Source organism: Mytilus galloprovincialis, chromosome 3, assembly GCF_965363235.1.
Source record: "Mytilus galloprovincialis chromosome 3, xbMytGall1.hap1.1, whole genome shotgun sequence".
Taxonomy (NCBI): domain Eukaryota; kingdom Metazoa; phylum Mollusca; class Bivalvia; order Mytilida; family Mytilidae; genus Mytilus; species Mytilus galloprovincialis.
Window position 1 is genome coordinate 19,605,810 of NC_134840.1, and position 72,089 is coordinate 19,677,898.

A 72,089-nucleotide genomic window follows, 5' to 3' on the forward strand; every position below is an offset into this window, starting at 1 on the left:
GAGATATAACCCAGAGCCCAGAGGTGGATTTAAGGGGGAGCAGGGTGTTATTTCTGAACAATTGGTTGAATATAAAGGGAACACAGACGGATCAACCCATTTTAAAAAGGGGTTCCTAACCCGGGACAAAAAGGGGAGATTATATAGGGAACAAAAAATCTTACCGCTTTTGAATCCGCCACTGTGGAATCACTGAAGAATGACTAGAGAGGGCCCCTACTTTATGAAAATTTCTAGATCCGCCCGGGTCTGTGATAAATTTAAATCTAAATAAGCTATTGTTATTTATTACATTAAGTAGGTCAACAGCTCATCTAGCTAATAAATACATTGTTGTGCCTTTTTATGTATATGGCTCGTTGTAGATTAACATCTAAGAAATAGTTAAATTCATGTTTATGATTTGTGTCATTATTGTTTCATTATTGTAACAATTATAAAAATCATTGTAATAACGTGAGATTCATTGCTATAAAAAAAATAAACAGCTTACGCCCGACGTCTTGTGTGGAAGTTTTATGCAATAATCATAAATAGTTTCTGAGGAAGTTTTAAGCAATAACCATTTATTGTTTTTGAGACACGGCGGGACATGTGAACCCCCCCTTTCCACCCTGTTTTTTTTTACAAATATCACTAAAATAAAATTTTGAATCAAACCAAAAAGTATACAGATCTTTAAATTAGTATAACAAAGAAGTGTGTACAGTTTCAAGCAATAATCATAAATTGTTTTTGAGCTACGGCGCGACATGTAAAAAAAACCCCTCCCCTTTTTTACAAAATACTCAATAACTCAAAAATAAAATTTTGAGTCATCACCAAAAAGTATACAGATCTTTAGATTAATATAACAAGAAGTGTGTAAAGTTTTAAGCAATAATCATAAATCGTTTTTGAGATACGGCGCGACATGTAAAAAAACCCTCCCCCTTTTAACAAAATACTCAAAAACTCAAAAAGGAAATTTTGAATCATCACCAAAAAGTATACAGATATTAAGATTAATATAACTAAGAAGTGTGTAAAGTTTTAAGCAATAATCAAGAAACGTTTTTGAGATACGGTGCGACATGTGAAAAAAGCACACCCCTGTTTTAGTTACAAAGTGCCGTAACTCAAAAAGTTTAAATCTTATTTTCACCAAAAAGTATACAGATCATTTGACCATCATAAGAAACAACTATGAAATTTGGATAAGTCGTTCTCAAGTTACGGTGCGACATGTTTACGCCGGACAGACGGACAGACGGACGGACACCAGACATTTGTATACCATAATACGTCCCGTCAAAATTTTGACGGGCGTATAAAAAAACCTTTTAACGAGGCGTATATCGGTTTATTAAAACTAAGAAAGTTGGTTTTACTTAATTTAAACAAAACATTAAGGTATCTTACATCTATTTCATAAATAAAAAGCAATATATATATATATAATTATATATCGTTACAGTTTATGTATAGAGGGGAAATGCATACTTAAACCCGGTGCCTACTTTGGTGTTTGTACACCTGATTTCTCTAATATGACCTCAATTGGAGATATAACCCAGAGCCCAGAGGTAGATTTAAGGGGGTGCAGGGAACTATTTCTGAAAAATTGGTTGAATATAAAGGGAACACAGGCGGATCAAGCCATTTTAAAAAGGGGTTCCTAACCCAGGACAAAAAGGGGGGGGATTATATAGGGAACACACAATCTTACCGCTTTTGAATCCGCCACTGTGGAATCACTGAATAATGACTAGAGAGGGCCCCTACTTTATGAAAATTTCTAGATCCGCCAGGGTCTGTGATAAATTTAAATCTAAATAAGCTATTGTTATTTATTACGTTAAGTAGGTCAACAGCTCATCTAGCTAATAAATATATTGTTGTGCCTTTTTATGTATATGGCTCTGATCTGGTTGTAGATTAACATCTAAGAAATAGTTAAATTCATGTTTATGATTTGTGTCATTATTGTTTCATTATTGTAACAACTATAAAAATCATTGTAATGACGTATTTAATCACGTGAGATTCATTGCAATAAAAAAACCTTTTAACGAGGCGTATATCGGTTTATTAAATATATCTTTTTAAACTAAGAAAGTTGGTTTTACTTAATTTAAACAAAAAATTAAGGTATCTTACACTTTATCTATTTCATAAATAAAAAGCAATACATATATAAAAATATATCGTTACAGTTTATGTATAGAGGGAAATGCATACTTAAACCCCGTGCCTACTTTGGTGTTTGTACACCTGATTTCTCTATTATGACCTCAATTGGAGATATAACCCAGAGCCCAGAGGTAGATTTAAGGGGGCGCAGGGTTCTATTTCTGAAAAGTGGTTAAATATTAAGGGAACACAGGCGGATCAAGCCATTTTAAAAAGGGGTTCCCAACCCAGGACAAAAATGGGGGGATTATATAGGGAACACAAAATCTTACCGCTTTTGAATCCGCCACTGTGGAATAATTGAAAGTTGACTAGAGAGGGCCCCTACTTTATGAAAATTTCTAGATCCGCCAGGGTCTGTGATAAATTTAAATCAAAATAAGCTATTGTTATTTATTACGTTAAGTAGGTCAAGAGCTCATCTAGCCAAAAATAACAACTAAATGCATTTAATACCTATCTATTATATCTATTATACTGACAATAAACAAATAATACAAATAAAATCCTATTTGGAATTCTCATACCTTGATAAACTCGTAATATAGTGTAAATCTCAAAATATATAACTTCCATTTTCTACAGACTGTACATGATATCAAATGTCCTTCACATTACATGTGACGTATTTAATCACGTGAGATTCATTGCTAGAAAAGAAAACCCTTTTAACGAGGCGTATATATCGGTTTATTAAATATATCTTTTTAACTAAGAAAGTTGGCTTTATATAATTTAACCAAAAATTAAGTTATTTTACACTTTATCTATTTCATAAATAAAAAGCAATATATATATCAGTTTAAATGAGAAATATATGATTAAAGACCGTGCACTCTTAAGTTATATGTTTGAAGCAAGCGCATAGGTCAGCATATATACGTCTTGAAATTTCGAAGTGTCTTCATTTCACGAAAATAAACGCAATTGAGCTAATTTTTGGTGCATGTGGAAGATAATGTAAAAGCCTTTAAGAACAATACCGTAATTCAATGAACAAATAAGTTTTTCATAGAGAAATATATCGCTACAGTTTAAGTATGCAGGGAAATGCATAGTTAAACCCCGTGCCTACTTTGGTGGTCATTTTTACGCACGAAATGCTGACTTTTACGCCAATAATTGATATATATATATGTACGGAAAAAAGAGTTGTATATATATATATATATATATATATATATATATATATATATATATATATATATATATATATATATATATATATATATATATACGGAAAAAATATCGGAATTTGTTGACTTCCATCTTCGTCAACATGTTGAAGACTTACCATCTCACATCAAAGACACAACCGATTATCTTAGAAAAATGCAGACCTTAAATCCACTCCCCTCCGACACGACTCTTGTTTCCATGGATGTCACCTCCCTCTACACTAATATTCCACATGCAGATGGCATCAATGCATGTAGAGAAGTTTGGAATTCCAGACCAGTGAAATATCCACCTACTGAATGCCTGGTCAAAATGCTCACGCTGGTACTTAAGGAAAACAGCTTCGTTTTTGATGGAGATCATTATTTGCAAGTAAATGGAACTGCCATGGGCACCAAAATTGCTCCGTCATATGCCAACATATTTATGGGCAAATTAGAGAAACAACTCCTTGAAACTTCCATCGAAAACCCGCTTTCCTGGTTCAGATTTATAGATGATGTGGATATGAAATGGAATAAAAGCGACGAGGATTTAGATACTTTTATCACGCATGCCAACAACATACATCCAAGTATCAAATTTACTCATGAGAAGTCTAAATCCAAAATCGCCTTCCTCGATACTTCAAGTTCGCTCACAGAGGGCATCATATCTACAGATTTATATTTTAAACCTACTGACACTCATCAATATTTGTCCCCTAAAAGTTGCCATCCTGCTCATCTTACCAAGAGCATACCATACAGTCAGGCACTTAGAGTCAAGCGAATATGTTCCAACACAGAAACAACTAAAAGAAAACTACGTCAACTTGAAACTCGCTGGAAGAAAACGGGCTACAAACACAGAAATATCAAAAAAAGCTTTCAGAAAGCGGAGTCAATTCCTAGGAGTTAACTATTGGAATACAAAGTTAAAAAGAAAAATAAAAGGACTCCATGTGTTCTAACTTATCACCCATCTCTCAAAAACAGCTTTGGTGTCATTTGTGAACATAGTTGTCTCATTGGCAATAATACCACATCTTTTTTATATTGGAAATCAGTTGAAAAGAATTCCAAACTATCCAAGATTTTTCCCGAGCCTCCAATGATAGCTTTTAGGCAACCTATTAGTCTGCGGAACCTGCTGGTGCGGGCTGCAGTGTCTGATAATAGAAGTACTTCTGGAGAATGTCGTTCGTGTGAAGAAAAACGCTGCAAATGCTGCCTATTTAAAATTGATCACATGATGTAACAAAATGGATGTTAAGATCCATTTTGTTACATCATGTGATCAATTTTATTTGTCAATCGCCAATGGTAGTCAGCAGGGTTAAAGAACATCAGTTGTTCGACCTGTTAGTCAAATGCGTTTTGTTTAAATATACTTTTTCACTTTTTTGGTCTTTTGGAAAATGTTGTTTGTGCTGTTTTTAGACCCTTCTACAACGAAATTTGTTTTACATGCACTTACATGCACACGTATAAAATTTGCGGTTTGAACGTAGTTTTCAATGTAGACTCGTTTATATATATATATAGAGAGAGAGAGTCTATAAGAATCTACCAACCAGTAAACTGAATAGGTATTAGATCATCAATGTAGACTCGTATATATATATATATATATATATACATATAAGTACGTCTGAGTCAGTGACAACTCTACAACAGATTGATCCATCGGATCGCCATCAATGATGGTGATACATGGCTGTGTACATAATGTATATATACAACTCGTCTAAACATCAACCCAAACAATGTTAGATCTGTAAATTTGCTTTCGCAAATTTTTGGTTCTTCCCTCGCCGGGATTCGAACCCATGCTACTGTGATATCGTGACACCAAATCGCCTGCACTGTAGCCGTCCCGCTAGACCACACGACCACCTGGGCTCTACAAAAATAAAGCTTTCAGTGGCCGTGTGTTACCTTTCCTCGTCAGTTTTAATCTAGCGGTGTACTACAGTACATGATATATAAGGCATGGAGATGTTATTGTTACAGATCATTGTATTTTCCCGCGGTTCGTATAGTAAAGCGGGAAAATATTGTATTGTCGTTACGTTTTCATAAATATTCATAAGGCATGACAAAATTGACCAATCAGAAGTTGAATTTTGTCTTTCGATATATTGGTGTTTTTCAAGCGCTTCACTTTCTAGCCGTCGTTCAACATAGTAAGCTGCATGGACGCCGATATCCAACAAACTATACGTGCCGAAGTGCATAATGCTGTACAAAACACCCAAGAAAAGTTATTGGACAATATGACAACTTTACTAGAGTCTCGTTTAGACGGTTTCCAAAGAAGAATTCAGGAAAACCAGAAATCCTTGTCAGACACACAGATAGCCAAGATAGATGAAAATATGTCCGACACATATAAGTTCCGCAAAAGAGGTAATGAAGAGCAGTACAAACACAACCACAAAGTATTCGTGAAGATGAGGGAGGCCACAACCGAGATGGAAGCAGACAACATCAGTCAGACAAATGTTAACAACGCGAAACGGAAGATAACAGAAGGTATGGACATAATCAAGAACAGACAAAAGCTAATAAAATTAGCTGATTCGTCAGACGCAGGGTGGCGGGTAGTAGCTGAGTATATTGCTAATCCTTTGGCTGAGAATTCCGAGGACGAAAGAAAAATGTACAAAGCACAGTCACGGGCAGATACCAAGATGAAAAAAGAAAAACTGAAAAAACGTACAGACCAAAGGACAACTCCATACAACAAACCAACGACATCAAATTCTACGGGAAGTCAGTCGATACCTGTTAATGTCAGCAGTGGATTTGGCAGACCTGGGAGATGCTTTTATTGTCACGAGAGTGGGCATTGGATAAGGCAGTGTCCAAAAGCCACAACAGAACAAAAGAATAAGATAAGTATAAATAGTACTTACAATTTTAGTCGCATAGAATCGAGCGCACCTCTGTTATGTAAACAAATATCAGCTGATTTTAAATCAATGAAAAGTACACACACTAATGTATGTCAAGGTAACGGTACAGGTGTAGGGTATTTAAAAGAAAAGGTAGACTCGTGGAAAGAGATAGGTGCTACAATTTTCGTTGTTGATATAATAGAAAACGGGTATAAAATACCATTTAGCACAGTACCTCGAGAAACAGAATTAGATAACAATAAAACTGCACGCGACAACTCTTATTTTGTCGCCGATGAGATAGAGAAACTTTTAGAAAAAGGTTGCATACGTCGAGTAAAAAGTAAACCTCACGTTGTCAATCCATTAACTGTAGCAAATAATAAAGGCTCAAAATTAAGATTGGTTTTAGATGCGAGGCATTTAAACCCACATATTGTAAAATTCAAACACAAGTATGAAGACGCAACAACTGCCAGACAGTTGTTTGAGAAGGGAAACTATGTATTTTCCTACGATTTAAAAAGTGCATATCACCACATAAAAATATGTCAAGCAGATACAACTTTTTTAGGTTTCAAATGGGCAAATGAATACTATGAGTATAATGTTTTGCCATTCGGGTTATCCTCTAGTGGGTATATATTTAGCAAAGTAATGAGAGAGATCGTTAAACATTGGAGAGGTAGAGGCATAAAAATCGTTATGTATTTGGACGATGGCCTAGGTGGAGGTAACAGTTTTGATAGTGCTTTAGAATCAAGTAAAACAATCAAATCCGATTTAGAAAGGTTTGGATTTGTTTTGGCACATGAGAAATGCAACTGGTTGCCAGTTCAAACGTTAGAATGGTTAGGTTTTTTATGGGACATGTCGGAAGGGGTTTTAAGACTCACAGAGAAACGCATAACTAAATTGAAAGGCACTTTGGTTATTTTCATTTACCAGTTTAGAAGTGGTATTAGGCTATTCAGAGTAAAATTTGTGGCCAGTATTGTAGGCCAAATCATATATATGCAGGCAGTATTAGGTGATCAGGCACGATTAAGAACTAGATATTTATATGAATCTATATTGTATAGAGCAAGTTGGAATGCTAAAGTACTAGTTAGTACAGAAGCACTTAAAGAGTGCACATTTTGGCTACAAAATATATGTAGTTTAAACGAGACAGGATCTCAATTGTGTCAGTTGACATTTAATGAAGATCAAGATTATCACTTGTTCTGTGATGCATCTGGCAAGGGTTTTGGCGGTCATTTGACTGCAGGTTCAAAGGACGAACCGTTGGAAATGTTTGGAAGTTGGTCAGTAAATGAACAAAACAAAAGCTCAACTTGGCGAGAGCTAGTAGCAGTAAAGAGAGTATTACACAATTTTACAAATTTAATAAAGGATAAAATCATTAGGGTATACACAGATAACAAAAACGTAACGCACATACTCAGAGTCGGAAGTCGAAAAGCATCACTACATGAAAATGTGATGCAAATACATGAAATTTGTAAGAATCAATCAATTAAATTAAGTTCTGTTTGGATTCCACGTGAACAAAACACACACGCTGACATGTTAAGTAGACGGTCAGATTGTGATGATTGGGAGGTACAGGACGAAATATTTACATATCTAGATCACTTGTGGGGTCCGCACAACGCCGATAGGTTTGCACATGACTACAACACCAAGTGTAAGCATTTCAATTCAAAATATTGGTGTCCAGGAACATCAGGTATTGACGCTTTCACAGTTGATTGGAAAGGTAATAATAATTGGCTTGTACCACCACCAAATTTGATTCCTAAAGTGTTAAACAAATTAAAACAAGAAAAATGCAATGCTACTTTAGTTATACCAGAGTGGACCTCTGCACCGTACTGGCCTATGTTAATAGATGAGAAAGGGAACATGAAAGTTTTCATAGTTGCACACATTTTCTTTCAGGGAGAAAACTTGACCAAGGAAGGCCGCGGTCAAAGCGGAATATTTGGACAACAATTTCTGAAATTTAGATTGATTGGTTTAAGACTACAATTTTAGATCAAAATATTTATGATTATTCTTTTTTTTAACAGGGACAAAATTAGATCGTACAGTAAAGGAGGCCATTAGAAATAGCGGCATCGATGGTGACAGTTATCTTTATGGGCTTTATCCAAAAATGTGCGAACTTTTAATAAACAGCAGAAGTGACAACACAGTCAAATCTTATTTTAATGCTTTTAAAAGATGGGAACGTTTCATATCTCTCCATGGACATGTTGCTTTACCAGCTCAACCAGTGCACGTCGCACTTTACCTTACAGACTTAGTTAACAACGGTTCCACTTATCATCCGGTGTATAATGCAATATATGGTATAAAATGGGCACACGAAATCAACAGTTTAAAAGATCCTACCACAAACACTTTTGTTACTTCAATACTAGAAGCGTCTAAAAGAGTTGCGCCAAAGAAGACTAACAAGAAAGATCCAGTAACTACAGACGTTTTGATAGAACTTTGTGATAATTTTAAAGATTGTTCTGATCTACTTGTGTTAAGAGATTTGACTATGATGCTACTTTGTTTTGCAGGTTTCCTTAGATACGATGAACTTAGTTCTTTGCGTTTCCTTGACATTGATATACAAGATTCTTTTCTGATTTTACATATAACTAAGAGCAAAACTGACCAATACAGGCAAAGCAATGAGGTTATAATAGCAAAAGGTTCTACAATCGCATGTCCCTATAATATGTTAGTTAAATACACACGTTTGGCTGGTTTTAGTAGTCATGAGAATAAATTTTTATTTCGTCCTATCTACAGGTCAGGAGAGTTGTGTAAATTGATAAATAAGGATAAGAAACTCAGTTACACGGCGGCTAGGGAGTGTCTTCTTAAGAGAATTCGAATTATTCGTCCTGGTTGTAACATAGGTCTGCACTCGTTCAGATCAGGTGGTGCCACAGTGGCTGCTAACGCAGACGTTAGCGACAGGTGTTTGAAAAAACACGGCAGATGGAAATCTGACTCGAGTAAAGATGGTTATATCGTAGACTCCATAGAAAAACGTTTGAAAATTTCTCAAGTTTTAGGTTTATAGTTTCATATTTGGGATCGTGTACCCTTTCTTTGTATATTTCTATCACGTTCGACGGGCTGTCGGCAAATTTATATTTGTGTTTTAGTTATATTTAGTCATGGAGTAGAGGTAATACTTGTATTTTCCCGCGGTTCGTATAGTAAAGCGGGAAAATATTGTATTGTCGTTACGTTTTCATAAATATTCATAAGGCATGACAAAATTGACCAATCAGAAGTTGAATTTTGTCTTTCGATATATTGGTGTTTTTCAAGCGCTTCACTTTCTAGCCGTCGTTCAACATAGTAAGCTCCTTTATTTTTAATTGCTGATTGCAATTAAAGTTGTTTTTTCTGATTTTCTATTTGTATATGTATTTGCTAATTAAAGGTGTGGTCCGCCACTTTTATCCGGAGATAGGCTCGAGCATTGGCACGGATACAGGTTTCCATTCATATTCATATATCATGTGAACGATTGTTGGTTTTTCCTGGACGGCCTTGACTATCTATGAAGGGTAACATTCAGAAATTTAAGCGAATACACTGTGGATACATTGATATTTGAAATATTGTATATATGTTTTAATATTTGTTAAAATGTGTACTGCTGGAAATTATTTGAGATACAAATTAAATACGGCGTCTATCACGTTCGACGGGCTGTCGGCTATCACGTTCGACGGGCTGTCGGCAAATTTATATTTGTGTTTTAGTTATATTTAGTCATGGAGTAGAGGTAATACGCTCAATTATCTATAGTAAAGGATCCTACAAATTAATGTAAGATACAGTCACAGAAAATAATTATATTATATATATAAGCAATTATTGTCCATTGCTATATCTTTAATAATTTGCTGAAACTTTCTTTGGCACGTAGATACAGAATACATTGTCGAATTAGTAGAAACATACATTTAAACAAGAAAATAATTATGTTTGAACATTTGAGCTTTAGATGACAATTACTTCGAAACTTCCACATCAGTTCAACATTCATCAAAGATCGTGCCTGTAAAGTATTAGTAAGACGGAATACGCCACGACAGTATGGGACACGTACCAGAAAAACCACATAAATAAAATAGTAAAAGTACAAAGACGAGCAGCACGATATGTAACCAGCAAACATAGAAATAGAGTCAAGTGTCAGCAACATGAGCAATATGATAACTGAATTAGATGGAAAAGCATACACACAAGACGAAAAGAAGCAATTCATAAGTCATACAAAATCAGTGATAATGTTTCAATTTTGTTATGACAGAAAAATAGACGTAATTATGAAATTCAATTCAATATTTTATTTAAGTCTCATCTCTCAATAATATATAATACAATATTACATTAAATGTAAAAATATATAAATATAAAAAGAGAGCCATTCTGTACAGAATTACAAGAGACTATAATATTAAAAATTATACAAAGAATGCAGCTATTATAAAACATATTGACATTAACATTATTTACAGTATAAAACATTTCTACGTCTATTTAAAATAAGATTACAGGCTTTGGCACAGCTACGAATCATATTATCTGTAAATAAAAACACTAATTTCTGTTTATCATCAAAAGACATATCACTATTAAAATGTGTTGCTTAATCAAATATTTTTTTTTCTAAAATCGTCATATAAAGGACACGATAAAATAACATGGGCATCATCTTCTAAAACATTCATACAATTACCACAGACTCGATCTTTTAAAATTAATTTTTCAAATCTCCCCGTTTCTATTCTTAGTGGTGTTACACCACGTCGAAATTTGGCAAAAGAACTCCTTTGCGAAAATGGCATTGAAATTTTACAATAAGTTTCCGTTTCAAAACTGTTCTTAAATAGATTATATGTACGAAGTTTGTTACCACCTTTACCACATAAAGCTTTCTCTGATTGTAAATTGCTTTGCCAATGTTCGACATATTTACTAAACATTTTAGACATAACAGTATTGACAACTGAGGTACTATCAACATAGTCTGTAATGATACACAAATGTTCTGCATTATACCCAGAAAATGATTTCCTTACATAAAAATTCCAATTTTTTATACACTTATGTTTTTTTACTCATAATGTCTGCCCATATGAAAATGTTTCTGTTTAAACGATCAGAACTCATATTGTTCAAACGTCACCATAGTCGAATTAAGCATTGTCATTGTTTTTGAAAGAAAGGTATCCACTCCATATCCCCTGCAACTGCAGCATTTGGAGTATATTTACCACTTCCAAGAAAAAATCTACAAGCTCTATTATGGATGGCATTTATATAAGAAAATTTTTTGCAACCCCAAATATCAGCACCATATTCAACAATTGGAAGCACCAAACTCATATAATTTTGAAAAGACATTATGAGTAACACCAATCTAATTAGAGTAACACCACCTAAGATTTTACACTTAGCTATAACATAGCCAAGTGCTCTATTTGCAGAAGCTGCAAAAGGCTTTAGCAGTTACATTATAATCTAAAAATTCACTTAACACTAAACCTAAATATGTATAAGTAGTATTATATTCAATGATATCATTCCCACATTTAAATGAATGCATTCCAAATTCATAACTACAAAACAGGATTCTTCAGAAAGAGTTTAATTACAACGTCTGGAAATCTGATAATGACACGTAGTATAGAAAGTCCAGCCATGTTTAATAGTATAGATTTAAAAATTACAAGGTGTTATATGTACGTGGATAAAATGAATATTTACAACTGACTTTAGATGTTTGTATTTTATGGTAGCCGGATGCGGCCATTTCACCTTTTCGTGTTTTCGCGTTTTCTCCTCTTACTTTTCCAACGCGAAATCGGGAAATCCAGAAATCCAGAAAGCGAAATCGAGAAATTTAGAAATCGGGAAATCGGGAAATCGAGAAATAGGGAAATCGAGAAATCGGGAAATCAATGAAATAGGGAAATCGAGAAATCGGGAAATCGAGAAATCGAGGAAGCTAAAACGAGAAATCGAGAAATCGAAAAAGCTAAAACGAGAAAACACGAAAGCGAAGACGCGAAATGAATTTCTCGATTTCGCGTTTTCGCTTTCTCGAATCCCAGATTTCCCAATTTCTCGATTTCTCGATTTCCCGATTTCCAGATTTCTAAATTTTTCGATTTCCCGTTTTCCCGATTTTGCGTTGGAAAAGTGAGAGGAGAAAACGCGAAAACACGAAAAGGGGAAATGGCTGCATCCAGCCACCATAGTATTTGCCTAAATCAGTGTGGATTGCTATGTCTGGTTCTTTTGTCTAGTGGGATCAAATAGGTTAAATATCCAGATAACAATACTTTGTTGGACCAACGTTGGTGATTGGTTGGCACAGTTGGTAAATAGTTGGCGTTGGCAGGACAACAAGAGACCAACGTTGGCCCAACAAAACTTTGCCAACAGTTATTCTAACACTATTGGCCCCTCGTTGGCCCAACAACTTGGCACCAGCTGTCATTTTGGTGTGGTTGGTCAAATACTGGCCCAACATTTTCTTACCAACTGTTATTTAAGTATTTGACCCAACGATATTCGACTTATGTCGTCCATTAGTTCGGTGTAAGATCTTCTGACTAAACCTACTGAACCAATTTTAATCGAACTTTATTTGAATGATTCTTAGGTTATCTAGAGAATAAATATTGTGTTTGAAGACCATTGAGGACTTAGTAAAAAATCAAATAATAAATTCATACCAATTAGGACTATGTTAATTTGTGCCAAGAGCTAGAATTAGTATTTTGAATAATTCAAAGTTTTTAAAACAGCTAGTATTTATAAAAAAAAATATCATTGATATTTCATGACAATATTGAAATATAAGCCAACATTGTGCCAACAATATGCCAACGTATTACGTAATTATCTCCCCGTTTTATACCACATATTTTTTATTTTTTTTTAAATTTTATTCTAAAGTGCGAACAAAAAAAATGTGCTCTTCATTCTCTTTATCTAATATTTTCAAATCTGTGTAGAGATTTAAATGTATATATATCTTAATGTTTGAATATTTTTTTGCGCAAATACTTAAAACCAGCCCCAAAATAAATAAAATTTGAATATAGTTTCATTTGTATATTAATTATATTAATTAATCAAGTATGAAATTTCACACTCCAATTGACCGTGAGTTGAGTGTATAGTGTCTATATACTGTACAATATAAACTAGAGTATACTGATTACTAATAAATAACATGGAATGGATAAATAAACATTGTTACCATACGTTGGCAAACTGATGTACGACCAACAATGGCCCAACATGATTTCAAAACTAGACTACGTTGGTAGACTTACTGTTGGCAGATTGTTGGTAAATAGTTAACTTTGTGGGCATACTGATGTTGGGCCAACAAAGACCCAACATGTTGGGCCAACGAGCAAAATAACGTTGGCCCAACAATGTTGCCAACAGAATGCCAACGTTGGCCGGCCCAACACATGTTTGCTATCTGGGTAGGGACTTCTTCTTCTTCTTTCGTAAATCCCTCCAATATTGGAGCACTTAGAAATAAATCCAATATAATATATATATTGTTAAAATCACTAAAATATACGGTAGTCGAATAATCCTCCACCAGTAGAATCACGGGAGGGGGGATAACTTCGATATTTTTTTGGTAGGGTGTGCCATTTTTGCCTCAAAAAACTTACCCATTTTATTAATATAACATTCACTGAAATTCAGTACTTATAGTTATATAAATATTTAAGAAAGAATGACCTATACTTATATCAATATTTAAAATATGACCCATGCTTATACAAGCACTAACTCATCATCACTCATAATTCATAAATATACCAGCTACCCGTAAGTTTTTATATATGAATTGACATCGTTATTGAAGATCAAATCAGGAGACAAATTTCCGGGGTTCATTTGGGAACTTATTTGAAAGGTGAACTTTCAAATGAATTGATTTAATTCAATATAATAATTAACCATTAATAATGTAAGATTCTCAATAGCATATTTATATATGATATGTAGATCATACCCCAAATCAATATACAGTTATCAAACGTAAATGCATTTTAATATAGGAGTTCATTAAAAAGGAGGGTCATTTTATATAAAATCTCGCAAAAGTATGACCCATATTTTTAGCACATCCCCGTATACCCAATAACAGGAAGTTACCCCCCCCCCTTCCGTGAGTAGAATAGTGTATTTACATCCACAAGTGCAAAGTTTAAAATTCTGTACTACACAAAGCAATAACTTATTCAAATGTCCATGCACTTAGTATAGTTAAAATCTAAAAATCATATTGTCTGTAAAATCATAGAATTTAACTTATTTTATAAGCCTTCTAACATGCACAGCATAGCAATATTCTCTAGAGATTACTTCAATTGTTCGAAAAAATTTCTTGTTATTTGGCAATAAGTGTTGTTGAACGAGACACTGACAGTCAATAATTAGTTGGCATATTATTTGTCTATCAATAAACTAACTTTTCCGTTTTCTTGACCAATTTTAGATATAATAATTAAGGTTCTTCAGTATTTGTGATTTTCTTATGCAGCAACCATTTGATTTTCTGGGGGGGGGGGGGGGGGGGCTATGGTTTTTTTTCTGTGCAAACTTTTTTTTTCGCCTTCGGCGAAGAACAATCTATTTTTTTAGCAACTAACCGAAGACAATTTTTTTCTTTCAATTTTAACATTACATATAGTGGCAGCTGAGGGTGAAACAAACAATTTTTTTTACTCAGGGTCCAAAACAAATTATTTTTTTCACCAAAACCTGGAAACAAACTTTTTTTTCCAAAAAACACCATAGCCCCCCCCCCCCCCAGAAAATCAAATGGTTGCTGCCTTATATCATAAATGCCAACAAATTTTTGTATAATTTTGCAGAACTACTTTCTGATTCAAAGTTTAGGTAAATAACGTTCTGTATAATTTAAAATGAAATTTCCTGTCAAACTTTTAAGCCAATATCATTTTTTCGGGAAGAAGTCTCATCTTTAATACATATTAAATAGCGTGACCTAGATAAAAACAGTTATTATAGAAAGAAGGTAAAAACGTGAAAATTACACACATGTCATCTTTCGGATTACCTCTAGTTTTATAATAGAGATCAAATGTCCTTGACCTCAGTAATATAATTATTGATATGACAATGTTATATCATACCTTTTGAGGGGAAATAATCTAAAGAGGTAACAATTTAACGATATTTATTGATAAAGTAACATGTTAACAATGTATTTTCTTTTTCTTTTAACTTCAGTTTCGGCTCATCATGATATCGTTTATAGTCATAATTATTTTTTGACAGTTTTGTTTACATTTCTGTATCTGAATGAATATCGTCGTTAACATAACTGGCATTAATGCCATCAGCCTTTTGATTTCTGTTCATTAAAATGGGGATAATATGGAATCGAGGTACCGATAATCATGCTTTTTGTTACAATTCAAACAAATAAGCTAGCTACATTTTTACAATTTATCTGAATTCTGGATGAAACTGAAAGACCCCTCTTTTTTCAAAAAGCAATAGTGCAGTGGAACCATCTGGAAGAGAAAATTGTATGCCAAAAGAGTAAGACAGTTAATGAGGAATTCATGGCTGCCCTCCAAAAGTTAGACTAACCAACCAGCTCTCCTTCCAGTGCACATATATGTACATTTTGTATCTGTGAAACATACTGTCATACAATGTACAGATACAAATACAGATCTACATGTTATAATATATACTAAAACTATTTAGTGCATTGTAATAGGTAAAACGGGTCTTTCAGTTTCATCCAGAATTCAGATAAATTGTACAAGTTTTACTTTATCTTTATTAGGCATGATGATTGGTGTATGATTTGTGTTTATGGAGAGTTTTAAGTTCCAAAAGCTCTGCTGATCTTATATTGTACTACAGTCATGGCAGTTCAGGAAAGGTACAAATGCATTAACAAATGTGAACCTTTCCTGAACTGTGTTGTACATGTACATGTATATGTACTGACTTACACAAAACTTTTGATTTGATTTCACACACATCTTTGGGGTCAGGGTTCACAATATCACAAGGACCATAAGATATGTAGGAGTTATGATTCTGCAGCTAGGAAATATTCCGGATAATTTTTACAGTAATGTATATGGTTATTAAAGTATCTAAAAACCTGGTTGCCTTTGATGATGTGGTGTTGATGGTGTTTGATGGAAAAGAACTGTCTACATCTTACAGTATGCCTTACAGTTTCTCTAATCAAGTGACGTCATAAGAAATGTATATAAAAAATGATTTTATAAATCAATATGCACACTTTTTTTTTTAAGACTTGAAATACATTTATTGAAAATCACCTGAATATAATTTACCTTGTATAACCCAGAGAAGAATACACAAGGGGCCTTATGTTTACAATAATACATTGTCCAGGGATAAATGGTGGACTCTATTATATAAAAAAAAACTATTTTTAAATGTGCACAGCTTCAAGAATTGAAATACTAAAAAATGGTCCAGCTTGGTAAAAAAAACACGTTTGGATCAGAGCACCAATGATGCTTCGATTTTAATGTCCTCAATCTTCAAGTTGCCAAGTGTCTACTTCCATCTAAAATTTATATAAAATATATTAGTAAACCTCTATTTTGGTCATTTAGCTTCTGTTGGTATAGGGTTGGCATATTTTACATTATTATATAAATGAAACATTCTGAGCTTAGTAAAAAGAAGAGTCAATAATTTAATGCAAAAGAATATTGTTTTTATGGAAAGAGATGATATTATTGTGTTATTTGAAGAATAAATTCACTGTTGCTGAGAAAATTCAATTGCTAGTAAGTAATTAAGGGAAATAGTATGCCTTACCAAAATGTAGGTGGTGGATGTAACAGTTATTGTTTCTAAAAATAATTCAGTAAAACTAAAAATTTGTTTAAAAACACTTCATTTTGTTGTCTGAATTGTGATGTAGTAGCATTCCTTTCAGTTTCAAGGAAACATTTGAGTTTCCACCAATGGTCACCACCTCAGTCATACTTGAGGGACCGAGAAATTTGTACATAGAAACAAATTTACATGCCTTTATAACAGAAAAGGATTACATTAGGTCGTTGTTACATGTATATTAAAATCTATGGATCCATGCATTTTTCAAACAGTAAAACTTGTTCAAGCCCCACTGAAGTAAAGGTCACCAATGGCGCATCAAGTTGTACCCTAAGGCCTTGTCTGTCAGTCTGTCTGTATGTCTGGAAATTTATTTCTGTTCTCTAACTTTAGTTTGCTTTAACCAAGTGTTATGGACCTTATACATGTACATGAACATAATGCTTATTACAAATTGAATTTGGGTGGCATAACTTTAAGCGGTCCAATGTTAAGCCAGAGGCGGATTTAGAGGGGGGGCCCAGGGGACCCGGGCCCCCCCCTTTTTGGGAAAAAATTTGGTTGCTTATATAGGGAATCATTGAAGCGTGACTGGAGCGGGCCCCCTCTTAGGTCAGTCAGTGGGCCCCCACTTATGAAAATTTCTGGATCCGCCACTGTAAGCCCCTTTTAAATGAAAATTGCTTTTTTTTCATTCTCTAACTTAAATTAGTCTCAACCATATGTTATGAGACTAATACACAATGCTTATTACCACAAAACTCAGATCTATTATAAATTTGGGTAGCGTCTTTTTTAATGCAAGCAGGGGTATCTGCCATCATCTATTTGTGTCCCATGGACACATTTCCCATTAATGTTTTCATCTTAATTTCTATATTTTGCATGGATTAGTATGATTTTGCATGGATTAGTATGATTTTGCATGGATTAGTATGATTTGAAAACCGGTATGTCTTACTTTTACTGTTACATTTTTCAGAAATACTGTTCATGATATTGAAGTCAATATTTAAATGTTATTAAATGAGCATCTGAATATGTCATTTTTATAAAAATTGTGAGGCCAAGTCCCTTGTGTAAAAGTAAATTTGAAGTAAGTAAAAATATAATTTCATTGCTAAATACTTATCATTTGATTTGTAAGCAGTATATTTGGTCATACATGTGCATTTATTTATTTCATATACCATGTATACAGTATGCCCAGAGAGCATATCGCGAACTCTAATCACGGATTTCGGAGTGTAGTGGTGTGACACCGCGAATCACAGATTATACATGTACTCACAATTTCCTCCAAAGGCTGGGAGAGATGTGGCTAATGCAATAAACAAAAGGTAGCCAATTTATGCGGAAGTCGGAGGGAATGCTCCCAAATTTCTTCTAGAATTTAGGGAGGGAAGTCAAGTTTCCTGGTGTCACACTTGGTGTTTGGAGTTTGGGAAGGCTTTCGCGAAATTTGTACTGTACATATTGCTGTATTAGATTTTGAAAAGGAAAGAAATATGAAGTATATTTTTAGAATGTTTAGTTTCAACAGAAGAAAATAAACAAATGGAAACAATGTCAAAGCATGACATGTGATTTACACCTTTTTATTTTGCAGAATGGAAACCTCTATATAACAGTAAGATGGGATTATCTTAGCTGAAGCTGAAAATCAATACAGATTTTTCAAAGGTCTGTAGATAATTATGCACAATACAGTTGTTAGCAGAAGATTACACCTGATATTAAGTCATTTAATGAGATAGAAAAATAGCGAATACAAGTGAAAATAGATTATTTGAAAAGTAGTACATTATCAATTTATTTTAAAAAAAACTTTCAGGATTTATTTAAAAATGTGAATTTATCGTTGACGCATAATACAGTGTTAATTTTGTGTGTGTGACAGTTTAATTATAAAGGTAGTGAAATTGTATTTCTTTATTGTTGACACATTCATAATATCTGGTATTAATAACAACTCAAGAAATGGTTGTTGGAATAAATAAAAGTGCTCAATATGTTTGTCAGGTAAAGTAAATGAAGTACAATTACATAAATTAACATTGTTAATGTTGTTATCTAAACCCGCTCATGTGTCAATAGTCACATGTATATTTTCTTTTTACGATAAGCTAATTGCATGCATTCCCAAGATGGCTCTTATTAACAGGTAACCATTCTAATGTGACTTAGAATTTTTTTATTAGATTGATTGTTTGTTTGTTGCTGAATGATCAGTGGTAAATATTTCAGGTAGATTCCAAAATAGATATAGCATATAACATGTATATATGTTCCTAAAAAATATGTAAATTAAATCAAAACCATACGGTTTTCTTAAACTAACACAGGAACAGTGTAGTCGGGAGATACATTTGGAAAAGAAAATGCTTTATTAGTTTCTTTTAATTGTGATAACATAAAGACTTTGGTTACTTCTGTCTTATGTACACACTAAGTCACTGGACAAAAGATATGTCTAAAAAAGGTATACCAAATAACAATTAACACATGTACACTACAATGTAACTAAAAAAAAATTAGCCAATAAGTTTACCAAAAACAACAACATTCCACATTCTATAATTAAAATAATGTTTTGTGTCAGTATTTCCATTTCCCATGTAATCACATTGTCATTTGATGCAAGATTAAACTAAATACCACTGACATACAGTGTAAATGAAGCTGTACCAAAATCTATCATTGTCTAAAATTTTCTGCATGTGATGTTGTTTAATATTGAAATGTTTTGTTTCAGAAAGCATTAGAAGCCAATAACAATCAAACCACCAGCATGGATTGGAACAGAGGAGGATCACATTGTATCATGAATGTTGGGGTCAACAGCATGTGTAGTAACCTTGGTTACTTAGAAGGTTGGGAATACATCACATCAGATGATTGTGAAGGTATTTTTGATAAATTTCCCTTTATTTATGATTAAGAAAGTTTCAACTGTTAGTCATTATTTCTGTGGTATGATATGATTAGAAATTATAGCTCATCTTCCCTGCATGCCTTCAACCTGTTCCTTAATAGATTTAAAAAAAAAAATTATTTTGCCATGTTTACGTAAAATGTGCTTTTTAATTTTAACTTTAACCAATCTCATATATATATATCATGTTGTCAACCTTGTTTTCAAGCAGCAACATATGCAAAATTAATTTTTAGCTCACCTGGCCCAAAGGGCCAAGTGAGCTTTTCTCATCACTTGGCGTCCGGCGTCGTCGTCCGGCGTTATCCTTTACAAAAATCTTCTCCTCTGAAACTACAGGGCCAATTTTTACCAAACTTGGCCACAATCATTATTAGGGTATCTAGTTTAAAAATTGTGTCCGGTGACCCGGCTAACCAACCAAGATGGCCGCCATGGCTAAAAATAGAACATATGGGTAAAATCCAGTTTTTGGCTTATAACTCAAAAAACCAAAGCATTTAGAGCAAATCTGACATGGGGTTAAATTGTTAATCAGGTCAAGATCTATCTGCCCTGAAATTTTGAGATGAATCGGACAACCGTTGATAGGTTGCTGCCCTTGAATTGGTAATTTTAAGGAAATTTTTCTGTTTTTGGTTATTATCGTGAATATTATCATAGATAGAGATAAACTGTAAACAGCAAAAATGTTCAGTAAAGTAAGATCTACAAATAAGTCAACAGGACCAAAATGGTCTGTTGATTTCTTTAGGAGTTATTGCCCTTTATAGTCAATTTTTGGAAAATGACGCAGTCATTGTTCCATAACTGCCGACCTGAACTTCATTACATTGCTCTGCCTACCGCGCTTGGTTTCGTATTTCCTATTTTCCAAACAAACTGGAACCTGCTTGTGTTATCATTATGCATCGTTGTGTAGTATTAAACCAGCCAGGACCCAGTTTACACTGGTTTTTGCTTGTATTCCACTACACTCGAACAAAGTGTTGTAGTTTGACGGGAACCAGTTTTAGAATTTGTAAACTACAAAACGTAATCGGTTATTGTTCATTCCGTTTTGGTGTTTCATACCGACTTATATGGTTTGAATAAGCTTAAGACCATTTAAACATTAATGTGATAGGTATATTAAAGATTGTTTTACAAAAGGATTGAACTGTTTTACTTTCAAAGTCGTACTATAGGGATATCTGTCATATACGGATTTCCACTCTCACCGGTTAATTTCTTCTTTTACACGTGCTTTGGAAACTTCCTGTTTAATCGCAAGTTTTAAAATTGTTTTTGAGTGAATTAAACTTATTTTAACAATCATGAAGCGTTCCAGAATCATTTTAAAGCAGTTTCTTCTTCTCTTTGATGATGGAAAATAGGTTTTCTCAAGAAAATACCGCAAACGATCGCAGAGGAATTGAAACGTACAAGTCAAGTCGGCACCTGGTTAAATTGGCATCTAGTCAAATCGGCACCTATTCGACGTCAATTCGGCATCCAATAATATTTGATATAATATTTTCTATTCAATTAATTAATTACTGTTACCAAGTACATAGTGAATATGTTGTTGTGTATTTCGGTAAACCACGAAACGAAAGTGAATATGTAGTGTATAAAGGTAAACAACGAAGCCCTTACCAAAGCTGTTGTTTTAACAATTAGACAATTTGTGTAATTGTAAAAACAAGTCAATTATTAAAATAAAATGGAAAACTATGAGTCCCTTTCAATAAATCAAACTTTCATGCCAAATAATTAGCAAATTTAAGGTGTTTGTTTTTCAGTAAAGTTTAAACAGCATTAAACCAACAATCCTGTAAAATGCTCAACTGGTTAAAATAATGCAGAAAAATACACAATATCTCATGTATTAGTCCAAATAATTATGACGTCTGGCAAGGCTATTTTATTATTTTTCTGGGACGCCTTCCTACGACGTTCAGGTGCCAATTTAACTAGGTGCCAGTTTGACTAGAATTCTTTGACAAATGTTTGAAACTATCTGAGTTTCATTAGACCTTTGATAGCAGTAACAAAAAGATTATTTACTTAATATTTTGTGGGAGAAGGGGGTTCAGACTGTGTGGCATCAGGTCTGTTTGTGCCCAATACATTTTCGCACCCTACACGTTCGCACATTCACACTCTACTCATTCACGCCCAATTTTAATTCAAATTCAAGTTGAATAATTGGAAAATTATGGTTGTTGTTTTAAATTGCTTTGGTGTAAATACTGAATGTATTTATAGCTTGGTATGAGTAAAACATTGAAGATTTTAAAGGAAAAAACACAAAAGATAATTGTTTTTAACAGCTTGGTCCCATTGATCTGAAACAACGAAACAATAAAACATAGAAACCAAAATATAGCAATCCACTAATATAACCAAAACATGATAAAATTTATTCAACACGCAGAAACAAACATAGTCAGAATCTCACTTCATTTTGAAACAAGTCAATGAAACAAGTTATAGCAATACACTAACCAAAACATGATTAAGAGTTATTCAACACAAAATAAAACGTTGACAAAATACCACTTTATTTAGAAAGGATTATTATTATTTTTAGCAATACCTTATCCAAAACATAATTAAGATTTATTCAACACAAAAAAAAAATTGCTGTCTCACTTTATTTTGAGACAATGACAACAATTATACTTATAAGAAAACACTTGCTTACATAGTTATTAAACACAAAACCAATTAAGATTGGGTGTGAACATGTAGGGTGTGAAAGTGAAAGGGGTGAAAATGAGTGGGCGCAAACGTGAATGGAAGCGAACGGACTCAGATTCAGACTATGTACCAGTGAGAAATATACAAGCCTTTCTACGGTATTTATTTGTACAATTCAGCTAGTCTTGACCTATTCATTTGTCTTAAAAAACCAGCCAGTTGTCACCTTCACTTCACACACACACACATATACGAATATCAATTATATGCTTACGATACATGTTGCATTGTTAAACTAATTACGGTATGTGAAAATCAAGACTTGCATAAAAACTATCCCAATATTAGAGACAGTGGCATCATTTTTCTTCAGAGCTTTCAGCTCTTTGATTAACCATTTTTTCGTAAATCTTAGTCATCTTTTACAAAAATCTTCTCCTCTGAAACTACTGGGCCAAATTAAACCAAACTTGACCACAATCATCATTGGAGTATCTAGTTAAAAAGTTGTGTCCGGTGACCTGTCCAACCAACCAAGATGGCCGCCATGGCTAAAAATAGAACATAGGGGTGAAATGCAGTTTTTGGCTTATCACTCAAAAACCAAAGCATTTAGAGCAAATCTGACATGGGGGTAAAATTGTTTATCAGGTCAAGATCTATCTGCCCTGAAATTTTGAGATGAATCGGACAACCTGTTGATAGGTTGCTGCCCCTGAATTGGTAACTTTAAGGACATTTTGCTGTTTTTGGTTATTATCTTGAATATTATTATAGATAGAGATAAACTGTAAACAGCAAAAATGTTCAGCAAAGTAAGATCTACAAATAAGTCAACAAGACCAAAATGGTCTGTTGATTTCTTTAGGAGTTATTGCCCTTTATAGTCAATTTTTAATCATTTTTCGTAAATCTTAGTTATCTTTTACAAAAATCTTCTCCTCTGAAACTACTGGGCCAAATTAAACCAAACTTGGCCACAATCATCATTGGGGTATCTAGTTTAAAAATTGTGTCCCATGACCTGGCTAAAAATAGAACATAGGGGTGAAATGTAGATTTTGGCTTATAACTCTGAAACCGCAGCCTTTAGAGCAAATCTGACATGGGGTAAAATTGTTTATCAGGTCAAGATTTATCTGCCCTGAAATTTTCAGATGAATCTGACAACCTGTTGTTGGGTTGCTGCCCCTGAATTGGTAATTTTAAGGAAATTTTGCTGTTTTTATACGACCGCAAAAATTTTAATTTTTCGTCGTATATTGCTATCACGTTGGCGTCTGCGTCGTCGTCGTTGTCGTCGTCGTCCGAATACTTTTAGTTTTTGCACTCTAACTTTAGTAAAAGTGAATAGAAATCTATGAAATTTTAACACAAGGTTTATGTCCACAAAAGGAAGGTTGGGATTGATTTTGGGAGTGTTGATCCCAACATTTTAGGAATAAGGGGCCAAAAAGGGCCCAAATAAGCATTTTCTTGGTTTTCGCACAATAACTTAAGTTTAAGTAAATGGAAATCTATGAAATTTTGACACAAGGTTTATGACCACAAAAGGAAGGTTGGGATTGATTTTGGGAGTTTTGGTTCTAACAGTTTAGTAATTAGGGGCCAAAAAAGGGCCCAAATAAGCATTATTCTTGGTTTTTGCACAATAACTTTAGTTTAAGTGAACAGAAATCAATGAAATTTAAACACAAGGTTTATGACCACAAAAGGAAGGTTGGTATTGATTTTTGGAGTTGAGGTCTGAACAGTTTAGGAATAGGGGCCAAAAAGGGGCCCAAGTAAGCATTATTCTTGGTTTTCGCACCATAACTTTAGTTTAAGTATATAGAAATCTATGAAATTTAAACACAAGGTTTATGACCACTAAAGGAAGGTTGGGTTTGATTTTGGGAGTTTTGGTCCCAACAGTTAAGGAATAAGGGGCCCAAAGGGTCCAAAATTGAACTTTGTTTGATTTCATTAAAAATAGAATAATTGGGGTTCTTTGATATGCCAAATCTAACTGTGTATGTAGATACTTAATTTTTGGTCCGGTTTTCAAATTGGTCTACATTAAGGTCCAAAGGGTCCAAAATTAAACTTAGTTTGATTTTTACAAAAATTGAATAATTGGGGTTCTTTGATATGCTGAATCTAAAAATGTACTTAGTTTTTTGATTATTGGCCCAGTTTTCAAGTTGGTCCAAATCGGGTCCAAATTTAACTTTGTTTGATTTCATCAAAAATTGAATAATTGGGGTTCTTTGATATGCCAAATCTTACTGTGTATGTAGATTCTTAATTTTCAAATTGGTCTACATTAAAGTCCAAAGGGTCCAAAATTAAACTAAGTTTGATTTTAACAAAAATTCTTGAGCTTTTTTGATATGCTGAATCTAAACATGTACTTAGATTTTTGATTATGGGCCCAGTTTTCAAGTTGGTTCAAATCAGGATCCAAAATTATTATATTAAGTATTGTGTAATAGCAAGAAATTTTCAATTGCACAGTATTCAGCAATAGCAAGAAATCTTCAATTGCACAGTATTGTGTAATAGCAAGAAATCTTCAATTGCACAGTATTGTGCAATAGCAAATATTTTCAATTGCACAGTATTGCGCAATAGCAAGAAATATCTAATTGCACAATATTGTGCAATAGCAAGAAATTTTCAATTGATTAGAGTTATCTTTCTTTGTCCAGAATAGTAGTTGAATCAACTTAAATCATTGTTTTATACAATTTACAATGCCAACTGATAAATTAAAACACTCTTTACCATTCAGTGATAACAAGCACCTTTTGTTACATTTTAATATTTTATGATGTATTTAAATGAGTAGTTATTGTTGCAAACTCCATTAGAAATTTGAATTGAGATCAGTTTTGGAAAAGGGAAAGGGGGATGTGAAAAAAAAATGGAGGTGGGGGTTAAATTTTTCTCATTTCAGATTTCATAAATAAAGAGAAAATTTCTTCAAACATTTTTTTGAGAGGATTAATATTCAACAGCATAGTGAATTGCTCAAAGGAAAAAAAAGTATTTTAAGTTCATTAGACCACATTCATTCTGTGTCAGAAACCTATGCTGTGTCAACTATTTAATCACAATCCAAATTTAGAGCTGAATCCAGCTTGAATGTTGTGTCCATACTTGCCCCAACCGTTCAGGGTTCAACCTCTGCGGTCGTATAAAGCTGCGCCCTGCGGAGCATCTGGTTGGTTATTATCTTGAATATTATTATAGATAGAGATAAACTGTAAACATCAATAATGTTAAGCAAAGTAAGATTTACAAATAAGTCAACATGACGGAAATGGTCAATTGACCCCTAAGGAGTTATTGTCCTTTATAGTCAATTTTTAACAATTTTCATAAAATTTGTAAATTTTAACTAACATTTTCCACTGAAACTACTGGGCCAAGTTCATTATAGATAAAGATAATTGTAAGTAGCAAGAATGTTCAGTAAAGTAAGATGTACAAACACATCACCATCACCAAAACACAATTTTGTCATGAATCTATCTGCTTCCTTTGTTTAATATTCACATAGACCAAGGTGAGCGACACAGGCTCTTTAGAGCCTCTAGTTAATTCAAGGTTATGAAGTGGGAAAGCATAGTTTTGTTGAATATTCTGCTTTGAATTTGGATAAACACTGAAAGTACCTTCGTTGCAAAAAAATTTCGGATATTCGGTTGATTTTTAGTTAAAGATTGCATGAAATGCAATTAAAACCTTATGGGACTGACTTAAATTGATATCTAAATGTTCCAAGGCTGATCACTACCTTTTTGATACACAAAATATAGTGCATTGATCATAACATTCTGTTCTTATATAACATTAGTGAATTTGTGTAGAAAATATCGTGCATTAATCATAACATTCTATATCCATGAATATTTCCAGAAATTTATTGATGTAGTATATGCTCAGGTATTCAAGGCTCAAAATGATTTTACACTTGTCAAAAAATATACATAACTTTTTAAAGGTGTAGGAATCTAATGTATGTTGAGTTATCTTCCTTTGTCTTGAATAGCTGTTAAGTCAACTACAACCAATGCAATATTTAATGTTACTTCCCACTGATAATTTGAAGCAATCATTACAGTTGAATGCTTCAAGCACTATATCCTTTGATATAATTATTCCTTTCCATGCATGCCATGTGAGGGTATGAGGTTGTACATGTAGAACTGTTATCCTTTGATATAGTTATTCCTTTCCATGCATGCCATGTGAGGGCATGAGGGTGTACATGTAGACTGATTTGACTTAGAATTTCATTACTTCACTATACATGTACATTGAACACTGAGAAGGGAAATGACAATATTGGATTGTTATCATAGCCTACATACAAATCCAATTTCAAATAAATCATGTCAGATCACATTTTAATGCATTTAAGGCGAAGTGTACATAATTGCACGCCTCTAGCGGAATACGAGATTAAAAACGTTCGTCGTTAGTTACGCAAGTTATCTCCCTTACTCCAAGAAAGGACACACGAAAGAGAAACTACTTTCTGCGGTCTATAATGAATCCAACAAGCACGCCTGTGCTGTCTTAAACCTCATAGAAATTATCTAAATAACTCCAATTAGAAATCACAGCATTCTGTACGTTGTTCTGTGTGCAGCCTGACTTAAAAACACTGTTTTGTTTTTTGTTTTAGACGCGTAGGAGAAGGCATTTCGTGTTTATGATATCAACAGAAAGAAAAAACGCCTCACAACAAAATTATAAACAAATAAACAAATAAACATGTAACAAATTTTCTTCTATTGATATCAAATTAATTAAAATGAAACCTGAATTGACCCAACAATATCGTTTTAAAAAGCCGTAGTCTTGAACGAAAAACACAGTACTCAACGTAAAGTTTTATAATAGGTTACAAATAATTAATGAAAGACGTGTGAATTTAATTGTTTAATCAAAAAGACGTTGAAATGTTCGTATTTTGTGCAATTGAAAATTTAAGGACATGACTTATATTCATATAAGAAATCAGACGATACCAAGAGAATAATTTAATCTCTAGTGCAACACTTACAAGTCGGAAGAACAAAGACGGAAAACAAACAAAAAAAAAAAATTATGCCCCAAAAATTACTCAGTAACTTAAAAATTCTAACATTTATCTTAAAATAAGTAAAAATTATGTCATTCAACTCCCAGTTTTCAACTTTTTCTACATGTGCAGAAAATAAACAGGTGTCTTCTATTCCGTCCGCAATTTATGGGAAAACTAAATCTAAATTTAGAACCATATTGAAATTGAAAGTACACATGTAAGATAAAATATAACATGTCATTTCTTCTTTCACAAATTCCAATTTTGAAGAGATATATAGCGAAATCTGTTTTCTTTTATTGTGCCTGTGTGCATCATTCAAAATTAGAGAATGTAATTTTGAAGTATCAAGTCTCAATTCAAGATTAAGAATGAATAGAATATAGAATTACGAGGGGGGAGGGGTAGGACCCTTATCGGAACTCCGGGATCCGGGAATTCTTTTTCCGAATTTCGGGTAGTCGGGGATTTGACTTTTTTTAAATTTGGGACCTCGCCGGATTTCGTGTTTTTAAGCCCGGGATTTCAGGATCTGGATCCCTCCTCCCCTCCTCCCTCTATTATGGTTAAAAAAATAGGTCAGGGAAGTTTTGTGATACTTGTAACTGCAATTTAATATTCAGTGGAATGAGCGGTGAAATGTGTTCAGACTATTACATTTCGATGTTTTTTAAATTTAACCAAAGTTTACTGCAAGGGGTGTTTAACGACCTCGATGATTATCCATGAGGATCTCGCACTCGGTCAGCTCTAGGTTTTCACCTAGTTCATTATCATACAAGAATTTAGAAGCCTGTGGTTACTAGTCTTATAATATGAGATTTTGGAGTTCATATAATTAACATTCAACATTTTTTATCGAATATTTCAAGGCTTTTTGACTATCAATGTTGACCCCTTTCCAATTGATTGGATAAAACGAATGGATTGCCGCCCCTATTTCAAACTGAAGTCCTATAAACTGACTGGTATTCGAATTTGTCAAAAGACATAATTGGTATCTCTATTGATTCAATACCGTAATGCCAAAAATTTGTTTCCGCGAATTCCGAACAGCTAGAAATAGAAGCCCTTTCCATGTCCGATTTTCTCCCACACGAGAAATGTAGCATTCGTACATCAGCTGAAAATACGACTGAATTATTCGGGTTACAATTTGTGTAAATCACGAATGCACATAAAAGTAAAGGTCCAACCCGACTTTTGGAAATGGACTGTTGTAGATTTCAGATTGATTTCCAGAAATAAAAATCATACAAAAATGTTTCACGCAAATATTCATCTTCAGACGTGTAAAGTTATACAACGGTTACTAGCGGTCTGGATTGTGATAAAAAGAAGCGCATGCGATGCATAAAATATATAATGTCGTGGCTCAGGGATGTGTTGAATTATAGAGATGCTTATGCGGCACAAAGGAAAGATTAATTTACCCAAATGTACTAAGAATTACCACACAACTTAAATTTACTTAAATATTGATTTGTTATCTTGTGCCAGACAGAAGGCTGATATTCTGAGAAGAGACGTTGATGAAATGAAGTTTTATGAGAACAAAGATTTTGAAAACACGTCGCAGTGTTTAGATTTTAACAAAAAATAAGGCACCGAAATCGAAAATAGTTCTAGTTTATAATGAAGAAAATGTCAACCGTTTTCTAGCTTGGCGATCTCTGCACGCACCCGAATATAATAGACAAATACAATACAATAGTACACAAAACGTAACATTAAGAACTTAAGACCGAGCAACAAGAACTCCAACAAAACGGTATATATTTCATACAAGTATTATGGACTATATGAAGCGTCGTAACTGTTGCGGCGACGTCAATAACGTTGTCATTGTTTTTTGTTCTTTTTACACTCAAGATTCAACTTTAACAGGGTATAGCTTGAAAAGTAGCACGGTTGCTAAGGACTTTCTTTGCACCAATCGATTCCTCAGACATTTTAGAATCGTCTCATAAATTTATAAAAAAATCGATTGTCTAATATAATAGAAAATCTTGGAAATGTAACAATTCCTGCCGAATTTCACGATTTTCCCTATATATCCTTTGTAATTTTGGTGTATGATGCTGTTAACTTCAACAGCTCGTATCTCAAAAACGAAAACGGTTACCCATTTTTTTTATTTTATTTTCCGATTTATTTTTACAAGCAGAATCTACATGTAAAATTTTTAAAAAATCCATTGTGTAGTTTAATTACGTACACTTCGCCTTAAGTAGAATTATAGTATTATTTCTCATATTTCAGATACATTGATAGAACTTTTAAAGAACCTTCAAGAAGAGAACCCCATACAGAGAGCATACAGGAGGCAACTATGTTTCTCCAGAATCATAGAACTGGTAATAATTTAAGATTACATGTTACTCAATTCATTATGCTCAAAGTATGTATAGGATTTCATATTTCAGCAATAATAATGTTTAAGCCATATTTCGAATTTGGGACTATTTATTTTTGTATGTACAGTATAATTATTATAGTATTATAGTTTCTTGTTTTTCATAATCTAATGACAATCACTTTTTCAGCTTTAAGACTTTCCCTGAAGGCATACCATTAACTCTATCCAGAAAAATACTTCTAAGCTAGTGATTGCAATAGTGACATTTTAATCCCGGTTCAACAACCCTTATCAAAGACTCTTAACATTGAAAATATTTGGCATCCTTTTCTGTCTTTGAGCTGTTGTGTCCTTTTAAAAATTTTGCCATTTAGATTTGCTGATACACCCCCTTCATTTAATATTTATCATACTACAAAAATAATCTTTGCTAGTGTAAGTCTGCATTTAGGGTATTTTGAAATACTTATTGCAAATCAGTTAAGAAAGTACATGAGTATCAAGAATTTTTATTGAATATGTGTTTTAACAGATTGATATATTTACAGGATATCATTCCATTGATAAAGTATGTCAGAGACCAACCAGAGATACTCAGTGCTGCAATAAGGTAAATAACATACTATTCATGTGTAGGATTGTATCAGAACTTCACTGATACATGCTATAGTATAATGTTAGTCAAGGACTAAAAAGAGATATGTTGTAATGGACATTCATTAACATTGCAATATGTTTCTTTGTTTTGAACTGGATTAAAAAAAAGAAATCCCTGACTTTTGGTGAACAGATGGATTCTAGCAGATCATAAATGGTTGAAAACCCTATTTTGACCTCTAAAAGATTTCATTTCTGTCTTGCTTGGAGTGCTGCTTCGTTGACATATACTTTATGTCAAGTATTACTTCACAAGTTCAAGATCCAAGTGGAAGTTATATTGTAATTTTTGTTGTCCTTTGGCAACTTTGATGTTGATGGCATATATTTGATAATTTTTGCTATTAAAGAAAATGCCATAGAGCAATCAAAAATCATGAGAAAAAAAACAAAAAGACAACACTTCATAAAATATTACACAGGAAACACCAGACAACATTATGGCTCTAAGAAAATCAACAAAACGACAACACATTTACACAGAAAGCTAAAAACAAGACAACACTGGATAAAAGAAAAATGTCAAAAAGTCAACACTTCACCAAACATTACATAGAAAACTCGGAATATTCAACAGCACAAATTCTTTTTTTACATGTTTTTTTGGTATCTTTTTTTTTTATTGCCATCTCATTGACATATATCCCAAGTTTCTACTTTTATTCACACTGATTTTTAAAAATCCTCCTCCTTTGAAATACAATTCTGTTAAAGAAAATATAGGTGTAATCCTTATTAACCTACTAATACATGATATATACTTCCTCAGATTGCTCGCCTCACTGATCCAACCAGTTGAAATCCTGATATTGGGTATACCTGTTGATGTTACATTGCCATGGGTTCCTGATGTGAAGAGAATGCTATTTACCACAAGAAAACTGTGCAATGATAAAGAAGTGATTCAGGCTATTTTCACAGAGATTATGACAGTTATAACTGATGTAAGTGGATACAATGTAGATTTTACTTTGTCACATCTAGATAATGACTTTTATAACTGTTGTTAGTGGATAAAATGTGGATTTTACTTTTGTCACAGAGATTTTTACAATTATAACTGATATAAGTGGATAAAATGTAGATTTTACTATTGTCACAAAAATTGTGACAGCTTTGACTGATGTGAGGGGATACAATGTAGATTTTACTTTTGACAGCTGCAATTGAATCAGTGGACATATCTTTATATTATAGATTATCCAAAAAGTTTTCTAAGTTGACATGTTCTGAGTTGACATTTTAAAAGTGGACATTTCATAAGTTGACATTTTCTAGCTGTGTTGAAAACCCATAGGTGGCCTACAGCTGTTTTCTGTAATTTGGTCTGATTGTTGTCTTTTTGACACATTTTTCGATTTCATTCTCAACTTTATTACATATTGAACAATTTAAACAGTGTATTATTTAAAAGTAGACAAAATTCACATACAAAAGATCAAATGGACAAATGTTTCAAATTCAACTACAGAAGGTCAAATGGTCACATGTGTCAAGTTCACCTACAAAAATTCAAACAGTCACATGTGTCAAATTCACCTACAAAAGATCAAATGGTCACATGTATGTGTGAAGTGTAGATCATTGGCAATGAGGAAGTAAAGTAACAGAATTTAGGTCAGGCATATAAAGTCACACTATTATATAAGATTAATGATATATTTTTTATAGTGATAATTTTAACAAAGGTTATACAAATATATATAACTTTCACACATTCCTAGTGATAATTTTAACAAAGGTTAAACAAATATATATTATAACTTTCACACATTCCTAGTGATAATTTTAACAAAGGTTAAACAAATATATATTATAACTTTCACACATTCCTAGTATATATTTTTATGAAAAAATTCACATGTACATTTGTCAAACACACGTGAGGTAATAATGAAATACTATCTATCCATTCATCTGGCCTTGTAAGTGCTCTCACATGTAAAATGCTTGCTAGATTTTTAATGAAACTTATATCAAAAATATTATACAGGTAAAAAATAATCTCAGATCAACTTTTTTAAAGGAGCTGTGCCCTCTGCACGTCTGTCCTTCCTGTCAGTGCCTTGTACACACTCTTTCATTAATAATTCTTTCCAGATTTGTATTGCTAACTAAGGTTTAAATCAGCACTGTCTCAAAACTTTCCAAAATTACTGCCGATCTTTTTTTTAAAGAGCTATAGTCCTTTGGAAAGTTAACTATTAGGAACATGCATTGTTATTAATAGTAATCTTAAAGCCTATAGTTCTTCTAGGATATTTATGAAATTTATATCAAAGATTTATACATATCAGCAATGTCTTTGAGGAATTTGATAATCCTTGCCTATCAACTATAATTGCAGTAGAAAATGTCCCTTTGAAACAAAATTTTATGGAAAATTGCATTTGAAGTGACAGAACATTTATTTATGTATGAGATTGTTTATTTGTCATGATGTCATATGTCTCTGTATTGATTGTTTATTTGCCATGATGTCACATGTCTCTGTATTGATTGTTTATTTGCCATGATGTCATATGTCTCGTTGATTTGCCATGATGTCACATGTCTCTGTATTGATTGTCCTATTTCCTGTTTCTCTTAGCATGATGGACAGCCAATGCCAGAAGAAACCTGTGACTTTATCAACAAGTGTCTCTTAGTGTTCAGGAATTTGTTATACATACAAAACATCGAAACCAATCCTAACCAGGAGATTATAGTACTGTAAGTAGTATCTGTTTTTGAACAACCTGTAGCTTTTTATATGTTTGAAAAAAAAACATGCTATCAACTTGGAAACTGAAATACAAATGTGAAAGTGTAAACAGAAAAAGAAGCTGGTTATAATATTTCCTGAGTCTTAGGTTAGTGGTTCAGGCTCCCTGGAGTCTATTGTTAGTCATAATTTAGAAATCAGAAGATGTTGCATGAGTACCAATGAGGCAACTTCACAGTCACAGTGCTAAAAATTCAATTATAGGTTAAAGTACAGCTTCAACACGGAGCCTTGGTTCACACTAAACAGCAAGCTTTAAAGGGCCCCAATGAAATAAATTTCCCTGTGAAATAAATAATGTATAAATACATGTTTTCTGGTTTGTGCTCCGTTCGTCCGTCCGTCCGTCCGTTCGTCTGTGCTTCCGTTCAGGTTAAAGTTTTTGGTCAAGGTAGTTTTTGATGAAGCCGAAGTCCAATCAACTTGAAACTCAGTACATTTGTTCTCTATAGTATAATCTTTCTAATTTTAATGCCAAATTAGATTATTAACCTATTTCACGGTCCATGGAACATGGAAAAGGATAGTGTGAGTGGGCATCCGTGTACTTTGGACACATTCTTGTTAAATTAACAATAACATTGTTAACTACATAATTTAGTAAGTAATTTTGTAGAGATCGTACACAAATGTCTTCTTTAATCACACTCAAAGTAAGAAAATGAACATAATTAATATGAATGTACAATAACTGAAATGTTGATTTTTATGCCTCACCTACGATAGTAGAGGGACATTATGTATTCTGGTCTGTGCGTCCGTTCGTCTGTCGTACCGTCTGTTCTTTCATCCATCCGTTCCGCTTCAGGTTAAAGTTTTTAGTCCAGGTAGTTTTTTATGAAGCTGAAGTCCAATCAACTTGAAACTTAGTACACATGTTGCTTATGATATGATCTTTCTAATTTTAAAGCCAAATTGGACTTTTGACCCCAATTTCACAGTCCACTGAACATAGAAAATGAAAGTGCGAGTTTCAGGTCAAAGTTTTTGATCAAGGTAGTTTTTGATGAAACTGAAGTTCAATCAACTTGAAACTTAGTACCCATGTTACTTTGGTATGATCTTTCTAAATTTAATGCCAAATTAGATTTTTTACCCAATTTCATGGTCCACTGAACATGGAAAATGATAGTGCGAGTGGGGCATCTGTGTATTTTGGACACATTCTTGTTTTCCAGGTATTTGCTTGAGAGCGGTTTAGGTGAACTGATAAATAGAATAGTTACCCTACCACAAAGAGTGAGTATGACTAATATTTCAGTATTATTTATATATAGAGCTCACAATGGCAAAAGTTTTAATCCATTTTCCCATAGAACCCAATCAACACTTAATGTGTAAGAAAAATGAAAAAAGAGTATTCATGTCCTTGTTACATTAAAGGATTTGTAGTTTACATGAGATTAAAATCTTTTGAAACATTAAAATCTTTTGAAACATTGGAAAATAGCCTATCTATGGAAGGAACACTATAGTGCTTTCATTGTGATTTGTGTTAGTTTGCTGTTATAAGTACCTGATAATTCCATGTGGTACCTTTTTTAAACATTCCTTTGTCACTAATAATCAGTCTTAGATGGAGGATGCCTTATTTTGAGAATAAGACATCTATTGGATTTGTCATACAAGTTCACAGTTCAAAATCACAGCAGATATAAAATGACTGTTTATGATCATTGTAATTGGCCTGATCAAGATATTTGAACTTCTAAATGCAGAATCAGATTTTGAGCACTTTTAAAAACACATTAAATTAGCTACATCATAGTCTTCCAAAAATAATTTCAACTTACCAGCACATAAATGACAAACACTATTTTACTGTTAAAATAGAAATCTCAACCCACTTAATTTCATTACCAATTCATACAAGATATTAAATCTCTTGCTCAGCATGTATTGTGGTATTTCTGTGAGTAGAAACTATCTATACTTGACCTTCTAGAAGTGTTAATTAAATGTGTCTATATAAATATTACAGGAATATTGGTGTTCTTCAATCATACAGTTAGTATCCCTGATGTATACTAGACAGGTAAGACGTCTTAAAATGTTTTAAAAGCTTCTTATTTTCAAAGTCCTTTTTGAAAATTATACTATTTGTCTCAGCAATGCCAGTCAGAGCAATTATACTATTCATTCATAGTCCACTTTGTTAACATTTAGATTTAGTCTGTTGTTTAAGGTCCAGCTATGGAAAATCAGTGTTTTCCATAAGAACCGGCCGCCGGCCAAATTGACCGTTTCAAACAGTTATTTGGCCGGTTCAATCGTCATCAGTCAAAAAAAAATAGGTGCAGATTTTACTTATACGACTATTCTATACGTCGTAACTTTATTATTATCTAGAGGTTTTATTTACGTTTGAGAGTTCCGGTTTGTATTTCTATCGGACACATGGCCGTTATCCATCGAAAGAGACTTATTAGAAAAATCCCGAGAGATATCGAGTATATATGCAAGTCATGCAATGCAATGTCAAGGTCGTTAAAAACTTTCATTTGTTGTTGAACTGTTGACGATGAAACGTTCCATCACAGATTTTTTCCCTACTAAGCGACACAAAGGTGTGGATTTTTATGATAAAACAATAACGTTTGCATGCATTATTTTTCAATTTGTTCTGTTGTGTTTTATTAACAGTCGCGAATGAATCGATGACATAATTGTCAATTTGGTTCAAATGCACTACGCTGGATCGAAGATTCGACAGCTAGTCAATATTCCCCGATCGGGAGACAGCCTCCAGATCTAGAGATGTCCCTAAATTGGGAGACATGGAATACATTATTTGTCTCCTGATTTGATATGACCCAACATGCCTGAATACTTCAAGCAAATACGGAAAATTTCCTACGATAAAGGAATATTTACAAATCAAATTTGCTGTCAGACAGAAAGTGTGCATCCTATCTATAATTAAAATTTCTAATAAATAAAATTGCTGTATCCAATACAGAATTTGAACAGTATGCTCAATTTTGTCAACGTTTAAATTATAGCAGTATTCAAACTCTTAAAATTGTGCAGACAAAATTTTTTAAGAAAAAAGTTCTGCTGGTAGTATGTCAATTTGACAAGCATGAAATATTGTCTTAAAATTCACCAGATGCCAGGATTTTGAATCTAGATTTCAAAAAAATTTCGGGGGGGCAAACCCCCTGACCCCCCCTTCTTTCCGGTGACCGCCTACTTATTCATTTTGGCCTGTTAGGCCAAAATGAATGGAAAACCCTGGGAAAAGTCCATGTTATTTTATATTAAGAATGGTATCTTTCTATCTTTAGCATTTTAGTTTAAATGGGATAATTGGAATATAAGGACATTTTGAGTATTCATCAATTAGACAGTAACCTAATTGCGCAAAATATGAGTTAGTATATGAAGCTCAGTATTCACTATGTTTTATGGAAATTGGTAAAAAGGCAAATTGTGAACCAATTCTTTACTTTTGTTTATTATAAAATTGCCATTATATTTCCCCCTAATTCGTGCATATAGCACATTTTGCCATCGACATAACAGAGACAAAAGGTCCATCTCCTTGCTTACCTCTTTAACATTTTTATTTATTTTTCAGACACTGGATATTCTGAAACCCTGTCTGAGCATTGATACATCTGATGAAGAAAGTTTATCAGATTATGAAGACAGAGAGCACGACTTTTTACCAACAACAGCTTTGTGTTACAACGATGAAGATGATAAAACTTCTTACACAGCCACATGTTCATTGCCGGGATTATTTGGCAAAACACTTCATATGGATGAATCAGGTGTGACTGATCTAGATACTGGACAGATTGAGAGTTCAGAGGTAAACGGTGATCAGGAAAACACAGAGGATGATATGCTTACTGAAGATTTATCTGAAGAAAATAAAATTGAACACTTAAGGTAATATCACAGACCTATAATGATAAATTATTCAAGTGAATTATTAACAGATATTATTCAACAAGATTTTCCAACTTTCATTATGAACTTCCTTCTTGCATAAATATGTCAGGTTTCCAATGTCTTTATAAAAAAAATCTATTCTTTTGACTCTCTTGGTTTATTTCATGGGTAAATTATTGTCCAGATATGAGAATGAGTTCTCAGAAACAAATGTCTTTCAGCTGGAGAAAAACTATTTGGACGTCAAATATTAGAAGATTGTAAAAAAATATGTGAACTGGATACTGTCATTGAAAAAGACCCTGAACACCAATTCCCCCCATTAAGAAAATTTGAAACAGCCCCAAGTTCAATTTGTTCAGGGGTTAACTGTGAATCTTACTCATTGCATATTTGTTGTTTCAGTATTTATATGATCTGTTGAACACCAATTTTATCACAAACTGTAAATATTTGTATTCTTGAAATTGACTTGATAGATTTCTATTTTGAATGACAGAAAAACTTTTTATTTCAGGTCACTCCTGTTGCAGTTTACAAATGACTTTATTATAAACTGTTTTGGATTTTTGGTACACGATTTGAAGGTAAGAAATCCCTTTATCACAAATCCTCAGGATTATTGATAAGAAATTTTTTATAATTTGTTAAAACCAAGAAATAATATACCTTATGAAAAATTGAAGTTTAATAGAACTTGCAATTGAAATCCAGTGGCCAACCAGCATGCAAGGAAGACTAATTATGTTGTGTGAAATTATGCAAAACTTTCTTCCAATCTTTTCACTATTGATTTTAATCACTTTGAATTTCTACATGATAATTATGTGGAAGTTTGTTAAATCAAAACCTTATGAACTCTACATCAGAATGGAACAATAGTTTACAGTTTATATACATACTGAATATACTTAGGATTCTGTTTTTATATTTTTCTGTGATAGATTTTTGGGAATTCCTGTACCAAACTTGAATTTGTTATCAGATTGATTTTTTAGGTGATGTCCATACCAAAGCTCAGACATAGCATTTCTTCATATTAGAAATAGTCTGTTAAGTATTAATATTATGACTAAAATTATCAGTCACTGGCTATGTATAAAATGAAGTATATTCTAATAAGTAACTTTTTGTACTTTTCAGAATGTTTTAATCTCAGATGTAAAGGATAATTTAGATGAAACCTACTTCCTGTGGGCAATGGCTTTCTTCTTAAAAATAGCTCGAAAAGAAAATTTACCATTTAAAATCATAAGGTAAATATATATATTATCTTTCATTTATTAAGATTTTAGACTAGCATAATGTTTATACTTATATGTCATATTCCATTGTATTCTCTAACATATTAATGTCTGATCCTGGATGTTGACAATTTTCTTTCGTTGTAAAATGGGAGAAATTCAGATTTTTGAGTTGCCATGTATATAGATATAAGAAGATGTGATATGAGTGCCAATGAGACAACTCTCCATTCAAGTCACAATATACAAGTATTAGTCGTATATAAGTTTAACTTTAGTACCATGATTACTATTGGTGTCAGAAGGATCAAAAGAATTAAAATCAGTCTGTTAATTTGAATTATGACCAGGTCAGAGTGAAATCAAGTGTTATTTTCCAAATGCTTTTAAAATCACAAATTCCTGATGCTTTATTTGAGTAAACGCTAAATATTTTGATTCTGTCATGTCTGTCTCGATCATTGATGTCATGAAAAAATTCCTTTAACTTGTCAGTAGATCAGTAAGAAAGGATCAGACTGGAGTTACCATTGTTCATTGCAACGATTAGAATAGTTTCTAAAGAACTGAATGGAACAAAATTTGTACTTTTGGAATAGCTCAATTTCAAAATGTTAATATTTATAATGCTTACATTGCTTTGTTTAATGTAGATTGGTTTTGAAGACAGAATTGTTTGGTTTTCTGACATATCAAGGAGTGGTATTGACAGAACAACTTCTGATAGCACAGAAAAAGGAAAAAAATCTCACTAACAATATTAGAAGGTAAACATTTAATTTACATATTTTGTATTATATCTACTTGGTGACTTGCAATTAATTCATACAATTTCTTTTGTAAAATACAAAATGGATTGCATGAACAGAAACCTTGAGCATGACCATGTTATTTCTTCAAGTGAAATCCATTTATCATTTAAAGATGTCATATCAGCAAGGTGTAACAATATCTATGAGTTAAAAAAAGGTCAATAAGATACAACCAAACAACACGCATACACAATTATAAAAGACACAAGACATTATGAAGGGATAATACTTTTGTTGAAACTTAGGCTATACATTTCTACAGTTTTATTATATGAAATTTCTTGATGATCGTAGATAGGCAGTGTCCTATCAAATTGATAAGTTATATGATCTGTTTAGGACTGTTTTATATTTATATAGATACACTGCTTTTAATGCTTTTTTGTGGTTTTAGGCTTCATCTGACTATAACTGCACTTAATGAAATATTGAAGACTTTGTTAAAATGTTCATCAGATGAAACCTTGGAGGACTATGACAAGGAATATTTAGTGGGATTACAGAGTTAGTATATTATAAATTAGTGTGTGTACATTGTTTTTGATAGTTGTGATCACCAAGTTAGTAGTTGAAAGACTTCAAATTTTCATAAAATTACTTTAACCCAGCCATATAAAAAGGGGAAATCCTATATCCTGGAAACATCACTCCTACATAGTCTGTAACCATTGAAACATAAATCCTACATAGACCAGAACCATGACAGCATTAACCTTACACATTATGTAATCATGGAAACATTAATCCTACTTAGTCAGGAACCATGTAACCAATTATGTAATGGCAATTCTATTAAAATTGACATATAATCTAAGACAGATTTAAATTATATTTTTCAGAGGACCTTGCTAATGTGACGGAGCTTAGAATGGTGTTTTTCCTACTTATAAGACATTATCAATCCAAAGATACAAGTTTATGTTTCCTAGAGGACTTAATCAGTACAAATCATACATATCTATCATTGTTAGATTCCTGGGGCAGGAAAGGATGGGTTATTGACAGCTTTAACATGATGGAGCATATTAAATTGTAAGTATATAGATTGGTTGATATTACAAAAGCACCCTTTTAAAAGTTGTAATGGATCATGGAAATTTGATCAGTTATTTCTCATAAAAGTTTGGTGACATCAACTTGAAACCTGGTAAGCATGTTAAATGTAATGCAATTACATGAACTTACAGGTTTTACCAATATTAAACCCCTCACTAAACAAGGGAATGGGGTAGGGAGAGTTGGCTATACTGTCCTTTTGATAAGTATTCTTGTTTTAAAGCAGTCGGAAGATCATATTGTACTTATACTGTTAATATACTCATTTTCTGAACATTTTTAAACTTGAAAGTTGTCACTCACTTTTCGTTAAGTGAAAAAATCAATTTCTTTAGTTTTCAGAAAATATCAATTGGAGCCAGATGTTTATTTTTTTTTTAATCAAAAGAAGTTATATTGCTTTTGAAATAACAGATCTTGTTAGGGCTATTCCAGAGACAAATTTGATCTTTTGTGTGACAGGTATTTGGATGTTTTGGCTATGCAAAAGAATTAGACAAAATCCTGAAATCAAGTATCCAGGACAAGAGATAATTTTTTTAAGACCTTGAAAATTGATTAACTCGATTTTTTTTTTAATGTAATGTTAACTTCCTGGTTTCAGATATGCAAATCGTAACATAATGCAATATTATGGTACAATGCTTGAGAACTTTGAGAATAACCGATCTGTGGTGAATCTGTATGTGTTTACTATGATGCACCATATAGCTGGAGATTGTGAGAAACCTGAGGTATTGATGCAGATGCCTATTATACAAGCTTTGATGGAAATTGATGGTAGCAAAATCTGCATGACAAAGGTAATACTTAAGGCGTAAACCCTTTTATTTACTACAAAAACATAACAAGTAATAAATATTGAAGTAGTAATTGTGAGTGTTCTGTCTATTATATATTATCAAACACTGTAAATAATCTACACCATTAAAATCTTTATTTAGCCGTATGATTTTTAAATACAGGCTCAAACAGTTTATAGGATAGTATACTCATTCTGTCGACTTCAAAGTTTAATTAATTAGTAACTGGTATTTTGTTATTTAGTGCCAGATTTTGTATAATTTTGTGAAAGAAATTTATGTAATGATTTATAGCTTCTTAGTATTGATAATCTTACCAAAAGTTGAAATTTTGAATCTGTTTTTATAATAATGAATTTTTTGTTTTTATCTTGTAGGAAATGAAAGACTTGAAGGAGTTTTTGTTGAACAGATTTGACAATCTTACCAAAACTGACCCATATGCAGCTGCTATGGAATTATATGGTATCCAAGAAAATAAAGATCAAATGTAAGTCACATTATGTTGCTGCATTGTGCAGATGTTTGCCGAAAAAGAAAATGTCAATCAACTAACGTTTCCTAGGGAAAATATTTTGTATTTTATATCCAATCAATCTGATAGCACATAAAAAGTTAATTTGAATTCCTGGAGTAATTGAGATCTCTCCTAACAAGGCAAGAATCCAAACAACAAAACTGATAAATTACAAATGTTTTATAACATGATGCATGATTCAGCTCCAACTTATTATAAATATAATTATGTCCTGTATACTTTACTTACGGATGTACTTAGGTGAGGTTAGGTAAAAATTAAGAAGTTAAAATTGATACTTTAAGCTGGTAGAGCATCAATTAAGAATAAAGATAAGCTTAAATATTTATAGGTCATGGAGCTCCTTTTCGAGATATTTCATTTATAAAATATGGCGGGAAAAGGCTGACTCGGACTTTTACCTTATGTTTGCATTGGTATTATTAGGTCTCGAATCAAAAGAAAGAAAATCAAGAATCTGCTAAAATTTTGTGAAATGACCTTTTATGAGCTATTAAGTCTTATGTTAAAAGATAAATAGGTGTTATGGGGCAAAATATTTTACCTTGTATCATATGGAAAAACTTCAAGGAGTCCAAGCATTTGACAACTATTCCAAAACCTCACCTAAGTACATCCTTAGAATACCACACTAACACACCTTTCCCTTTTCATACCCCCTATAGATATTAACCACTTGATGTTAAGCAATTAGCAATCAATCAACATATCCCTCCCTTTCTTGGTTACCTTGTATCCTTTCTTTGATAGCTTTCTCTCAACAAATATTTAGATATATTTTGTTTCAAATAAAATAATATCCATATGGTGATTTTCATCATAGTATTTCAATATTAAGAAATGTGTCAATAGACTAAGGTCACTTGAATAGAAAGTTTTGTATTCAGACATTGTTTTACAGTTTGGATGATAGACTGATAATTTAAAGTTTGGTTTTAGACGTTGTATCTTAATATCTAGAAATGTGTCAATAGATTTACATCACTAGACTTAACAGTTTTGTATTCAGAGTTTGTTTTACAGTTTGGATGATAGACTGTTTGGTTTTAGACGTTGTATTTTAATATCTAGAAATGTGTCAATAGATTTACATCACTAGACTTAACAGTTTTGTATTCAGACATTGTTTTACAGTTTGGATGAAAGTTTAACAGATAGATAATTTGAAGTTTTATATTTGAAGTTTATATTACAACATTGTATTTCAGTATTTAGAAATGTGTCAATGGACTAATGTCACGAGACAAAAAAGTTATGTATAATGGCATTGTTTTACAAATTGGATGAAAGTGTTAATAGACTGATAATTTGAAATTTTGTAATTTAACATTATTATTTTGTATGGAGGAAGGTGCTAACAAACTGATAATTTGAAATTTTGTATTATGACATTGTTTTTCAGAATAGAGGATAGTGTTAATAGATGTCGTAACAGGGGGTCTGGGGATAGGGGTATGTGCACACACAAACAGAAAAGAAATATCCATTTCTTAATGAAGGAATAATAAAAAAACATTAGCTTACACCCTCCAATTTACCGAATTGCAGAAAATACTCTGAATAATGAACACAATGTATGAAAACAAATCAAAATAAAAATAGCAAACATTTTGAAGTTTGAAATTTTGTAATATAACATGGTTTTTCAGTATGGAAGAAAGTGTTGAGGATACTAGTGGACCAACAGATTTTGCCGAGGTAGATGATATGTTATTTGCATTATATACAGAATTACAGACCACCAGAGACATGGTAGAGACCATGTTAGACAGATTTGCTGATATAGGCATCACCATTACTGCACAACAGGTTAGATATCATTTAAATTTAAATAGTATAAAGCACAATTTAAAAACAAGTGTTTATTTTTATTGGCACTGAGACTTTCACATTTGTATTTGACCATTCAAGTAGTAGTTTTACCTGTATTTAGAAGCACACTTCACTGTATCATGTTAATTATAAAAATAATGCATTTGGTTTTCATGGTTTATCAATTTTAGAAAAGGGTAATCTCATCTTTTTCATTCCAAATTTACACAAACAAGTCTCTAATTGTTATTTTCATTTAACAAGAAGAAATTTAAGTCATGGTACACTTGGTTTTGTAGGGAAAGAATTGATTTAAACGTTTATTTGCATACTTTTTGACAGTAATTTTTAATTGTATTACATGAACTAATTTAAATTTGAATTATTTGAACATGCCTCATCACAATAATTTGAATTGTGTAGGACACAGCACCTGATTGTTTTGTTGAACTGAAATCCTGTCATAGTACAGGTGAAATTAATGGGTCTTATGTATTTAATTTAAGCTTTATTTATTTTCAGGTTTGGTCCAGGCTTTATGACAATGGCTTGATAGACGACACTGAATACTTTGCAAATAAGGTAAAGTCTCAGATAACTTTGTTAAGAAGTATTATGAGTCCTTTCCAGTTGTAATTCCTTATAAATAGACACTTTTTTGCATATTCAATTGCCAGTTTTCTTTAAAAGACAATGAATCAAAAACTAATTTAAAAGCATAACAAAGTTTTAAATGATATCGGGTTGAATTAAATTGAGATAAAAACTGCATGAAAAAATACTGGAAAATAAACATTAAGAATATCATGAATATTGACAGTTTTTGAAAAGTCTTTAACACAAGCTGTAGTACTGACATCAAATCAACACAGTCATCAATATATATACTACTTATTCAGTTGAAGATACATATGAACATTGATTAGAAATCATGTAAGAAGGTAAAAAGGAAAGTCTTTCTGCAAAAAAGCTATCATACACCAGTGATAAACACACAAGCATGTACTGACTACCACAGGACACAAAGAAAGAAGGAAAGGAAAGGAACATATTTTAATCATTGATAAGGTTTATTCATATGATAAATCATACCTAGGTAACCATACAATTTATGTTGAGGAGATTTTGTAGATAAAACAGATTTTCATCTTTAAATTAGGATTCAGCTTCAGCAGTAAAACAATTTAAAAGATAAACCGGTACTTTGGTAGTGTATTTCAATCATATGATTGTCTTTTTCCAGAAATTAGTAACTGTCAAAGATGAAATAGAGAGTAAACTGTTGGACAGTGAAGATAAGGATGTCATACAGTGGTGTGTTAACGCTCTTAAAGAGAAACAACAAGACGAGAATCTCAAATGGATCCAAACATTACTATGTGAAACTGCATATGTTAGACTTGGTAGGTTCTCTAATCAGAAATGTTTTTTTAATTTTAGATACTCCTGAGTTATGCAGCAGTGTACCATTCCAGCCTAATCCAGATGTAAAAATGCAGATGTGTAAAAATTCCGAATTTGACAAATGACATACACTAAAAATTTAAAAAAAATAATGCAAATTTGATTTAAACAAAACAAATTTAAGAACCCTTGAGTGAAAATAAATGTATTATTTGAAACAGGAACCATTATTTTCTGACAGCAATTTGTCATTTATAGAAACAACATTATGCAAATCCATATACATGATGCAGCAAACTTTTGTGATAGTATAATGGAAGAGAAAGACCAACATCTTTGTTTCCATGCACTGACAAACAAAATAAACTGAAAAAGCACAAATATATGTGATCTTTTTTTAATTCTTTGATATAAACATTTATTCTAATATGACGTGCTTCTTTAGCTTTGTAAAGAAGCCATACTTTATTATCCAATAAAATTAGTTTACACGTGCGTATATTGACTACGGCAGAAAAATGAATTTTATCAAATTGGTATATGCATTTAATGTATTTCATTAACTTTCAAACACTAAAATGGTACACATTTTGTTACTAATACTTTTACAATGACAACAATGTGTTACAATTCGAAATTGACATATTTGACCTAGATATCGCAATGTTCATGTTGGCTGTTCTAACTTCAAAACCCCTCCCTCTGAAAAACATGTTTCATCTATCCTGTTAAAAGGTATGTATATAATAATTTCATTGAAACATATGATCTGACGATAAAGTATAAAATAAAGTATAGATTAATTATAAGTACTGAAATGACAAAATTGTTTTATATTTATGATAAAATGGATTGACCCTAGCAGGGAATCGAACCCCATTCTCCTATAAATAAAATAGGTGTAATTACCAATATACAACCAAGGTTTCCAATCCATTTTACAAATGCAACAAGATTGTCACTCAGTATTGATTTTAATCATCATGTAATACAGCATTTGAAATCATCAGAAGCATAAAGGCAGACCCTTTCATCAACTTTACAGGGTGTAGCTACCGCAAGTATAGTCCAAATAATTATGATGTCTGACAAGGCTATTTTTTTTGGTTTTGGGACGCCGTTGTAGGAAGTCTTCCCAGAAAAAAAATTATAAATAGCCTTGCCAGACGTCATAATTATTTGGACTACCGCAAGTATAAATGAATCTCTGTCAAAGGGCCCCTCTTGCCAAGTCTCAAATATCAGCACAACTTTATCAAGGAGTCTGTATGATATGCCCTCCTGGGGCCCTAAATTGGTAAATAAAATATTCTATTCTATTCTATCAGATATGAACATATTTACCAATGCTACAACAACCGGCGGAACATTTACAATTAATTTAGTAAATAAAGATCGACCTACCCGATTTTCCTTGTGCGTCCACCACCATTAACAGCTGACTTGAAAATGTGCGTGTCAGAAATTGACCTCAAAGAAAAAGACGTTGAATTATAACTTTTCTGTTATATTGTGACACAAATATTGTTTAAGTTAATAAATTTGTTAATTTCTGTTTCAATTTTGAATTTTAGAAATACAACTTTGCGAAATTAAACTGGTTTGAACTAGTTGGAAAAAAATCGACAGGGAGGTTGATGGAAGAGCCTACACAAATACTGTACACTTATACACAGCGAACATAAAAATTACCATGATTGCTATCGCTCTGGCAAAAATAATCACGAATATAATGCCTATCCATGTTAAAACTACAATAAAGTATAGCTGGCATTAATTATTTCTTAACCAATGTATTTTTGAAAATTCTATTTTTTAGGAAAACAGTGTGAAAGTGTTCATTGTCAAGAACCAGTGACAATGTTTCATGTTGGTAGGTTATTGTTTTAGAATGATTGTTTGTTAAGTCTAAGGGTAGAGTATTGCTCATATTAATAGCAGAGTGATTAGACTCAATTTACAAATTTGTTATTAGTTTGTCTATAACTCACAAAAAGTTTACCATTTAAGCACTAGTTTCACACATAAAAGATATTGAACTTGCCATAGTTGTATTTAACATGATGGGACATCTGTGTATTATAGACAAATTCTTGTTTATGATATCGTTTGGTTTAGCTAATGTATCCAGACCGATAAGTTTTTCTTAGTTTTAAAATGAGTAGAAATCAATACCTACATGTATTTTCTTTCCATAAATGCCTTCATTAAACTATGTTGTGGATTTAACATGTGGCTTTTCCGGTTTTGATTGAAAAAAAAAAATCCTAATACAAAGTTTTTGATTTGTTAATTGTAATTTCTGTTTGCAGTGAAAGGAAGTTCTGTTCCCTTGGTGATATATAAAGAGGAACAAGAGCCAATATTACATGATGAACACTTTACTGTACTCTTACACTACCTTGGATTTCATACACCAAAGGATGTGGACATGATATTCCCCAGAATTCCAAGTTTCTGGACATCAGAGCAGCTAATTCAACAAGCAGAAAAACTTGGACCAATTAGTAAAGGTAAGACCATTTAAACATAGAAAATATTGAATGAATTGACAGAACTGGATTATGTGCATAGTGGAAAGTTAAAGAAAGAACTCTTACTTTCTTATGCTAATTATAATATGCCACAAAGGTTAATTAAAGTATCTGTAATAGATATAGCCTTTCCATGTAAAAATGTTTATGATGTATCGGTTTCTGCAGTTTTCAAAACCTTTTTATGCCCCACCTACGATAGTAAAGAAGCATTATATTTTCTGGTCTGTGCGTCTGTTGTCCATCCGTTTGTCCCGCTTCTGGTTAAAGTTTTTGATGAAGTTGAAGTCCCATTAACTTGAAACTTAATATACATGTTCCCTATGATATGATCTTTCTAATTTCAATGCCAAATAAGAGTTTTTATCCCAATATGTCCATTGAACATAGAAAATGACAGTGTGTGTGGGCATCCGTGTACTAAGGACACATTCTTGTTTAATAATACTTTGATTTTGATATATTTTTAAATGGTTTATGGACTGGCAAATATAATGCTTATGCATAATGCAATAAATATGCAGAAGTTTATATTAATAAATTCACACACAAAAAAACTATTCTAAAAATTTTCCTTATTTACAAAAGATGACAACATGTTTTTATTTTCATTCGGATTACAAACAAAGAATAATAACTTCCGCTCTTTATGCAATATGTGATTGCCACTTACTTTCATTTCATGTTATTGAAAAGCAGCATTTAATTTTATAATAAATATTTATTTTCAGATATTCTAAAGTTTGATCCAACATCTGTGAAATATGAAGATGAACAGTTTACATTCTCAACTAGACAGAACGAACCCATATACAGTAATTCCAAAGAGATCTCAGTACAGTATGTACTTTATTTGAGTTAATTTAATGATGGGAAAGGTTCTAAACAAATCATAAGGATCGTTGTACTTTTTTAATTGCCTGAAAGACACGTTTCAAAGACAGCCATTTTGATTTGATGAGTCAAAAGCATTCTAGAAAACCTACGATTTCATGAGTAAAAAATATACAAATTCATATTGACTTGCTATTAGAATGATTTATACTTAATTTCCTATATATATATATCTTTATTCTCAATAAACCATATACATAGGTATAGAGAAGAGAAGACAATTATGTACAACAAGACAGAACAAACAAAATAGTTGCTAAGACAATATAAGAAGTCCATATTAGCCAGAAGCACATACACCTGTGTTAATAATCTTTATGAATTTACATAGTTTAATAAATTCTGATTTGTTTTTTGAAGACATAATCTGATTGTATTTGACAATATTTGCATTTTTTAAATAATAATGTGACAGACAATGTTTCCTGTTTTCTTCAAAGTATTTACATTCTAATATATAATGCAATTCATCACCAATATCAATTTTCTTACAAAGAAGACAAATTCTATTGTTTCTAACTATATTGTTCCATCTACCCTGTTCAATAGGGAGCTTGTGATTTGTGGTCCGAAATCTACACAAATCAATAGATAGTTTGTTCCCAAGAATTTCAAAATAACCTTCTTTTCCAAAAAAATCTTTAAAAAGTTTGTAATTTAATGCTTTTGGCGAGTTTTCAAGTAAAGAATGCCAGACTTGTACATACTGATTTTTAAGTCTAAGTTTGATGAATGAAACTAACCACTTGCAATTTATAAAAGATTGTGTTTCCCATACATTTGGGATACCACATTTTCAGAATAGTCTTTATTCTGTTTAACCATGAAAAATTCACATTGTCATTATTAGACATGTGATAACACAATTTATATAAAATATATGATAGTTTTGTCCTTTTACCAGAGTTTAATTTCCCCCAAAATGAAATCAATCTAGTTTTTATGTCCAAGTCTATAGGATATCTCCCAAGCTCCCCATAAATCATATAAGAGGGTGTAGATGTTTTCAGACTTAATAACAATTTACAAAATTTTAGATGTACCCTTTCAATCATGTCGTTATTGCCAATACCCCATACTTACTTCACAACCGTACAGTAGTATTGACTTTACCATTTTATCAAATAAATCCAGCTGACTACATATAGAAATGTAACGTTATGTAGTCGGCCTAGTCTTAACACTTCGTACAGAGCCTTGGTAGCTTTTTCTACATTAAACTGTTTTGTTTTATTAAAATTGCCTGTTCTTGTTAGAACTATTCCTAAGTAGTTAAATTCATCAACAATATCCAGTTTTTATACGACCGCAAAATTTGAAAAATTTTTCGTCGTATATTGCTATCACGTTGGCGTCGTCGTCGTCGTCAGCGTCATCGTCGTCGTCGTCCGAATACTTTTAGTTTTCGCACTCTCACTTTAGTAAAAGTGAATAGAAATCTATGAAATTTTAACACAAGGTTTATGACCACAAAAGGAAGGTTGGGATTGATTTTGGGAGTTTTAGTCCCAACATTTTAGGAATTAGGGGCCAAAAAGGGCCCAAATAAGCATTTTCTTGGTTTTCGCACTATAACTTTAGTTTAAGTAAATAGAAATCTATGAAATTTTGACATAAGGTTTATGACCACAAAAGAAAGGTTGGGATTGATTTTGGGAGTTTTGGTTCCAACAGTTTAGGAATTAGGGGCCAAAAAAGGGCCCAAATAAGCATTATTCTTGGTTTTCGCACAATAACTTTAGTTTAAGTAAATAGAAATCCATGAAATTTAAACACAATGTTTATGACCACAAAAGGAAGGTTGGTATTGATTTTGGGAGTTTAGGTCCCAACAGTTTAGGAATTAGGGGCCAAAAAGGGACCCAAATAAGCATTTTTTTTGGTTTTCGCACCATAACTTTAGTATAAGTAAATAGAAATCTATGAAATTTAAACACAAGGTTTATGACCATAAAAGGAAGGTTGGTATTGATTTTGGGAGTTTTGGTCCCAACAGTTTAGGAATAAAGGGCCCAAAGGGTCCAGATTTAAACTTTGTTTGATTTTATCAAAAATTGAATAATTGGGGTTCTTTGATATGCAGAATCTAACTGTGTATGTAGATTCTTAATTTTTGGTCCCGTTTTCAAATTGGTCTACATTAAGGTCCAAAGGGTCCAAAATTAAACTTAGTTTGATTTTAACAAAAATTGAATCCTTGGGGTTCTTTGATATGCTGAATCTAAAAATGTACTTAGATTTTTTATTATTGGCCCAGTTTTCAAGTTGGTCCAAATCGGGGTCCAAAATTAAACTTTGTTTGATTTCATCAAAAATTGAATAATTGGGGTTCTTTGATATGCCAAATCTAACTGTGTATGTAGATTCTTAATTTTTGGTCCCGTTTTCAAATTGGTTTACATTAACGTCCAAAGGGTTTAAAATTAAACTAAGTTTGATTTTAACAAAAATTAAATTCTTGGGCTTATTTGATATGCTTTATCTAAATATGTACTTTGATTTTTGATTATGGGCCCAGTTTTCAAGTTGGTCCAAATCAGGATTCCATATCAAGTATTGTGCAATAGCAAGAAATTTTCAATTGCACAGTATTGCACAATAGCAAGAAATATCTATTTGCACAATATTGTGCAATAGCAATTAATTTTCAATTGGAGTTATCTTTCTTTGTATAGAATAGTAGTTGATAATATATGTTGGAAATTTACCAGACATGACTATGATGTCATTTTCTATTTTTATTTGCCAATAACTTTATGTAAATAACTTCATTGGAAATTTGCCAATATAAAATGTTGCTGATGAAGCTTTTTTTCCTTATCTTATCTAAAATGTTTTTAGATAATGTATGTTGGACATTTGCCAGACATTACTATGATGTCATTTTCTATTTTTATTTGCCAATAACTTTATGTAAATAACTTCATTGGAAATTTGCCAATATAAAATGTTGCTGATGAAGTTTTTTTTTATTGTTTTATACAATAAACAATGTATATTCACTTTTACTACCAACCAATCTTTACCATTCAGTGATAACAAGCACTTTATTTTACATTTTAATATCTTATGATGTATTTAAAAGAGTAGTTATTGTTGCAAACTCCATTAGAAATTTGAATTGATATCAGTTTTGGAAAAAGGGAAACGGGGATGTGAAAAAAGGGGGGGGGGGGGTTTAAATTTTTCTCATTTCAGATTTCATAAATAAAAAGAAAATTTCTTCAAACATTTTTTTGAGAGGATTAATATTCAACAGCATAGTGAATTGCTCAAAGGGAAAAAAAAAACTTTTTAAGTTCATTAGACCACATTCATTCTGTGTCAGAAACCTATGCTGTGTCAACTATTTAATTTTAGATTTAAAAAGTTTGAAGAAATCTTTAATTGATTTGTAAAATCTTGACATTTGTTTTGTGTAAAAAAAAAACATATAATGTCAAAAATTTGATCACAATCCAAATTCAGAGCTGTATCACGCTTGAATGTTTTGTCCATACTTGCCCCAACTGTTCAGGGTTCGACCTCTGCGGTCGTATAAAGCTGCGCCCTGCGGAGCACCTGGTTTGCCATTAAATAAAAATTGAAATTACATGATGGTCTTCTCCTTGAAAAAACCACGCCCTTTGTTTTATCAACATTAACTTTTAGCTTCCATACATCTGTGTAATCTTGGAAACAATCTAAAAGCTTTTGGAGTTCAGTTTCAGATTCGGCCATCAAAACAGTATAATCAGCATACAGAATGATAAAAAGTTTTAAAAAAATGTCAAGTTTTTCTTCAAGTTCTTTTGACACTGATTTTAGGCCCTCTAGGTTACAGTTTTGCAAAAAAGAATCAAGATCATTTAAAAATAAAGAAAAAAGAAAAGGCGATAAATTTTCGCCTTGTCTAACCCCGTTACTACATGGGAAGAAATCAGATAAGGCATTGTTATATGAAATACATGACTTTGTACCTTGATACATATTTACAATTACATTATACATACATCCATTCATATTATTTAAAAGCATTTTGTACCATAGTGCATCTCGCCATATTGTGTCAAAAGCCTTTTCGAAATCGACAAATGCACAAAAAAGTTTTTTCCTTTTTAACTTTTAAACTTTCAAACAATGTATGAATCACAAATAAATGATTGGTTGTTGAATAACCCTTTCTAAAACCACATTGGTTTTCATTTAAAATCATGAATTCTTCAAAGAAAAGATTTAGTCACTCCCATAAAATTGCGGTAAAAAGTTTCCCCATACAACTCAAAATGGTAATTGGTCTAAAAATGATTAGAAATGATTAAAAATGATTAACAACAACTAAAAATGATTTCCAAATGATTAACAACAGAAATGTCCATTTTGGTATCAAGCTGTTTAAGTAAGATATTACTGACGCTGGAATTTCAATATCACATACATACCCCACGTTTTATTGGAGAACTTGGATTTGTTTTCAAAGAGAAAGTGAGCATCATATTAGAATTAAGAATAAAACCTTTAATAGCAAAAAATAACTATAAAGACAACCAATTTGAGCACCTTTATTGTGTAATGTACAATAGACCAGAAAACTCTTCTGATGATTAAATAATTAATTAATGTTGTTTCTTTAGGAATAATCATTTTGACTTTTGATGAATTTGACCTCATTACACTTAATAATTTACTTTTTTATCTTTATTATTGCAGACGTCCCATGACAGGTGGTGAAGACAACAACATTTTCTGGCTCAAACAGATTCAACAATACAACCAAACCAAGCAAAGGACAACTTCAAACTATGGTGAATGAGAGGTAATATTTTACTTGTAATCTCTTTTGTGGTAGGAGTGTGCCGCAAAAGAGGGTCGCTTTTTCATGCTCTGCTGGTTAGAACAGGGTCCCTTTTTCATGTCTTAGAACAGGGTAGGTTTTTCAATGTTTTCTGGTTAGAAATCCTCAAAAGGATAGCCAGCAGCCCCCCTCCCCTAGGATACCACCCATCAGAAGGAGGGGGCATATATACTTGTTAAAATCTGTCCCTAGCCTGTCAATCTTATAAAATTCTGGTGTTTTTTCTCAAGAACATCAGATCAGAGCTTCATCAAATTTACCATCAAGCTTCATGTAATCATGTTAGTATTGTGTACTGTGTGACACATATATAAATTTCATCACCTTCCTGTTATTGGAATATATATTTATATTCTTACTCATGAAATGCATGTATGAAATTTTGGTCCCATTTTTTCACTCCGCCCCATTGAAACATTTTGATTTGTGTTATACAGCTAGGTAACTAGAATTAATTAATTTTTCAGATACCACACAACGACTTATTGGAAGTGAACTATATGATGTAACCTTGTTAAACCTAAAGCTGATAATAAAGATCAGTTACTAAGTGTTGTGCAATGTGAACTTTGTCTTCTTTGACAATCCTGGCAATGGAGGCATACTATTTGTATATTCTGACAACAGGACAAAATGTGAAAATGATGTACTGGCAGTAACAAGTGTTCAATACAAAGAAAAATAAAAAATACAATTTGCAAACAAACTGAATCAAATAATTGTCATCATGTTGTAAATTTCATTTTTCACTGTAGTGAATTTAGCATTTAAATGTGACCTTGTTTATTTAAGATGGTTAGAGAAAATAATTGCTACTTCAATCTTTTTATGTGTGAATAATTGTTATCATTTGACTGGAACTCAGGATTACAATGTAATTGTTTTAACCATTGATGTTGTTAGGCTTGAATTGACCAGCTATATGTTGTTAAGTGGAGTAATGTATCTAAAATCTAAAAAAGATTTTAATCAGGAAAATTATAGTACAGGCTAAAATTGCTTAGTATTTAAGTGAATGTTTTAATTCAAGTAATATAGTTATAAAGATTAGTTCTTTGTTGTTTGCTTAAAATTCAGCAGCAAAAATAACATGAATATTGAGGAGGATTTTCAAGCCCATTTACTCTTCACATGATAATAATCAGTAATAAAAATATTGACACATGTGAATGAAATGTGATTAGTAATTTTAAGAACTATATCTATCTCCTCTTGTATATCCTATTCCATCATCAATATGTTTAATGAGATGATCTGAGATAATTGAGAATGGGAAAAAGAAAAAAATTATTAATCTGGTTTGAAACAAAAATAAGATGGGTGAAATTTGCTATGAAATAAGACATATTCATGACAATAGGAATAATCTTCATTATGTTCATAGAAAAGAAATTGCATTATTAATACTGATGGAATATAGAATAGCCTATTAAAATAAGTTCCTGCATATTATGTAATTTCTTTTCAGAATACAGTAGTCACCTTCGTGATATTTTCATACATTCCTGACATCTTAATCTCTTTTCAGTCTTTTTCTGCCTAGGACATGGTAGTACAGAGGACATAAACATTTGGGTGTCACCATGTCTGTCCTTCTGTATAGGGATAAATACTTACTAATGCTAAAAATTTGAGCCCGATTTTTTAGGAAGTTTAAACATACTTTTTTTTTTATATAACCACATGTTGATAAGTGGATTTTATTTTTTATACTGTAGAATTTTAAGTTTTTTAAGTTTTTAAATTTTAAGGTGTGAAGATTTCAACAGTGTTGCAACTGCTTATTTTTTTAACCTTACTTGTGCTAGTGCAATATTTACATATATATATATATAATATAAAAGGTATTCTTAAGAAAAAAATCAGTTTTATTCAATTTCATCAGTTCATATTTGAACAATTCATTAAGTTTGCTGTTCAGCTTATTTTTCAAATGAATAATTGTTTTGCAAACAATGAATTTTCTCTTGTTTTCTGTAAAGTGATTAATTTTCAGGGATATTACTGGAGGGACAATAAACCCACATATGGCCTAAAATTTAGTGTAAATATTCAAGTTAGCTTACGTGATGAAATAATAAATTTGCCCTGGCATCACTTTATGTCCCTCTTTTATGTAATAGGTGTTCTGTGTGATATACCTGACTAAGTTTGGGATGGAAAACAAATTTCACTCTTTTCCTTCATTTGTATGAACTCATGAGTCTTTTTTTGGACTAAAGAAGTAAGAACTTACCAAAATAATGACCTTTAAAATAACTATTAAAAACTATTAAAGATGCTGATACGCTGCAGACAATGATTTCACCAGGAAATATGAATTGACAAGTGCATGACATCTTCATTTTTGTTGAGCCTTCGACTTTAGTCGAAAAAGCGAGACTAAGCGATCCTACATTCCGTCGTCGTCGGCGGCGTCCACAAATATTCACTCTGTGGTTAAAGTTTTTGAAATTTTAATAACTTTCTTAAACTATACTTAATTTCTACCAAACTTGGACAGAAGCTTGTTTATGATCATTAGAAAGTATCCAGAAGTAAATTTTGTAAAAATAAAATTCCATTTTTTCCGTATTTTACTTATAATTTGACTTAGTTTTTCTGCGAGGAAACATTACATTCACTCTGTGGTTAAAGTTTTTAAAATTTTAATAACTTTCTTAAACTATCCTTGATTTGTACCAAACTTGGACAGAAGCTTGTTTATGATCATAAGATAGTATCAAGAAGAAAATTTTGTAAAAATAAATTTCCACTTTTCCGTATTTTACTTATAAATGGACTTAGTTTTTTTGTCAGAAACAAAACATTCACTCTGTGGTTAAAGTTTTTAAAATTTTTATAATGTTCTTAAACTATCCTGGATTTCTACCAAACTTAAACAAAAGCTTGTTTCTGATCATAAGATATTATTCAGAAGTAAATTTTGTAAAAAAAAAAAATCACTTTTTCCGACTTAGTTTTTCTTCCAGTTAACATTACATACAGTCTGCAGTTAAAGTTTATAAATCATTTATTAGATTCATAAACTATCCTGGATTTTTTTACCAAACTTGGAAGCTTTTTTCTATCAAAAGACAGTATCAAGAGGGAAATTTTTATTGATGTTTTTCCTCATTTTTGTTGAGTCTGCGATTAACAGCAAAAGTAGGCGAGACACTGGGTTCCGTGGAACCCTTACGAATTTTTGTGAATTATGCGTTTATTTTTATGTAACAATGTCATCAAACGTTTGTAAATATTTTCTTATTCATATATATATATTTCTTATTTCATGGATATCTCTGTATTATGAGCAAATTAGAAGTAGATCCCAAAAACTAATATTTCTTGGGCCAAATATGTGCGTAATAGTCTATTTTCAAATTATCTGACATTTGACCCCAGAGTTTATACTTTTTGGACAGGTTACCTTTTCTGTGGTAGGACATCCTGCTAATTGGTCAAGTAAAAGCAACTTACAGAAATAAAATCAAGCATACTAATGGCACAATTTTTGGAGAAAATTGCCTGTTTTATGTTTTCTATACACTACAATATTATTCGACGGAAAACAGTAAACCTTCCACCCAAATTGCACCAATTATATTTTTGATTTTAATTTTTTTGGTTACTTTTACTTAACTAAGTACTAGGATGTCTAACCACTTAGTAGGTAACCTGTCGAAATATGAAAATCCTGAGTCTAAAGGTAGATTATTTGAAAATGGTCTAGTCCCCTGCTCCTTTGGTGATATTTATGACCAAACCTGTTCACAGGTATTTGTTTTCTTGCTATTTTATAATGTACAACCAAAATTAGAGAACTTAAACCTGTCTTGAAAATTTCCCGCTTTACAGCATACCAGAGTTGTTTACTGTTGATATTTGTTGTAATTAAAACTAATAAATATATTACTAATAATCTTGTCTTGTGATTTTAATACAAAGTGCAAGTGGTTGTATAAATAGTTGTTCACTCTTAGGCCAGCTAGCCCAAAGGTCCAAGTGAGCAAGTTAACTATGATATTATATGTTGATTTTCCTAAATATAAAGCTTTATTACAATTTAAACATAAACTTAACCTTAACCTAGAAAACTAAAAAATTACCACTGAACCACGAAAATGAGGTCAAGGTGAGATGAACCATGCCAGGCACACATGCATAGCTAACAATTCTTCCATACAACAAATATAGTTGACCTATTGCTTAAAGTTTATTTTTAAAACCGGACCAAAACACAAAAACTTTACACTGAGCAATGAACCATGAAAATGAGGTCAAGGTCAGATGACACCTGCCAGTTGGACATGTACACCTTACAGTCATTCCATACACCAAATATACTAGACCTATTGCTTATAGTATTTGAGATATGGACTTGAGTCACTTGACCACCAAAACTAAACCTTGTTCACTGATCCATGAAATGAGGAAGAGATCAAGTGAAAACTGTATGACAGACATAAGGACTTTGCAAGGAACGCACATTCCAAATATAGTTATCCTATTACTTATAATTTGAGAGAATTTCATATTACAAAAAAATCTGAACTTTTTTTCAAGTCATCACTGAACCATGAAAATGAGGTCAAGGACATTGAACATGTGACTGACGGAAACTTGGTAACATGAGGCATCTATATACAAAGTATGAAGCATCCAGGTCTTCCACCTTCTAAAATATAAAGCTTTTAAGAAGTTAGCTAACGCTGCCGCCGCCGGAACACTATCCCTATGTCGAGCTTTCTGCAACAAAAGTTGCAGGCTGGACCAAAATGTGTCCTATGACATTGCCTGCAAACCAAGATGGCCGACTTGCTAAAAATGGGACATTTGGTGGGGGTAAAATGCAAGTTGTGTCTATTATTTGGACAACTGTTATAAATAGAGAAAACCATGACAGCAGCAAAAATGTTCAGAATGTTGAGCTCAATCAATTGTTCACATATGTCAAAACTGTCAATGACTTCTTATAGGAGTTATTGCCCATAAATGACTTTTACCATTTTCCCCCCAATTTTGCTTATTTTTTTGAGAACTATTTTGTCCAAGGTTATGGTTGTCTTTCTGGTATTGTTTAACATCTCACCCCTTATTTTATTGATTTTGTTTCAACATTGTGTCATATATCAAATTTATTCGTCCAGTGTATATTCACTTCTTCGTGGTTATGTCTTTTGATTGAAATTAGTAATTTCAATTTATATTTCATAGTGTATATTTCTATGATGTGAGGTTACACTATTGTTTCAGGTTAGGGTGAAGATTGATACCTATTAAAATGTTTAAACCCGCTGCATTTGTTTGCACCTGTCCTAAGTCAGGAACCTGGTGGTCAGTGGTTGTAGTTTATTGATGTGATTCATAAGTGTTTCTCGATTCTCTTTTGTTTTGAAGATTAGACCAATGACACCAATGGTTTTCCCGTTAGAATGGTTCAAACCAGGAACCTGATGTTCAGTGGTTGTAACATGTTTTGTGATGTGCTTCATAAGTGTTTCTCGGTTCTTTCTTTTTTTTCAGATTTGACCATTGGCTTTCCTGTTACAGTCAGGATTCTTCTTCGTCAAAATTATCTCCCCATTACGCCAGTTCATTTTCACAATCGTAGAAATGGAAGCCATTGTAGGGATGACGCGCTGCCGATTTTGCTCTTGGAAACCGATAAATTTATCCACATTGCACCATTACGATCCTTATATGTCAGTTGTATTTTAAAAGACAAATGTATCAACTAGCTAATGAGCATCAGTTAATGATCTTGTCTGCATTGATTTATCTTAAAACTATTGTCTGGTCGGTTGTCAGGTGGAATTTTCGAATATTCATAAACATTAAAAAAAAAAATCTAATTAAATATTTCGTGGAGGGGCAGACTAGATTTGTTTTAGTGGTGGAAGACAATAAACCCTAGTAATTACATACAAGAAAAATCCTAATTTTTTTAAATCGGAGGTTGTGCATTTTCTACATCCAACTTGAAAGATACCCATGTCGTCGACTTGTTATCTAATTGTTCTACTTAAGGTTTATGTACCGTTCTGTAGCCATTTTTGTACGAATTTTTCAAACATCTATTGTATCAAAACTACAGATATAATGAATAATAGAGACAGGCCATTTTGAACATATACTAGGGGGAAACTTGATGCAAAGCATTATTATTTACTGTTGCATTGCATTTAATAGAAAACGAGTACTTTGTGGCAAATAAATCAAGATTTTTATAGAAAATCCACAGCCTTTAATACAGACATTTTTGTTATAAAATTTGAAACATAGATTACTCACTTGCTTTTCTATGATGTGCTAGTGTTTATTTTTTGCAAAAAGTTCTAAACAACCTGTAAATTCCAAAATACCTCATGCTGAGTCACTAAAGTCGAGCGCACTCTAAAAGGTGTACTTGATTTGGTCCATATTTTTTTTTTTCAAACCAATAACTACATTAATAAACTTGTTTTAAGGAAATCAATGCTAGCACTGCATGCAATACTCCTATATCTATCGGTCATCAAAATACCAAACATGATAGAACAAGGATAAAGGCTGTGGATTTTCTATAAAATTTCCATATGTTTAGCATTGAAGCAACACAAGGGTACATAATCCTTAACTATGCACTAGATAAATTGAAAACTTATGCAAATGGTGTTTTTAAAATAAAACACTTCGTAATTGAGAAGAAAATTGTAATTTTGTTTGTTTCTATTAACTTTTAAATTTTTTGTCACTATAGTAAACATTAGGGAGCTACCATTTGATTTTTATGGGGGGGGGGGGGGGGCTAGGATGAAATTTGAAAAAAATAGGCAGGACAGGAGTTTTGAGTAAAAAAAAAAGGCAGGATGAGACACTTGCAAAAAAAAAAAAGTCAGGACGACAATTTAGGTAAGAAAAAGTCAGGATAAACTGAAAAAAAAAGGCAGGACCGAACAGAGTAAAAAATAAAAAGGCAGGACAGAGATTACAGCTAAATAAAAATGCAGGACAAAATTTTTCATCCTAGCCCCCCCATAAAAATCAAATGGTAGCTCCCTTACAGTAAGCATTTATCGCCTTTTTAACAAAGAGCTTCGATTCTTTTGTTCTATTTCAACCGGGTTTCCGACTGGTTAGATTGATTTAACACTAGTAAATTTTAGGGCCCTTTTCAGCTTGTTGTTCGGTGTGATCCAAGGCTCCGTGTTTAATAACGGTACTTTGACCTCTAACGGTTTACTTATACAAGTTGTGACTTGGATTGAGAGTTGTCACATTGACACTCATAATACATCTTCTTATATTTATATAATAGATAGAGAGAACTTACACCCAATCCTATACCTTTTAGCTTATAATATAAGAAATGTATTAGGTTTTTTAGCCTTCTTATATAACTAACAAATTAAGACCGTGGGACCATACGGTCTAACAAATGTCTTATAGAAGCAATAATAAGTATCATAATCCGAACTTCACCAGCATAACTGTAAGACGTTACCGCATCCGTTTTAACTTTTATATGGTTTTATATGAGCAAGCTGTCGCCATTATCACGAAGACCAATAATGGCAGTATATTGACAGGGAGAAACAGATAAATAGTGAATATAGTTGTAAATTATACTATAAATTAGAATTCAGTCGAAAATAACACCTTGATGATCGAGATTGTTTAGTCTGCATAGTGGGTAAATAGTTTCGTGAAATCGGTAAAAAGAGCAACGGCCAACGTGCAAGAATTTTTTTATTCCGTTCTGTGTATTTTTTTGTGGACCAATAGGCTAATAACAGAGAGCCCGCTGCCCTTCAGAAATTGGTAATGATTCTCGTTACTGACTTTACAAATGGTGTACTCTTAAACTTAAGATTGTAGAGAGACATGATTATGTTTTATTGGCATTGGATCTGTCAGCTGTCTTGCATGTTGTTGAAGGAAGTTTAGGGTTATTAATTAACCAATTTTAAGCATTGTACAAATATACGTCCCCAATTCAAATGCATTGATCTTCAAAAAAAAGGGGGGGTTCCAACCTCCTGAACCCTCCCTCTGGATCCACCACTGGTACATATGTATATTCATGATATCTTTTAAGATTGTATTGTTAATAAGGGTAATTTACAAAATGTAGGCTACACAACTGAGTATATAATACCAGAACTCCATTACTAGAGGAAGTCTGCAAGCTGTGTTATATATAGTCCGCAGGCAATCAGGTCACATTGTCCCAGCCTATTCACAGTGGAAATCACTGTACAATGTACATGTCATGGGTTTAAAATGTTACCATAAAACAGACAGTTACTAAATAGTCTCTCTCAGTTTTAAGCTCACCTTTCCTAAAAAACATGGGTGCCAAACAAATTGCCAAAGCTAAATACATGTATAGAACATAGGGGTAAAATGTAGTTTTGGGATTATATCTGAAAATTAAAGCATTTAGAGCAAATCTGACATGGCGTAAAAATGTTTATTAGCTGTACATCTATCAGCCCTGAAATTTTCAGACAAACCCGTCAACTGATTGTTGGGTTCAGGCCCGTAGCCAGGAATTTCCAAGGGGGGGGGGTTCGTTGGACTCATGAACTCGACTTTAACAGTCACAATTTGAACAAGACGTTGACTTTAACAGTGCTTTTTTGATTTCAAGGGGGGGTTCGTCCGAACCCCCCCTGGCTACCGGTATGGGGTTGCTTCCACTATATTAGTAATTTTAGGGAACATTTGCAGTTTTGGGTTATTTACTTGAATATTATTATAGATAACGATTAACTGTTCACAGCAAAAATGTTCAGCAAAGTAAGGCCAGGATTTTTTAATTTGTTGGTTTACGGATCCGCCGACCTGATTTTGCCGATTTCCAGAATAAAAATAAAATTGACTTTTCATGCTTTTTCATTCCCACCGACCCTAACAAATGCATTATCCCTGAAAAATAAATAAATTATCCTTTTTTTATAAAATGAAATGCATTAATCACTAACAGAATTGATAACACTTTCTGTTGTGAAAAAATGAAACTTCCAGTTTACGTTTCTAAAAATAGATAAATCAATTATTAATGACCTTGACATGTCGTTTGGACAAATATTTTTGTGGAACGAAACCCGTGTTTAAAACCAATTACACAATAAGTTCGTTTCTCTTATTTGTCAACAGTCCGTAAGATGCATCTTCTCATAGAAATAGACTTGTCCAAATGTGGACAGGTGGAAGTTCAGGACATCAAGTTAAAGTACTGAATATTAACAGATCATTTAAAATTTTCTTGTTTCATAGATAATTAAAAAAAATCGTCCATTTGGATAAAAACGGGAATGCGTGACAACAGATTAACCCGATATTCTCATTTTTTCCAGTGGACGAGTCTATTACGTTTTTGACGCGTGTGTTGAAAATTATTTTCTTACCACGCTTTTACATTTATTTCTTTATCAGTTTTCGTTCTTGAAGATCATTATTCACCAAGTTTTCTGGAATTGATTAAGAGCTATGTGAATTTGTCTTCCTTTATGAAATTTAATTACGTCTTTGTCCGTGCACCCCTTTTTTACGGGAAATTATTAGGCAATGTCATGCAATTTTTATTACAACTGAGCAATAATATTTCATTAAACTAAAATTTAAGAAATGATGACAAAATAGGATAACAAACATATTATTATAGAAAGGTGAAATATATATTTATTTTGCATATCAGTTTTCTGTCTTGAAAGATATTTTTTTTATTTTTTTCCCGACCGACCGACCCGACTTTTTCATGGAGAAAATCCGTAAACCTACAAATTAAAGAACCGTGGCCTAAGATCTACAAATAAGTCAATATGACCAAAATTGTGAATTTATCCCTTTAAACATAAAAAAGAAGATGTGGTATGATTGCCAATGAGACAACTATCCACAAAAGACCAAAATGACACAAACATTAACATCTATAGGTCACCGTACGGCCTTCAACAATGAGCAAAGCCCATACCGCATAGTCAGCTATAAAAGGCCCTGATAAGACAATATAAAACAATTCAAACGAGAAAACTAAAAGCCATTTTACACAGTTTGTTCATTATGTTTGTTAGCTTTCAAAAATCTTCTTCTCTGAAACTACTGAACAAGTTGCAGGCAAACTTATTCTAAATGATCCTAAGTGTTTAATTTTGTGTTTTGTAAAAAAAAACATGGCCACTATGGCTAAAAATAAAATAGAACATTGGCGGATCCAGGGGGGGGGGGCGGGTTCAGTGGGTTGGAACCCCCCTTTTTTTTGGGGCCGATCAATGCATTTGAATGGGGACTGTATAGCTGGAACCCCCCCCCCCTTTTATCCTGGGTTTGGAACCCCCCCCTTTTAAAAGGGATCCACCACTGTAGAACATAGGTAAAAATGCAGTTTTTATGCCCCACCTACGATAGTAGAGGGGCATTATGTTTTCTGGTCTGTGCGTCCGTTCGTTCGTTCGTTCGTCCGTCTGTCCCGCTTCAGGTTAAAGTTTTTGGTCGAGGTAGTTTTTGATGAAATTGAAGTCCAATCGACTTCAAACTTGGTACACTTGTTCCCTATGATATGATCTTTCTAATTTTAATGCCAAATTAGAGATTTTACCACAATTTCACGGTCCACTGAACATAGAAAATGATAGTGCGAGTGGGGCATTCGTGTACTGAGGACACATTCTTGTTGTCTTATGTTTCAAAAACTGAAGCGTTTAGAGCAAATATGTTATCAAAATTTAATTGTTCATTAGGTCAAGATTTATCAACCCTGAAATTTGCAGATGAATGGAACAACCAATTGTTGTGTTGCTGCCACTACATGTATATAGTAAATTTTGGAAAAATTGCTGTTTTTGGTTATTTTCTTGAATATTATTATAGATAAAGACTGTAAACAGCAAAAATGTTTAGCAAAGTTAAAAGACCAAAATTGTCAATTGACCACTTAAGGAGTTATTGCCCTTTAAAGACAATTTTGCACAATTTGTTCATCATATAAAATTAAAGATGTGGTGTAATTTCCAATGTGACAACTCTTCACAAAAGATCAAATGACACAGAAATAAACAACTATAGGTCACCATAAAGCCTTCAACAATGAGCAAACCCCATACTACATATTCAGCTTTAAAAGGCCCGGAAATGTCAAATGTAAAACAATTCAAACGAGAAAACTAACGGCCTTATTAATTTACAAGTAAATGAACGAAAAACAAATATGTAACACAGCAACAAACAAGAACCACTGAATTGCAGGCTCCTGACTTGGGACAGGCACATACATACATGATGTGACAGGGTTAAACATGTTAGCGAGATCCCAACCCTCCCTAACATAGGACAGTGGTGTAATAGTACAACATTGAAACGAACTATAAAAATCAGTTGAAAAAGGCTTAACTCATCAGATGGATACAAATAGAAATATATCTAACAAAAACAGAGTGAAAGTGGCTGGGCACTTAAACATTCCAACAACAAAAAGACCATAAGTACAGATCTGAGAGTACTCACAGTTACTGACAGCTAGTTCAAAGCCATTAACAATAAGAAAAATCATGCATCTAAGACTAAATTATCAATCATTACACATCCAACATCACATGGATTTAGTGTAAAGACGTCATAAACAGTCAGAGAAAAACATGACCTTGTGCAATGCTAAGATAAGGTATCAACAGATTGTAGATCCATGAATGTGCATATATGTATATAACAATAATATTTAGTTTGCTTTTATTTTACTGATAACAAAATCAATATTAATACCAATTCTTTTAGAATAAGTTTGCTAACTTTAAACAATCTTAATATTCCTTTGAAATTACTGAACAAATTTCAACCTAACTTGAGGTGAATTATAATTAGGGTATCTCCAATAAAGTTTATGTTTTATTTTCTGTTTTCCCGGAAAAAAAACATGGCCACCATGGCTAAAAATAGAATATAGGGTAGAATGCAGTTTTTGGCTAAATAATTAATTATTTCAAAAACTAAAGCATTTAGAGCAAATCAGAGAAGGAGTTAAAATATAATTCATTAGGTAAAGGTCTACCCGCCCTGAAATTATCATCAGGGTAACTGATTTTTAGGTTATTGCCCCTGAATTGATCATTTAAGGAAAATTTGCAGTTTTCAATTATTATCTTGAATATTATTATAGATAAAGATATTAAACTGTAAACAGCAAAAATGTTAAGCAAAGTAAGATCTGCAAATAAGTCTTCTGAACTAAATGTTCAATTTACCCTTAAGGAGTAATTGCCTTTTACATTCAATTCTCAATATTATTATTTACAATTTGTTCTCTTAAATATTAAAAAATCTTCTCCTTTGAAATTGCTGAATTAAAATCCGCCAAACTTAGGCTGAATGAGCTTTAGAGTATCTAGTATAAATTTTGTATTCTATTTCCTAGCATATAAAAACAGCCCTATGGCTAAAAGGAAACTAAGGGGTAAAATGCATTTTTAATTTGAAAAGCAAAAATAATAATTGATGAAGATTTAAGCAAAAAATTACAGTTGAGAGCCTCTTGTTCATTAATTACAAGTATGTATTATATATTCATTAGAATCTGTCATTTTATTAGTGTTTTATAAGCATCCGCTTTTAATTTGCACATTTCCAATTCAATGGACCATGTTTTATCTTTATAAACGTTCGATGTGACTGTGTCACTGTGGGCCAATTAATTCACGGTGTGCTATGCATAAATTATCAAGACCCAGAATTGCAAAAAAAATATTGCTACATGTTATTTTCAATAGCTTTTTTCCCTACTGAGGACTGTCTATAAAGCATGATGAATTTATGTCTTTTTTTCTTTTCTTTTTTTAGATAAAATGCCTTTGTTTAGGAAAAGAGGCAGACCTTATGCCCATGTTACATATGAAAGAGGTAAAAGGAAATTAAAGAAAGGTGTTCAGGTCATAAAAAAAATCAAACAGGAAACAAAACCTACATCTGGACTCTAGCTTGCTTCCCAATTTTCAGGAAATGACCTTAATTCAGATCCTCCTTGTTCAAGTTCAGTGCTTTGTATAGAATATTGCCATAAAATATTGGATGTGAAATACCTGAAAGTATAAGATGTCTACATGTTGACCTTTAATTACGAATGATGTTCTTGTACGATGATAACATTTTGTAAATGTTTTGACTTGTTTGTGATATCAAGAACTTTGTAATAATTTTCAATAATTCAGAGATTAATTTTTTTTTCATTAAAATCAAATATATTGTTACAATACATACAGGAGCAAATTGAACAAGTTGAGATATATGTATAAACACAATAAGATGTTGACAAATTGTTTCTGAATGTTTCTTATTTATTTCTTGAATAAATTCCAGTAGTACATTGTGTACTAGTACTGCTTTTTTCAAAGATAATATTGTAATGGTTTGGGAAAAAAATCCCTTAACTATTGAAAGTTAGATAACTATTCACATACATGAATGAATGTTTATTTTTTAGGTACAGATGCCCTTAAAGTTTTTGATGAAGTAAAGAGCAAGATACTATCCCATCTGGCAGTGATACCTTCATGACACTGTATGATTAATTTGACAAAGAATAACAATAGGACACCAACAGTTCACATATAAGAAGATGTTTTAGGGTAAACCACATACTGTGTAGGATTTAATAATGTCCCCTATGAAATGATGTCCAGAGGACATTATTTCATAGTAAATACATGGACAATATTTACTTATTTAGATGTGTCCTGGACACAATTTCCTATGAAAATATGTCCTTGGATATGAAAAAGTGTCTATGAACATGAACATTATTTAATACTATACTTCTGTACTGGTGGACACTTTTTTTCAGGACATTATATCCATCAGGATATTTTTTTGATATGATCAAAATATTAAATGATGTCCATTGCCTTGTTATTACTGGACATATTTTAACTTTAATACAGTGTTACCTTGACAGAGAGTTGTCTCATTGACACTCATATCTTCCTTATCTTCCTATTTATACTTTTAATATATATACATGTGTGATGATTTAAATTGAAATAAAAAAGTGACAGATGCTGTTCAGTATTATTTTCCTTGAAGGACACAATTAAATAACAATCACTACAAAAATTTTTCCTGTAGGTGGACCATATTTCATAACTGTTGCTGTAAAATGCTGTATACGTAGGGGACAACATTCCATGGCAATGGACAGTGTTTAATACCAAAATTCTATATTTTCTATTGCCTTCTTCTCATAATAAATATAGTATAGTTCTTCACATTTGATTTTATACTTTACACTCTTCTTCCTTTTTGTTCTTATCATTAGCTGGGTATTTCTTAAAACTTTAATTTCTCTCTATTTACTTCCATCCTTAATTTTTTGTTTACATATGTATATTAATCAATTTCTAATCAATCCTTCAGATTTTTATTAATATTCAAGTGTAATAAAACTTTTTAATGGCCTTTGTATTACTTCCCTTGGAGGACACAATTTAATAGTGACTACTATGACAACTTGTCCTGTAGGTGAACACTTTTTCATAACTTTTGCAGTAAAATTCTGTCCAGTTGAGGGACAATATTTCATGGCAATGGACATTATTAAATACCAAAATTCTATGAAAAATTGTCCACATGGACACTATTATGTCTTACAACTGTACAGAAATTATATTTAAATAATTTGAAATAAAGATATTAAGCAAAATTTGCAAAATATTGTTGGGCTTTAAATGACACAGAATTAACCACTATATGTCACTGTAAGCCTTCAACAAAGAACAAAACCAACACCACATAGTCAGATATAAAAAGCCTAAAAAAAAAAATGTAAAACAATTCAAACGAGAAAAGTAATGGCTTAATTTATGTAAAAAATGATATGTAACACAGTCACAGCAACAAAAATCCACTACAGGCTCCTGACTTGTGACAGGCACATACGATTGTGAAGGGTTAAACTAGTTTGAAAGCACTAACCCTTCCCCTAACCTGGAAAAGTGGTGTAACAATACAACATAATAACAAACTATGAAAATCAGTGGAATTTTTTTTAACTCGGCTTAAGGATACAAATAGAAATACATCTAACTAACAAAAAACAGAAAATTGACATGGATGGGTACTGGTACACCCCAACATAAAAATAGGAAAAAAACCAGCCTAATTAATGTACAAAAAAATTAATGAAAACAAATATTCACAGTTACTGACAGCTAGTTCAAAGCCAATAACAACTTATAAAAAGAATCATGCATCTAAGACTGATTTGTCAATCAATACACATGCACCATCTACTGGATTTAGTAAACAGGTGTCATAAAGTAATTCGGAGCAAAAACATGAACTTGTGCAATGCGAAGATACAGGTATTGACAGATTGTAAGATCCATAAATGTGCATATGTATATAACTATAATATTAAGTTCGATTTTAATTAAATAATAACAAATCAATATTATACCAATAAAAACAAAATTTAAAGACCTAATTACAGTGTTGATTTGGTAACCGTTTCAAATAAGTTTATTTAAAGGATCAATAATTTTACCTGGATCGTTTCTAAATTTCTGTGCTTGGAAAACAACATATGATCAACATATACATTTGTACTCATATTTGTTCTTTTTTTCATATGAGGCAGACTTCATACATGTACAGGAGCTTCTAAAGAGGTTTGAAAAGATGGAGATGTGGTATGATTACCAATGTGACAACTAGTCACAATTGATTTGGGTAGAAGGGACAATAAGTAATGCCTTCAACCATGAGTATAAAAGACCAAAACAGAAAAAATAATGGCTAGATTTAGGACCAAATAAATTGAAAACAATTTTAATGGAAACCAACCACTCAATTTCAGGCTCCTGGTTCCAGATTTGAGACAGGCACATATTAAATATTTTAATTTGAGATAACTTGTGAGCACTTAACCAAGAAATATTAACAATATGTAACAAAAAATCTCCTCTTTGGCTTACATTCTTGCATAGATTTTCCCATTGGAAACTGACTGAATTAATTAAAAAAATACACATTTATTACTTTTTATTTTTCTCTTTCTTTATCAACTTTAATTAATTTGCTATCATGTTATTGTTTCTTTGTTATTTTTAGGTGAATGGTTATAGTAATTTAGACGAGCAAAACATGCATTAAAGACTGGCAGTGTTGCTTGGATTTTCTTCAAATGGTAATATCTATAGTAACGTGTTTAATTCATACAAATGTTTTCATTGGCTATTTGTGTTGGCTGATAGATGTATCAATTCGTGCCATTTTTAGCTCATCTGACCCAAAGGGTCAAGTGAGTATTTCTCATCACTTGAAGTCCGTCGTAATTGTCTGTTAACTTTTACAAAAATCTTATCTGAAACTACTGAGCCAAATATAACCAAGCTTGTCCACAACCATCATTAGGGTATCTAGTCCCAGGACCTGACATGCCAACCATCATAATTGCCATGCATGGTTGTAAATAGTACAGAAGGGCAAATTCAAGTTTTTTTTATTGTCTTAAAAATGCTATAGATAGAGAAATTATGGAAATTGCAGAAGTATTTAGGAGATATTGAACTTAAAAATAGATTTTAACCATTTGTTTTTGTTTTTTTATTGCATTTTCCCCTTAAGGTGATACCTAACACTACAGGGACATAACTCTGTAAGGTCAGCTAAACGTTTTAATTACGTTGTGTTGTAAAGGGAATATTAAGATTCTCAATGATCAAAATTGGTGTTTGTCAAACTGCTATATAACCAGTGTAATTTTTCTAACAAAACGGTTGGTTCAAAATTTTTGAAATTTTTATGTTTTTGTTGAAGGGTCAAAGAAAATACATTGTCAAAATTTTATGAAAATTAAACGAGCCAAGTTAATTTTAGTGAAAGTGTTGGGTACCACCTTAAGGAGGCTTAAGAAAAAAATCAGCAAAAATTGAAACATTTGCTTTTTCATTTCAAATTTTATTTATTACACTATTAGTGTTACTTTATGATATGGTTCAAAAATCAACCAAAAAAAACAATTCGTTTTGGCCCCAGAAGACTTTTTAAAATGTTTATATCATTGAAAATGCTCCAAATTATCATCCTTTGGTGAAAAAAATGCCATTTTTTGCATAAAAATTGCAATAACTTTTTTAACTCATGCACCAGTGACCTGTATTTTTTATTATTGTTTTCAAATGAACTTTACTGAAACTAAACTATTGAAAAATTTAAGCAATTTCTGTAATTTAGTTCTTTTTTTATTTTGATTTTACCTTTTTTTCTCCTATTAGTTCAACAGAAAAAAAGTACTTTAACAGAAATACGTTCTTCTTTCAAATGAAGATTGTGAGCTTAAATGAACGGTGACCCCATATTTTTGTTTAATTTTTCTTTTAAGAATAGGATAAAGTTTATTTATAGAAAAGAAAAGGGAAATCCTATATTTAAAAAAAAATGATTTAGACCCGCTAGCCCCCTTATTATAACAAAAGCTATAATAGAAGAGAAGCGAAAGGTACCAAAGAAAAATTTTAAAAGACCAACAGACAACCAATAGTGTATAAAACATGTTACCCTAAAGACGGACCCTATTACAAACTGGAGGTGATCTAGAAGGGTAGGCAGATCCTGCTTCACATATGACACCTGTATAGATGTAGAGAAAATTTAAATATAAAAAATGATCTAGTTTCTGGTGTCAAAATTTATGAAACCTGAAACTATTAAATGTTTCTCAATGTTTGGGACAGAATTAGGTATGTGTTTATGTGAATCACTAACTTATGCAAGACAGGCCCTACACCTGACAACCTCATATTTTTTTAGTTTCTTTGTTGATTTCATAGGTATAGGGAAACCATGAATTTAAATATCAATCAAAGTAAAAAATATCTTGTGGTCTGGTGTGTTTTTGTTGCATCGCATATAATATCTGTTATCCCTTTTAAAAGAAAGTTTTCTTACGTTGACAATATTCTTGTTCACAAAATAAAACAAAATATTTTTTCGTATTATACTAAATTAACTACAGCAATCAAAAAATATTTGTGAAATTTTACAGATTTTTTAGATTACTACTGGTACGAGACAACACTATTTTTAACATTTGACCTTTGTTTTTAATTTTGTTAAAGCATAAAATTTTAATTATCACATATATTTTGAAATTGTAATATAATCTAGAATGTAATGATATCTCATACATATTAAAGTTTTTATTTTAATATATGAAAGTATAATGCATAATACAACCACCCACATAAAAAAAAAAATTAATTACCTTCCCTGGGGGAACATAGTATTTTCTGGAACTGCCCTTAATGTTTTCTTGGGGGATAAAGTATTTTCTGGAGCAGCCCTTAATGTTTTAATATAAAAAAATATCTATTTCAAGTTGATAAACACAAAAAAATCCTGTGATATAGTCTATATTACTCCAATCCAGGTTTTACCCTTGTTCTATGTGTATGTTACATACAAACGTATAAAAAAGAAAAGATGTGGTGTTAAGTTTGCCAATGAGACAATTCTCCACCAGAGACCTAATGATGTAGATGTTAATGATAAACCACAGATTGAAATGCCTACCTGCTCATTCTGGATATGACATGAAATTTCATTATTGAAACGAAAACAAATGTAGAGTTTAGTATGACGTCCATCATCACTGAACTAGT

The 72,089-nt window shown here is 32.2% G+C and overlaps 1 protein-coding gene and 2 long non-coding RNA genes across 4 annotated transcripts in view; 2 read left to right on the forward strand and 1 right to left on the reverse strand.

Annotated features, from left to right (window-relative positions):
• The window catches only part of LOC143066346 (uncharacterized), a 3,946-nt gene extending 1,029 nt beyond the window's left edge, over positions 1-2,917 (reverse strand). Inside the window, exon 1 of the long non-coding RNA XR_012975568.1 lies at positions 2,700-2,917. This is a non-coding gene — a long non-coding RNA (uncharacterized LOC143066346). The remainder of the gene's footprint in view (positions 1-2,699) is intronic.
• Positions 2,918-15,359: 12,442 nt separating this feature from the next.
• LOC143067353 (protein timeless-like) lies at positions 15,360-54,442 on the forward strand. The gene is made up of 25 exons (XM_076240546.1): positions 15,360-15,485; positions 18,777-18,850; positions 19,923-20,073; positions 30,127-30,221; positions 30,772-30,833; positions 31,650-31,824; positions 33,471-33,592; positions 34,823-34,883; positions 35,626-35,679; positions 37,225-37,541; positions 38,062-38,131; positions 38,688-38,800; positions 39,442-39,555; positions 39,995-40,104; positions 40,440-40,632; positions 41,261-41,459; positions 41,837-41,949; positions 43,647-43,806; positions 44,332-44,391; positions 45,053-45,212; positions 47,033-47,086; positions 47,526-47,726; positions 48,479-48,587; positions 53,331-53,436; positions 53,943-54,442. Exons 3-24 carry the CDS (start codon positions 19,959-19,961, stop codon positions 53,431-53,433), a joined length of 2,760 nt encoding a protein of 919 aa, XP_076096661.1. The 5' UTR covers positions 15,360-15,485; positions 18,777-18,850; positions 19,923-19,958; the 3' UTR covers positions 53,434-53,436; positions 53,943-54,442.
• Positions 54,443-60,829: 6,387 nt separating this feature from the next.
• The window catches only part of LOC143067355 (uncharacterized), a 14,778-nt gene continuing 3,518 nt past the window's right edge, over positions 60,830-72,089 (forward strand). The window contains exons 1-4 of one of the 2 annotated variants that reach the window (XR_012975928.1): positions 60,830-61,132; positions 66,274-66,333; positions 66,914-67,058; positions 69,538-69,613. This is a non-coding gene — a long non-coding RNA (uncharacterized LOC143067355). The remainder of the gene's footprint in view (positions 61,133-66,273; positions 66,334-66,913; positions 67,059-69,537; positions 69,614-72,089) is intronic. The other variant, XR_012975929.1, reaches the window with a different exon arrangement.

Coding starts and splice junctions, on each gene's coding strand:
- LOC143067353 (XM_076240546.1), top strand. CDS start 19,959: ATGGATTGGAACAGAGGAGGATCACATTGTATCATGAATGTTGGGGTC. Junction 38,801..39,441: donor TTACCATTTAAAATCATAAG/GTAAATATATAT, acceptor TGTTTAATGTAG/ATTGGTTTTGAAGACAGAAT. Junction 40,105..40,439: donor ATATTTAGTGGGATTACAGA/GTTAGTATATTA, acceptor TATATTTTTCAG/AGGACCTTGCTAATGTGACG.